General features: G+C 37.9%; 2 protein-coding genes across 2 annotated transcripts; both read right to left on the bottom strand.

The window, feature by feature from the left end:
* Nucleotides 1-9,372: 9,372 nt before the first annotated feature.
* On the bottom strand, nucleotides 9,373-36,759 carry LOC129770898 (clavesin-1-like). Its single transcript, XM_055774070.1, has 3 exons — nucleotides 36,467-36,759; nucleotides 9,926-10,680; nucleotides 9,373-9,861 (listed from the first exon to the last, which is right to left on the bottom strand). The coding sequence occupies exons 2-3, from the start codon at nucleotides 10,652-10,654 to the stop codon at nucleotides 9,604-9,606; spliced, it is 987 nt and encodes a 328-aa protein (XP_055630045.1). The 5' UTR covers nucleotides 10,655-10,680; nucleotides 36,467-36,759; the 3' UTR covers nucleotides 9,373-9,603.
* A 25,908-nt stretch (nucleotides 36,760-62,667) lies between these two features.
* Nucleotides 62,668-64,191, bottom strand: LOC129770611 (retinaldehyde-binding protein 1-like). Its single transcript, XM_055773558.1, has 2 exons — nucleotides 63,080-64,191; nucleotides 62,668-63,017 (listed from the first exon to the last, which is right to left on the bottom strand). The coding sequence occupies exons 1-2, from the start codon at nucleotides 63,818-63,820 to the stop codon at nucleotides 62,763-62,765; spliced, it is 996 nt and encodes a 331-aa protein (XP_055629533.1). The 5' UTR covers nucleotides 63,821-64,191; the 3' UTR covers nucleotides 62,668-62,762.
* Between the last annotated feature and the right edge of the window lie 7,898 nt (nucleotides 64,192-72,089).

Raw genomic sequence — 72,089 nt, forward strand, 5'->3', positions numbered from 1 at the left:
TCTATTTTCTTATAACCTATTGTTAACACTCCTATACTCGTGCATTGGTCTGTCAGACCGAAAAATCAATAATTCGTTCATTTCTCAGAAAATATCAGCACTACGACTTTGCGATTCGTTATTCGTCGTTCGTCATCGTTTAGCGTATTGCATGTGTTAGTAGAAAGGGGCCGTGTGCCACTTTTTTAACACTTTCGGTCTGACACACCGACGCGAGTATAGGAGTAACTTTTTTGGACAAGTGCCTTTTTTCATATCCCAGAATATTGTTGAATGAAATGTATAAATTAATGTTAGTGGCGTGGAATATTTATGGAATATAATGCATAAGATCATTACCGGACTATTCTTATTTGATTTCAGTTCCTTTTGTAACAGCATAGAACGGATCCATATATGAATTATTCGTCGATATATTCGTCGTTAGATTCATCCGTTCAAAAGCAAAATCTTAATGTTTGACTTTCGTATAGTATATTCGCTAAATATAACGGTCATACATATACACACTTTCGAGAGAATTTCACTTGTGGAAGAATTGTAAAAGTAAACTATAAACAAATCGGGTGCTTAAGATAATTTTTAACAGTTACAGTTTCGGGGATATTTTGACGTAGGATTACGTCTTTCGGGAACATATTGGGGTACAAATTGAAAAATGAAAATCGGTCGCATCGTGAAAAATGTCCAATTTCAAACGCTTGTTACTCATTCATTTCATGATGGATTGATGAGATGATATATATGTATATATGCATACATATGTCATTCGCCTCCCTTACCGCATCCAGTCAGGCTGGTTGATGGAAAGTATGTTTCTGACGTGATAAGTTTCCTGTTAGTTGCACATGATCAAAGAAAATTTAAAAGTAAACAGTTTTTTGATCGTAGTTTTATATCATTTTTATGATAAGTGGAAAACAATAAATTAAACTCTTTCGTTTCAAAGCAATATCGAAAGTCCTGAAAAGGACTGGAATGGTTAAATGGGTTGTACGGAATCTGCTGCGTGCTAATGTGAGGTTTCAGTCGGATGTAGCAGTTGTTAACTTTTTGGCAGCGGTCACAGCTCGATTGTTGAGGTTGAGCCTCGATGTTTACCGCCGCTGCTGCTGCTACTACCACTTATGTGAGACACAGCTCAACTGTTGGCCGCTCAGATTCGATACTGTACTTTCACGATGCCAAGAAACGTTCTCGCACTTCTGACGGAGAGAGCGTGCCTGAAACGATCCGCTCGTGATGCTTGCTGCTGCCACTAGTAGTAGACCGGTTTCAACAACCGTTGCTACTGTTTGCCGCTGTTTATGCTGCCATAAAAGTGCGATGTAAGATACAGCTCGCATTTTGACCGCTCAACTTCTATGCTCGCCTATATATTAGCCGCTTTCACTGTTGCTGCTCTCCACTTGTTGTTGTCCGTTCCACGTCCGTTGTAAGAATGAATGAGATCCACGAATGCTCCTTCCTTTTATATCATTAGGTATGTGTGAAGTAGGCGCCTCCTACTCGATTGCCATGCAGCTTGCCGGTGAGAGAACGAATCGGGCGCGAAGAAGAAATTACGTCAATTTCGACCAATCAGGACTGGGTATCTCTGTTTGGATAGGGGTTGAATTTTTTCAATTGTTCGATAGTTAGTTATATGATATATACTATTTTATTCAATGTGAAAAATTGTTATGGAGTGCCGTAATCGTTTGATGCAAAAATCTCATCAATCCATCATGAAATGAATGAGTAACAAGCGTTTGAAATTGGACATTTTTCACGATGCGACCGATTTTCATTTTTCAATTTGTACCCCAATATGTTCCCGAAAGACGTAATCCTACGTCAAAATATCCCCGAAACTGTAACTGTTAAAAATTGTCTTAAGCACCCGATTTGTTTATAGTTTACTTTTACAATTCTTCCACAAGTGAAATTCTCTCGAAAGTGTGTATATGTATGACCGTTATATTTAGCGAATATACTATACGAAAGTCAAACATTAAGATTTTGCTTTTGAACGGATGAATCTAACGACGAATATATCGACGAATAATTCATATATGGATCCGTTCTATGCTGTTACAAAAGGAACTGAAATCAAATAAGAATAGTCCGGTAATGATCTTATGCATTATATTCCATAAATATTCCACGCCACTAACATTAATTTATACATTTCATTCAACAATATTCTGGGATATGAAAAAAGGCACTTGTCCAAAAAAGTTACTCCTATACTCGCGTCGGTGTGTCAGACCGAAAGTGTTAAAAAAGTGGCACACGGCCCCTTTCTACTAACACATGCAATACGCTAAACGATGACGAACGACGAATAACGAAGCTAGAGAGAATCGCAAAGTCGTAGTGCTGATATTTTCTGAGAAATGAACGAATTATTGATTTTTCGGTCTGACAGACCAATGCGCGAGTATAGGAGTGTTAACAATAGGTTATAAGAAAATAGAGATGAGTTTCACTAGCATAGTTTCAATTCAACATTGTGTTACTCTATATACAGGTCGGACTAGATAATATACAGACTCGATTATATGTGATTAGATTATATACAATTTTGGACTCGATTATATACAGTTTGAAAAAAAAGATATTGTTTTTATATTTCATATATAACTTATTTCAAGTAAAAATGTAACCTTTCAACGTTAACGGAAGCTCAAGTGGCTATTCCATGTACAGTGGGGTAAAAATCGTGATTTTTGAAGATTTTGCTTGTAGAGCGAATAGAGAGCTTCAATTTAATTGATAGAAACATTCAAGCTTTTCACTTCTAAAATGTAATTAGAATTACTTAATTTAGATGTTCCACTACTATATCCTATACTAAATTTTTCATCTTTCAAATGAAGACAACAGAATCGTCTTCGTAGCATACTTTTTAATGTAGAGCCAATTTGCGACAACAGAATCCGAAACAAAATAAAAAGTTCTATAAATCTTCAATCGTTGAAATTAGAACACGTGCGTAGGAGGATTTTTTTTATCAAATACTAGCTGACCCGGCAAACTTCGTCCCGCCCAAAATTTGTTTTTTTGCGCCAGTTAAGCGCCAGTTCATGAGTCCAATCGCAGAACTGTTCATTGATTGATCTTCTAATCGACCCCATTGAATTTACCTTTTATTACAAAATTCCTAGTACTTCTATCAAACTTCATCATTATAATATCAGATTATTTTCAGACACAATTCTCGTTCAAGATTTTTCAACCACTTGCAAACATGTTTCTGTGTTACGTTGAATAAATGTTTGATACAGAAAATATGATATGATCCCCTCTTCTCCCCTTAGAGAGGGGGGAGCAGAGCTGCGATTTGTCGTGAGAATCAAGTGATGGTACTCACACAAAGATAATCAACAAATTTTGTACTACGATTATCTTTGGTGACCATCCCAAAGCCAGTTCAATAGTGTGAGAAGAGTATTATCACAACACTAACACATGGTGAGCTTCTACTTGACAGTAGAAATCCGAGCTCTTTGGTGAGTGTCCTGTTGCTGAATTGTCAGAATAGTGCGACACTCAAAAGTCTAGCTGATGGTTTGGTGTTTGGCGATATTCACAACATTCGCCTCTTTGTGTTCGTTCTTTACGACCAGGGATGCCAGATGTGAATATACAGTTTCATTTTAAATATAATTTGAAGAATATTGTATTTTCAGGCATGTATTTTCTTTTCATCTTTTCAGATGGCCTTAATGTTTTTAGTGGCACTTCGCCGACTCTACGTAGTATTACACGTGTCATTTGTATTAGTACTTAGTTTGTGGAATGACACGCCTTGACTATTCCCTCTATTGCGGATCCCGATCGGGTTTGAAATTAGCAAAATAATGCATTTTGAAACCCGTTCGACTTCGATTTTTTTTACCAAATTTGTTTCTCATCATTGCAACGGTGCTAAATTTGTAGACATGTTCGCAATTTTACTGATGTTTGATGTCCTGCCTATCCTGTTGCAGACTTATATTTTCAGTTACTGGCTGCAGGGATATGGTGTTTCTACTCTTTATGACTTGATTCCCTGCGCTAACAACCCCTTTTTTCACACATTACTTTGCTATTCTCGCGGTTACAAAAAATATCTGCCATTTATACACATCAACATTTCAATTTTTTGTCGAATACTTTCAAAAAAAACATCTGGCATCTCTGGAGGTGATGACATTTAGAGCCCCCGCTCACTACAGACTTTTTTTCAACCGACAGTTTGGTCGGATCGACGTACTGGTGCAAAAACCGACCCAATTGAATCGGTGTAATGTGCGCACATGCATACCTCTCCGTACTGATTAAGAAGCCGACCGAACTATCGGTCGACAAGTCAGTGTGCAGCATGCGGGGGCTCTTACTTTGACAAAGGCCAACACGAAAACAACAAGTCACCAAGTATTTTTGTATACATTATACATCAAATATTTTTGTGTGCAATGGCTCCCTGGGTTAACCGCTACCGACCGCGCCAGCTGTCCAAACTGGACTACCACAAAACGCAAGATACGCATCTGATTAGGCTTTGCTCCCAGAGAGACTTCCCGCATGTTCTACGGTCCTTCCAGGCCAGTAAGAAAACTCGCATCATGTGTCTGCTGCGGAAACTTTACCAACCGGGCGCGGAACGGCTACGCAATGAGATAATCAATTCCACAACGCCTTCGAACCGGAAGGTGGAAATCAGGACCATCAGCAGTAATTACCACATCGAGTTGAATTCATCATGGGAATAAGAGTGCCGGCTCTATCTTAGGAGGATATTCTTAAAATTTTGAATGTAAGATTGTAAGATTGTTCTTACATTGATTATCGAATGTTATAATCTGTGGATTGGTACCGAATCTGGTTAAAAATTGCGATATGAGTCTGAAGACGCAAACGTTGAATTTTGCCGGGTACTATGAACACCGAATGCAGCAAGGAAGCAAACATATATTCCATCTGGAATTGTTCGTGGAGCAGTTAATGGCACGGTATAAGAAGTTTCTCAATAAAGCCTCAATGCAAGTGGATGATTTTTGAGCGATTCTTTCTACGATCAAAAATACTGTTTACTTTTAAATTTTCTTTGATCATGTGCAACTAACAGGAAACTTATCACGTCAGAAACATACTTTCCATCAACCAGCCTGACTGGATGCGGTAAGGGAGGCGAATGACATATGTATGCATATATATATATAGGAATTTTCTAAAATAATATTTTGCCGATGCCTTTGCGCGAACTACACGGGCGAGTAGCACCATAATAGCAAATCAAATGTCGAAGTTCGTGGTATGGGTGCGTTCATCGCTATTCGGTTCGGCGTCGGTTTAACCCTTTCATTACGGCAGTGTGCTCCGCCGAAGTGCTACCCCTGTACGGAGCACTGCGCCGAAAAGTATGCACATCGCGCTGGTGTGATCGAAGAGCAGCATGAATTTCATGTCGTCTAAAGACGACGCTCGTACACACAACTCGTCGCGCGGATGTCGTCTATAGACGACGCTCGTAATGGAAGGGTTAACCATCAATAACTACGCTTGGCAACATTGACATCTGGTAATTTTCATATAAGATTTTTACCCCGCATGTTAAAAGTGGTTTTTCATGTACATAAAAGCGCAGCGTAGTATGTCAACTGCTTCCCGGTTAGAAAATAAATGAGCGACCCGTCCAATTTCAAACGCTTATTGCTCATTCATTTCATGATGGATTGATGAGATGTTTGCATCATACGTTGTCGGCACTCCATAATAATTTTTCACATTGAATAAAATAATATATATCATGCAACTAACAATCGAAGAATTAAAAAATCTCAATCACTATCCAAACAGAAGATACCTAGGCCTGATTGATCGAAATTGACGTCATTTCTTTTTCGCGCCCGATTCGTTCGTTCACCGGCAAGCTGCATGACAATCGAGTAGGAGGCGCCTACTTCACACATACCAAATGATATAAAAGGATGGAGCGTTCGTGGATTTTATTCATTTTTACAACGGACGTGGAACGGACAACAGTGGAGAGCAGCAGCAGTGGACGCGGCTAGCAGCAAGCATCGCGAGCGGAGCATTTCGGGCACGCTCTCTCCATCAGAAGTGCGAGCACACGCTTCTTGGAATCGTGAAAGTGCAGCAGTGAACTTCAAGACATCGAAGCATCGAATCTGAGTGGCCAACAATTGAGCTGTGTCTCATATCGAACTTAAGTGGCAGTAGCAGCAGCAGCGGCGGTAAACATCGAGGCCTAACATCAAAAATCGAGCTGTGTCCCGCATCGGTCCAGTACTGATGGCAACAGCAAACATCATGAGCAGAAAGTTTCAGGCATGTTCTCTCTTTCTGCTGATGCTGCTGCTCAGTCAGATTTCTCATTTTGTTCGACGCTCAGATCGGTAAACATATATGTTTTTAGTGTTTTAAGTGTGGTCACATCAGATCAACATCAACCAACATGACCTCATGCGGCAAGGAAGGCAAAGGAGGATCGAAGCGTATCGCAAGGTTCTACATGACAATATCCAGTGAATCAAACTCGCTATTCGCCGTTTAGCTCGACGTGATGGTGTCAACGAAAACCACCAAAATAAAAACAGAAATAGGCAGCAGCGGCTCCGAAAAAGCTACCGCTGCCAAAAAACAAAAAATACCCAACAACCAAACTAAACGGCCCTTTTCAGGGCCATCAGATCATTATCAAAGAGTTTAACAATATATTTTTTCAAACATCCAAAATCAGCATGCGACAGATAGCCTAACGTAATCCTACGTCAACTATGCGGTCGTGTCTCGGACACAACCTTCTGTGACTTTTTTTTCAAATGGACAATATCGATAAGAAAACAAGAAAAAAAAGGAAGTTCCTAGAAATCCTTTCATGTTATCTTTTTATGCCCATAAAAAATGACATGAATTCTTAGTTTACCAAGAATACAGAGACAAAAAATATTAGCAATATGCAAACTTTCCAGAACCTTTATCATCTGATTATCTAGAAGATCGTTATACATTCTTCTCTTCGAAAAATGATCCGAAAAACACGCAACAACTGCATGAAATGTAAGAAATATGTTTGTTTCGAACATGCAGTTACGCTATGTTCTGATTCTTACTCCAATGAAACCACAATCGATTAATACGTTTTTATGTTATTTTATAGCTCTTTATACTTCCATAAATTATATTCAGTTGCTTACTTTTAATAAAAAACAGTGAAAATTTTGAATTTCGTTATTTGTGTTGGAGTATCAAAAAATACTCTACTTTAAAGGAGGCTGAATAAGATGACTATTGAAACATAATAAAGACGAAGAAAACATATTTTTTGGAGTTTTTTCATTCAATCATACCCTTTTCTTCAAACGAATACCAATAAAGTCTGAAAAATACACAATGGCAACATTACAGAGAAGTTCTATTTTCGGTCTGTGACACCGTGCGCTAGTATACGTGTTATGATTTTGCACGCGAGTACAGGATGGTTAAGAACTGATATTTGGTGTGCGAAAAATAAAAAGTAATCTCTAATCAATGGTTGATGATAAGTTTATATGTGCATTTGATTTTGCAATTTTTTTTAAAAATAATATCTTGCATTCCACCTTGTGAATGAAGAATACATTTCTTTTCCTTTCTCTTCGCTAATGGTGACAATAAATTTTTCGATTCATTCATAAAATAATAAACTTTAAAAAGTAGGCGCCATTAATGGCTGGCCTAATTAGAGGCGTTCCGGTAGAAGATGGTATTTAATCATGGGAAAAACGATCACACCAACCAAAACGAAGCCTTAACATGCATCAACTATGATTTACTTACTGTGTTAGGTATGAGAAAACTTCAATTATAGACAAACATTTCTTTGTGCGGTCTTGTTTTGTGCGATTTTCTGTCTATGTGTTTTTTTGCAACAAGTTTCGACATGCAACTAAAACACAACACAGCCACGCCCAACCAAAAAGGCAAATTGTACCATCGCAAAGCAGGGAAACAAAAGTAAATCGAACGGTGAATGGCGTGGTTTTGAGTGATTTTCTTGGGGAAACTTTTTTATGCGGTCAGTATCTACCACACAAAAAAAAGGTTTTTCCAAATTGTGTATCGAACATGATTTTTTAAGCTACTGATGAAGATTTGTAGGATTTTTTCATGCGATTATTTTTTTTGTGCGGTCCCCCCCGCACAAAAAAAGGTTTGCCTGTACTTCTCTAGGAGAATCGATCCAACTTATTTAATAAATGTACGTAATGTTTCAAAACAGATTTCGGTAAAAAACAACGAATAAATCTATCCCATATGGTATTATACGTGTAGTCCATTTTGTCCCCATACTAAAAAAAAAGATTTTACAATTTTTTCTAATGATAAAAAAAATACTATTTTCTATTTTTATAATAAAAACCGTTTGCTATCTTGAATAACAAATTTTTAAGCTACGAAAAACGAGAATTGTGGCGGTATGTGGACGCAAGAAACGCATTTTCCTTTAGGGTGACCACCTTGCCGACCCCTAATCACTTTATCAATTTACCAGCATTGAAAATAAGAATATAATCAACTTACCATAACTAAAACAGAAAATAAGTCCTTTTCAAAAGTGCAGGTGCCTGATTCACAAAAATCCCGTCAATCAATGTGGATAATCTTTGATAATCGCCTTAAGTTATACTCTCATACATTGAATGTATAACCGATCTATTAAGGTGCGCTGCCTTATTATGGCCACTGTTAGGTATTTATCATCATCATTGTGAACCCTTTCGTTAAATCCCGGCTTCGCGAAGCTACGACGTAGAACTCTAGACAAATGAGCCAACAGAAAAATTTTGTCAGAACACTACCGAAACCAGCTTTCCCATGGCATGCGAATATATAAAAAAATAAATAGGTTCTCATGAATTATGCATGGGCAGAATCACCTCCCAATTTCCATTTATAGCACATCATAGCGTGGTCGACGACTCGCAACCATGTAACAAGCTGATCTCCATATTGAGGTTCTTACAGAGAGCACAATCGAGATTCGAGATCATGGTCAGTGACTTTTTTTGGTCCAGGTGGCTTCCATCGCGGTGGCAAACCGGTAGATTAGCTTTTCACGCTGTTCGGCTGAATGTAAACCAAATTTGTCCTGTTGCGAATTGCGACCACCATAGCGTACAAGGATTTCCACCGTTTGATTTCAAGCAGCGGGCGGCAATTTCTGATGTTCGAAAAGTAATGCTTTATAATTATAATTTTATGCTGGTAAAACCGGTATTTTTATCAATTGGCCGGATGTCGGCGATAAGATGTCTGCTGAAACTAGGGCTCTGTTACGAGGTGTTCTACGTCGAGGCTCCCAGGCATGGTTATTTCTCGTGCTTTGAATGATCTAGTGCATTGGTTGTATAATACTTTTATTTACAGTCATCGTTTAGTTTTTACAGTTTCATATTATAAGTTCACCTTATGCCATGAAGAAAACAAATTATTATTAGGGCCTTAATTCTATAAAAACAACAGAATGTAGTTCACGTGACGTGATCGGTTGGTATTATTTTTCTAATAATTGTGTGTACAAAACGAATAAAACAAACACAAGAAAGTAGCATCTTTGAATTTCACTAACGCCTAGTCAACCTCCAGCTTGCGGAAACTTCCGATTATTCCGCTATCCAAATCACCACGGCAGGTTTCCGCCCAGTAGGAGGAGGATTTGGTGATTTCGATGTGCATCTCATCCATCGCCAGCAGCTGGGCTCGTTTCCTCCGGCATCGTTCCTTGAACTGGGCGATCATGTCTACAATCGGACCGGCGGTGCCTCCGTACTCCTCCGGAAGCACACTTTTGTCCACTTTCGAGGCGAAGTCGTTCACCGAGCGAAAAACCTGGAATAATACGACAGCTTGAACTAATGTTCAATGAATATCAACGCAAAATTCAGACACTTACACTGATACGCTTCTTCAGTTTATCACTGAGCAACGAAACACAGAACTCCATCAAGGTGGCGGCCGACGGTGGTAAACCGATAAAATTGAACGACCGTATCCTGGTTGGAATCCCATTCTGCATACAATCCGCTATCTTTTTAATATCCATAAACGACCATAACGCCATCAGTTTCATGGACAGCTTGCGGTCATCCAGGCACTGAGCATAGCCACAGACTTGCGCTTCCTCGTCATCGGCCAGCACCTCCTGAACCAAGAAGTGCGCCTTGGCCAGCGTCGTCGAGCGGACGTTGTTTAGATCGAGATTCCCCGCCACCGATAGAACCAGCTGCTGGGGATCTTTTTCGCTGCGGGGAAGCGGCAAGATGTAGCCTCTATCGATGATAGCCTCCAGTTCCGGATCATCAATGTCACAGCTGCGGAACCATTCCGGATAGGACTGTCTGATGGAGAGATATTTCTCTAGCATTTCGCAGGCTTGCGGGACGGAGAATTTCCTCGTTCGGAGGAATCGCAGCAGGAAGAGTGGATCGGTGCGGCACTTTTTGATGTGTGGATTTTTGGCGATCCATTCACGCATTTGGGCAAGCGACTGCTCGCGAATTAACTCCGTCTCGCGGAGTTCCGCTTTGGCCAGCTTCCTCACTTTGTCACTCAGTGTGCATTGGTAGGGTAAATATTTGGCCGGATTCTTGCAGTTGCTGTAAACGATACTATCGGCTTCCATTGTGCGAAGGCTATTTGTCGGCAGACCTGGAATGAAGAAAAAGACTAGGATATTATACATATTGACAAAGGTTCAATTTAAAGTTTTTCAATATTCTAATATTAAGCTATATTACGTAGAGAATGATTAACACAACCCGCCTTGAGATGCCCACTATTGTTCAACATTAGCCACGAGCTTCATAACTATGTTAGCACACAACGGTGAGGCGTATGTTTAAAATTTCAGGTCTCGTTTACTGCGATAAGCTAAACAGTTGTTTGATGGTTCTCCAGACCGGCTTCACCCAAATACGGCGGGGTTTGTTTATTTTCGCAAATAGTTCCGGCCTTTGGCGTTATTTGGGTCACGCCCGTTCCGGATTGTTTTGGTGGTGTGGTTGGAGAACGCTTCGTTTACCATTATAATATTTCCGCTTCAGTTTCAGAACCTTAGATTCCACACCGCAATCCATGGAGGTAGAGAAATTATCAGTCTAGTTACAGCCAATATGAGTTATCGCAAATAAGACGTTTTTCGAATTTCAACTGACTCTTTTGAGGGGTTGTGTCCCATTCACCCGAATTCCATTCACCCGAAAAACGTTTACCCGAAGCACATTTACCCGAATGTAACGCCTACCCGAATGACATTCACCCGAATGTAACAAATACCCGAATGCAACATATACCCGAATGGACATTTACCCATTCGTTGCATTACTTACCCGAATGCAACGTTTACCCGAATGCGACTTTTACCCGAATGGGATGTTTACCCGAATGAAGAAGGAAAAATTCTGACAAATCAGTTTATGAGTTTTGTCGAATCTGCTGTTAGGAAGTTACGAAGTAAACTGAGAAATTGCAATGAGGAAATTCGAAAAAGATGTTGAAGACTTCGCTGTGTCATTTTTAGGAATTAGTGTAGGCACAATTGACATGCCGTCTTCTTTCCTTTCCGTATTGCTCTTTAAGACCAAGAGATCATTCAGAAATGAGCATGGGTTATGAAATATTGAAATTTTTTTTTAATGAAAATGTGAAAAGAATAGATAAGAAAAAATGGTACTTACGTATTTGCCGCCGCAGCGCAATTTTTATCATGAGTTTATTATTTCGTGATGAAATTTATTTTGAGATCAATGTAATGGGGGTGAAGTCCCCATTTAACGAGAATAGGGAATCGAGGCGGCACCAAGTCGCCGAGGTGACGCAATCCGAGTAGGCCGCCGACCCGCCGTCGGAAGCGGCGGCCTCTCGCAAGCAAACCTGTGTTCCACCGATTGCCCGGTTTGTTTGAAACATAGGAGACGATCCTTTAGTCAGGTCCGACCGAGCGTTAGCAAGCGTCGGACTGCATACGTTTACCTGGTGCATTACGTTTGTCCGGTTAATTATGCATGTCATGCATTTTGATTGCACCATATAAACGTATGGCGTCCGACGCTCGTAAACGGGCTGCGTCATCCATAAGAATGGATGGACTTAATAATACGTTATAAAACTGCATTCTTTCACTTTTAATTATTTTGAAAAGGATTTTATTCAATGCCAGTATTTCTCGAATTGTACTTCCCACGAAAAATACTTTTTGAATGGAAATGAAAGTATGAGACAAATATGATCTTTATATAACACTGATCAGAATTAAATATACAAATACAAATACAAATATAGTAAAATTTATGTACTATTTGAATATATCCTTCTTTTGGGTAAGCGTCGCTTTCGGGTAGATGTTACATTCGGGTCATTGTTATATTAGGCTAACTGTCGCATTCGAGTAAATGTTACATTCGGGTAATTGTTGCATTGTGGCAAATGTCGCATTCGGGTAAGCGTCAATTCGGCTAGATGTGACATTCGGGTAGATGTTACATTCGGGTAGCTGTCGCTTTCGGGTATTTGTTACATTCGGGTGAGTTGAATTCGGGTGAATGTCTTTCGGGTAACTTTCATTCGGGTGAGTGGGTTTCGGGTAAATGTGACACAATCCTTTTGAGGGGGTATTCTAGTGTAGAGACACGATTTTCGGACGTTTTTACGAGCTCCGTAAAAATAAAACAAAGAGTATTTTTACGATCCAATATATCATTATTTGTTTATCTATCTTTTAACAATAAAATAAAAACTGAACGGAGAAAAAATATTCATAACTAGAATAGTTACAAGCTGATGAAGTGAGGAAGTACAGAAAAAAGTTGTGCCATGGCGTACACTGAAACTAAAAAATCGAACAGATTCTGAATCAGTAAAGATGCCGCTATCGCATGAACCTCAAACAAGTCAAAAGCATCTTTTTTTGACAGAATGGCGGCCATTTGAAAAACAAAATGTGGTTTGAAAGGTTTTTTCTTACGTTTTTTTTTAAATAGTAAAATTTAAAAAATATTATTTTTTAGAGATTCATACGATAGAGAGATGCATACAGATTGTATTCATATATATTCGACATGAATCGGTTCAATAGAACTTGAGATATCATGTACGCCTGTTTGAAAAAAAAACTAGTTTCGAGAAAAACGCGTTTGAAGTTCATTGTTATGGCCCTACCAGGTTAGATACCGCATCACTAAAATGGCTCTAACTCAGTATATAACGGGATTTTCGATAAGTTCTTTCTCGGGTATATTCTTCAATGCCTAAACTATAGAAATATGAAGGAAAGCAATTTCGAATTTTTTCTAATTTCTACACTAGAATACTGCCTCAAAAGCGTCTTGTTCCTTGTAAATAATTGTTCAAATTCAATTTTTATTCCAAGTATTACAAACTAATGTGATGTCGACGAAATAATTTTTTAAACATCCATCAGTCTATGCAGTGACTCTTCCTAATTTATTCCGCGATTAGAGATAATCGCGTTCGAAAATGATTGGCATCAGGTCTAAATAGAATGCTTCGAATAGCATCCGGGGCATTTAGGATCATTCCCTCGAACTAGCTGAGTTGCCTTTCAATCACACAAAAGGCTAAAATTTCGAAGTTCGGGTCGAAGAAGAAGTTACAATTACGGAAACGACGTGACCTCTGACAGTATAACTCCATGTCGTGTTTGGAGAGATGAACCCTTCAGCATTCAGTCATTAATCTCAATTAATGTAAAGTTCAGAGGATAGAATGCTAAGTCGTTCCATAGATAAGTAGAAGAAACACCGACACTCTGACCAGCCGTGAAAGAGCAGAGTAATTGGAAAAATGAAAGTTCCGAAGTACGGTCCCATATCGGAGAGTAAACTAATCCTTTCCAGCATCTCCCTCCCACCCATTGCACGGAAGAGAGGAGAAGACGAGGAAAGTCGCCAAACCGTCGAAGGACCAGAAGAAGAGGCATGGCCAAAGAATTCTTATAGGACAATGAATTGGACTTACCAAGTTGGTCCATGGATGGCTGATCAAAAAGGAAGAAGAATATAAACGTAGTTTTTGTTAAGTTAAATAGACCGTGAAGCACTTGTTAATTGATTGACCAAAGTATGGTTGTAGAAGAGAGCAATAAGAGATGAAAAGTTGTGCGGGAGAAATATTGACAACAGGAAAAGGATGAGAAAACAAGATTTCAATATTATATAGACTACAGAATTACAGAAAGAAAACTTGAGTTGGAATGACATTTTTACATTCAGTAAGGTAAACCTATAACTGCAAAAACTAGACGATGATCGAAAATAAAAATATTATACAACCAATGTTCATATTAAATCAGTCGAACACGTGAAATAATACCCACAGCACACCGACACGAATTGGCGAAATTGCTAATCTTGTATTTCTTATGGCATGTATTTTGAGGAAAACATGGATATATTTCAGCGGTCCACAAGGTGTGAGCCAAGTGGATCATTTACCATAAACTATGGTGGAATGTTATACGGAAGATCCAGGTTAATCACAATTACTCAGATTGTGATTTGGAAGAATAATTGTATGCTATACGATGGTTCCGAGCTTGTAGACTGTACTGCCAGGCACTAACCCTTAATGATTCAGTTATGTTTCGGCTTGATTTTGGTAGCTGCCATTACAGCATCGTCTTTCGAAATTTTTTTCAATGAAAATATACTCAATCTAAAGACGTGTCACATTACGACAATCGGCCTTGGCCGCCCGGTAAAGCCGAATAAGTGTGGACGTGCCGCCCGTGCTTGCCGTCGTGCCAAAAACCGACTCGAATCAAACCTAACCCAACCCGAAACAAGTGGGTCCGGTTCGAGAAAGTCGAACCAAAACAAAACCCGGGCGGTACGTCCACATTTAGTCGGCTTTACCGGGCGGCCAAGGCGTAATGCGTAATGTGGACGCGTCTTAATAGAAATTAATATATGTAATCTATGCAATAGAGTAACACGTTTTCTGCAAGTTGTGGATCAATCCTGAACAAAATGGTGCCTGATAATAATTTTATATTATTATGAGGTGTTCTAGTAGAAAAATAAATCAGGAACTTTATATAAAAATAATTAAGATTCGGTACTATGAGTTTTAGGTAAGATACACCGAGAAAACTTGAAAAAACGGGGTAAGTTAAAACGGAAGCCATACATGATACATTTTTTTAGTAAACAATACCTTTCAACCCACCGTACGACAGCCATTACCAGAATATTGGGATGCCTTAACGCAATCCGCGCCTTTGTTTACTTTTCCTTGTTCCGTGGAAGCAAAACAAATACTTTTTGCGCGCTGACTCAATTGGTACGAAAACACTGATTTTTTTTCTCCAAAATATTGCCAGAATTGCACGTCAGGTAATCAAATAGGGATAACCACGTGTAGTGTTTTTGAAAAATCAACTGAAAAATCTTTTTTCGTATAGCTCTGAGCATTTCAACTAACCCCATGTTTTTTTCAACAAGCAATGAAAATTTACTATTTTTTAGAATTTGCTGCAGATGCCGGACATTATTTGTTGGTGATAGCTGTATAAATGGATGATGAAATATTCAAAAAAATTATAATTATTCATATTTTGTTCCTCAATACTGCCATTCTACGCATAGTTGTTCCATGTTACCCATGTTACTTTTTGACAATATCAAGCTCAATTGTTCCATGTTGATATTCTAGGCATAACTGTCCCACCATGAACTTTTGTAGATCCGTAACAAATTAATCGGTTCAAGAACAAAAATTTCATGTCAATTTTTGTATGTCACATTTCTCTTCAGTAAGGTTTGCCATTTCATAATGGAAAGATATACGATCCAACAACGAGTCAAGATTATAAAAATTTACCACCGAAATTCGGAGTCAATGGCCTCAACTTTGACAGCGCTACGTCCAATGTATGGTCGTCATAATCGTACTGCCAGATCAACAATTGAGCGTCTAGTGAAAATTTTTGAATCAACAGGCACAGTAAAAATGCTTCCGTGCCAGCGAGACAAAGAAGTGCCCGTAGTGTCGAGAATATTGCTGCCGCTAGCGCATCAATTGAGGAAGACCCAAATCAGTTTCTCACACGTCGTTCTCAAGCGTTGGGCATCTCTGTGACGTCGTTGTGGCGAATTTTTCGAAAAGATCTTGGCCCACATCCTTACAACATCAAATTGACGCATGAACTGAAGCCGCTTGACCACCAGAAGCGTCGTATGTTCGTGAATTGGGCTGAGCAACAACTTTAAAATGATCCGGATTTTCATCGAAAAATCATCTTCAGTGATTAGGCTCATTTCTGGCTGAATGGCTTCGTCAATAGGCAAAATATGCGTTATTGGTCAAGTAGCAATTCACACGTACTCCATGAATCACCATTGTATCCCGAAAAAAATACGGTTTAGTGCGGTTTATGGTCCGGCGGCGTCATTGGGCCGTACTTCTTCCGTGATGATCAACACCGCCACGTTACTGTGAATGGGAATCGCTACCACTCAATGCTAACCGAAAATTTTTGGCCCGAATTGGATGATATAGACTTGGACAATATGTGGTTGGCGCCACAAGCCACGCAGCAAATTTCACAATCAATTTTTTGAAAACCTAGTTTGGTGGCCCAATCAATTGGCCGCCTCGGCCGTGCGATTCGAAGTCGTTAGACTTTTACCTGTGATGCTACCTCAAGTCTGTGGTCTTTGCCAACAAGCCAACGACGATTGATGAACTTCGTACGAATATCGAACGTGAAATTGCAGCAGTATCAGCCGATTTATGCTTGAAAACCGTCGAAAATTGGGTTCAGAGTTTGGACTTCTGCAAGCGTGCCCGTGGTGGCTATGCAAAAAAAAAAACGAGTTCCATACATAATAGCATCAAATGTACTTTCACATGAATAAAGAATTTCATTGATATCCAAAACCCTTTTTGGTTTAATTAAAAAAAACTTTTGAAGCGCTCTTACTGTAAAGCCTGATACATATACTGAACTACACATTTGGCACCTGTTGCCCATGATCCAGAAAGAAAATGATTCAGTGTTGGTTTGACTAGATTTTTTTATCAGTGTATTACGCGAAGGACACGGTACTCTAGTCGAAAACATGTGGATTCGAATATGCACCGAAGACGATGAGTTCTCCAAATTACTACCCATCGCCAAACTGCAAAGTCCATCAAACTAATTGGGCTCTGGATGAAGGTATATATGCGGAGACATGTCAGGGCAATGGATTCCACTAGAGATTTTCTAGAAAAATCCGCTAGTTGGCGTACGAATCAACGCAGTTCAGAATTCTCATGTTGAACTGTTGGAGAATACCGTTTCGTCTCATATTCCGAACACTTCAGCTTTGATGGCCATTAAACCGTGTCCTATTACTCAAAATGGTACTCTTTCGCGACATTAATTTGATTATTCGATACAATAGAGCCTTCTTTCTCACTACAATAAAATTGATTTATAAATACATATTAATGGTGATAAACTAAAAATATGTTTAATCACTTCTGTCTCAAATTCCGAACAGCAAAAATTTAATGTTTTTAAAACAATCATAATTTTTAGAATACTGGACCGATTCATATGATCGATACATCAAATTAAAGTCATTTTTCAAATGATGTCAAAATGAAGCCTATACCTCAAAGAATGTCTGTGTTTTCATTATTCAGTTATTTATAATTAAAAAGTTTAGTGAATTTGCATTTAAAAATGAAGTGTTCGGAATATGAGACAAAATGGTACTGTAGAGAACATAGAAGTGAATGAAAAGTAAAATTTGCTCAAAAACTGAGTTAGTACTGTCATTTAAAAATCGTTCTTAGACTTCTTGGAACACCCTTTATACATTATCTCAACCGATGTTTTCTGTGTCGTTGGGAACTAAAGCAAGGGCTTCTATAGTTATGAAGTGTATTATCTAGAAGTTTTGAGGTTGAGGAAAAGACCTGTTGTTCACAGTAGAGATCTGAATTTAGTGTTGGGCTATACGGAAGCAACTCATAATAAATGTTTCCTTTCAAGTTCATTCAAATACACAGTAGAACCCTCCTGGCCGTTGGTCCTGGTTTGACCACCGTTTGAGCTGCTTCAACACGCTTTGACCAAGATCGTTTTCGCACAACATTGTCGTATGTGATCCATTTTTCATTATGATGGTGGATATTTGAACTAAATCGGTCAATTCGAAATATTTTTGAATTTCACGCAAAAATAATCGATTTCTTTCTCCCCAACCTAATAACAATATCACAACCTGGAAACAGCGCATTACACGATAATGTGCAGTGTCACAACTCACTGATCGTGTGTCAATTTTTGTTTGATTTGATTGGGACCCTGTAAATTGAAGCAAGATTAATAGGACTTTTTTGATGACATTAGAACTATTTGAATTGCTTCTAGCGTTGGAAGTCATTTCTCAAAATGAGCTAGAGCATGCTTTAGAAATGCTATGAAATCGACGTAAAAAGTCTGTTGAAGCTGGAGGAAACTACTTTGAATAATGAAATCAACAAATACCAGTTCCAAAACATCATTGGAGAATCAGTTCCATTGTTTAACATCATCCTTTCATAATGAAAATTCAAAATATATGCTTCATACAAGGTTTTTCCCTTTTTGAGGTAGGATTACGTCTTTTGGGAACATATTGGGGTACAAATTGAAAATCAAAAATCGAGTACATCTCGAAAATTGTTCAATTTCAAACGCTTATTGCTCAGTCATTTCATGATGTATTGATGAAATTTTTGCATCAATCGATTTCGGCACTCCAAAACAATTTTTTATATTGAAGAAAATAATATAAGTCATGAAAATAACTATCGAACAATGATAAATCTCAACCCCTATCCTAACGAAAATACCCACTTCTGATTGGTCGAAATTGACGACACATGCGGCGGATCCCTAACAGAGACATCAAAACCAAGCTAGGGGAAATCGGTTTTGCAAATACATAAAAGTAGGGGGAGCTTTTGCTCTCACCGTAATGTGTTCCCTAACAGAAACATCAAAACCAAGCTGACTGGGGAAACCGGCATTGCAAATACAGGAAAGTAGAGGGAGCTTTTGTTCCTACCGAAATGTATTCCCTAACTAAGACATCAAAACTAAGGTGCCCGGGGGAAAACGGCATTGCAAATATATGCAAGTCGGGGGCATTTTTATATTGCAAGAAAGAAGAGTGATACAAATAATTCTAGCAAATAAAAATTTTTAAATTTGGAACTTTAATGTTGGTTGCTTCGTGAAATTTCATATCAATGACCAATCGTGTATTGTGAAAAATTTAGCACAAGTGTAAGTGTAGAATTGTATATGGTAGCAGTTGTGTTGAAAATGACTTGATATATGAAAGGATTTATTTCAATTTTCATAAATAAAAACCAAGGTGTGTTCCCGCTCGAGAACGGATCGTTTGGATTAAGTTAAAATTCGCATTGGGTTGAATAAAGTAAAAATTATAAAAGAATATTACCTTTTCCATTTCAAATATGTTTTCTGTATATTGAAGTAACATGTTTTACAGATGAGAAAAAATGATAATTATGTTCGGTATTGGTAATTATCTCTTATTACATTGGTGAGTTTTTTTTTCTTTATTTCATCGATACATAACACAGGAGGCATTCGTCTAGGATCACAGAGGACGGTTTTCATTATATCTCGTTCCACTTCGCTATCTTTTATCTTATACGCACCATCCAACGACTGTTTACCATCCTTCTGTCAACATCACCTGTTAAAGACTGGTGGAATGAACAAACAATACCCAACAACTAAACAAAACGACCCTTTTCAGGCCCACCAAATCATTATCAAAGAGTTTAACGATGTAATTCTTCATACATATCCAAAATCAACAGATAGCCTAACGGAATCCTACGTCAACTATGCGGTCGTGTCTCGGACACATCCCTCCTGTGACTTTTTATCCTGCGGGTATTTTCTAAGATATCTAGTCGGTTCATATTGATCCAATTTGTGCTGGACTGAAGTTTGTTATAGGAACTTTTGTGTTTTATCTCAGTCACGTTAATTTGTATAGCCAAAGTTATAGTTCAAGATTTGATGAGTTTCTGTGGTGCATTAATGCTTTTTGCGCTGGTTTCCTCTCAGACAAAAACTGTAACGTCTTCTCACCGAATCCTAAATGTCCCAGATTTTCATAGCACCTGACCTCACTCCATGTCGATTATCTTTATTTTCACACCATCAATGTTTAACCTTTGCGCTTAAAATCAAGTGAAATCATTGCCTCTCCACTTCGGGTCACATGATAGCAGTGGTTGAACTTCAACAATTGTATTAATTTCAATTGGAAATTCCCAGCGTAAATACAAATATTCCTAGGAGAGTGTGTGAATACGGGATTTTATTGAGCTTTTCTGCTGACACAGTCAATTGACACATTTATATTTTCCAAAAAAAAAAACCAAGTCAGAGTGCTAATGTCGTAGTCAATCACATCTGACCACGGCTCGACGACGTAAATAGTGATGGACAATGATGACTGCCATAAACAATCTTATTTATAGCGTGTAGCCAGAAAGTTTGCCACCCTTTAGCGAACCCATATTTGTCCCCCGTGTCGCTAATGAAGATTCGATGAATTATTCCGTTCCAGCGCAAAATAAGTTGATATTGATTGGCACCCTTCTCTCGTGTCGATCTAGTGGTGATAGTGGAGACGCAAAAACACACAGGATATGGGCAGAATTGGTTAACGGGGATGCGAGATAAATAATTAAAATTTAGCTAAAATGGATTTTGTCGCCAGCATGAAGCATGAGGAATTTATTCTATTATAGTACTTTAATGATCTCTCGTAAATGCGTCAAAACCTAGCACTTTTTTATGGTTCGTTTCAACGTGAGGCGAATTGCGAATGCCATCATACCAGCTAGAGAGAGGAAGGTGGAATAGCGCCACGTTTTGTGTCGGAACAGAGACTTTGTTGTGCGTTCCAGTGCATCCATCGCCGAAATGTATTGCGGGTTTCGATTGGATAACCCGACGGTTTCAACTTTCGATGTCATTTATGATCAATTATGAAATTGTGATTGGTATGGAGCGATGATCTACATCGCCATTAATTTTTAATCGGCTTGGTTCGCGATCGAGAGAGACGATTTGTTTCCAATCGATTATTGGTCGGTTATTGTCTAATCGTACACACAGGTGAGCGTAAGTGTTCGATGCACAGTGGGCACGGTTTATGTAATTTTTCTCTTGGACGTTTGAAATAGATCTTCAAGAAATCATGTGCCCCGTGTTTCAGTAGAGATAATATCTCACATTGTTTGTTCTTGTTACAGCTAACTCCATCCAATATTTGCATTTTGAATGTAATCAAGTTGGGGGATTATCTGATTAAGATTGGATGACACTTCGAGGCCTGTTAAAAATATTTTCGACCGGATGAAGGCTTGACCGGTCATTAATCAACCAAAATTATCGAGATGTTCACACAAAGTGAATTTTTCAGTTCAACACTTTGAAAACGATATTATTTTTTTTCATAATTCTGAGTTATATTAATCGTTATCTTCCGAACCATTTCAAGTTTAGTTTCGACTCAGCTTCATCTTCCATAGTATAACTTACTACAAGAAGACACAAGCACAAGCACCAGACACGCACATGGTTCGCAAGGATGTTTAACCATCGTGGAACGTGGTTTTCTCGTGAAGGTTTTTTTGTATCTCGATATCCGTTTATGCGTTGTTGGAGATGTTTAATCCTCGGCTTATTGAAGAACTAGTTAGAATGCTCAATATGCCAGCTGATTCTCGCATGACTTATGATGTTCACCACCTCCTCACACTTCTGACAAAATCTACTCGCAAGGGAGCTGCACACCATACTTCATACTTATTGCGCAGACACATAGCCAGTGTATCGAATTGATTGGTTCACCTGGTTGCACTCCTTACCGCTTTTGCAACTGTGGTTTAACTAAACATTCATATGCACTGAACGCAATGCCCCGAAGACTTGGTGCATGCCGGCGCAGGTTTTACGGAGGCGATGAAGAAAGGTTTTCCCTTTCTTTGGCACCATCGTTGGGAAATATTAATTTGTAAACTTGAAATCTAGGTCTACACCGCTGCAAGGCAACATTTTCGAATTAAGTAAGCTAGTAACACATTTAGGTCGCCCAATCACGCGAAATCGCGAAATCACGTCTTTTGTATGGCTGAAAAAATTGCTAATAGAAGAAAAATGAATGAATATGATGTGAAGTTTTTTGAAACAAATACTGCTTACTAGGTTTAAGTAAGATATTATAAACTTGATTTATTCGTCGAAATTGAGTCCTCTTGGAATAAATACTTTTGCCAGCACCATACTGAGAGCAAATTTTGACCATATTTTTTGAGAACGGCGTTTTCAATGGATTTTATAACTCATTCCAGTGTTACGTTACTGATTTTCGGCTCAGTACTGAATCACTCGATTTCCACGAATGTTCCCTATAAGAATTATGAGATGTAAATTTTTTAATAGTTAAAATTCATTTGTAATAGTTTAAATTCATTTGTTATGTTTCTTTTTCAGCTCAATCTATATTAGACAGTTTTATTCCCATTGAGAACCTTCACTCAATCGTGTTTTACCAGTCCAATAAGGAGTAAAAAAAACTTGAAAAGACTATTTCAAAAACAAAATTGTACCATCCATCAAATAATTTTTTTTTGTTAAAACTCAATAACATTCCCGGAGCTTCGAATCGTTATGCTGTCGATTTTTGCCACAACTTTTACTCTAATACCAATGCAGAAATGTAAGTGGCTAAATGTTATTATTTAGTAACTGCGGAAGTGCACTCAGAACACTAGGCGTAATGTTCCAGAAGACACGTAATAGAGTTCAACAAACAAGGCGATGGTTTCCTCTAAATTCGACAACAACAATTAGAGGAGCAAATGGCGACATCGGCATCGAAAATTGATGGCACAAGTCGTTCATTCCACGGGTATTCATAGTACATTTTACTCACAATAAAACTTTTCATCAAGGTCTAATCTAAGTTTTTCGAACTTTAGTGGATGCAAATATTTATAAAGGGCCTGGCCGGGTAAGGGAGTAGAAAGTGCCCCCAAACCAAATCACTAGCTGTATGGCAAATATTGTAAAGGATATTAAATAAGAAACTTTGGCGGTTTATTTGAACCCCTATGTGGTTTGACGTAGGATCTATAGTGAACAACGTACTTTTTCGTTTATTTCACGCCATCCTCAAATATTCGAGATAAAAATTTGAATCCTCAACAGATCCGAGATAAAAATTTGAAAAAGTACTGAATATGCGGTGTATCAAGAAAAAATACCAAAAAAATAGTTCATCAAAAATTTTGGTACTAAAAAAAATATTGAAGTTTTGAAAAAAATTTTTTTGGGATTTAGAGATTCAATAAATATTTCCCAACTATTTTTTCATCTAATAATAAAAAAAATAAATACACAGTACAAATTTTTTTTATAGATTTTGTGGCATTTCGAAATTTTGAAAAAAAATAACTTTGAGACCCACAACTGCTCAAATTTTTATTTAAATGCTTTCGTACGTGTCTTTTTTCTACATGTGGCGTAATTTTTCCTGAATTTTTAATAGCATTGCGGCGCACAAAAATAATTTTCTTCATCGTATGCATTTTTTTTATTTTTTTGAAATCGATTATTTTATTGTATTCGTGTTTTCAATTGTAAGATTAAAATATTAAAAAAAGCACATCGGATTTTTTAAAGTGTTCTTCTCATTAATCCGAATGATCTTTCCACAAGGACTTTATTTTTTACTCACAGAGCTCTATCATACTGATGAATTTGGTAAACCTTCTAAATCCAATGTAAAGATAATCTCATATAATTTAAGATACGAGAAAAAAAGTAAAAAACATACGAGAAGACATATGAAAAACAAAATTTAAAAAATATTAGAGCAGTAATGGGTCTCTAAATTAAAAATAAATTAAAAATGCAAAAAAAAAAACAATTTTTTCTTTGCGAAACCCTCTTAAAATTCAAGAAAACAATACGCTACAAGTGGAAAAAACAACACATACGAACGCATTTAAATAAAAATTAGAGTAAAATTTGGCCTCAGAGTAATATTTTTTTCAAAATTTCGAAAATATATATACTTTTTTTTTGTACCGCGAAAAACACTCTAAACATTCGGAAAAAAATCACATATACCTAAAATAGACGTAGGAAGAAATTTGAATACAAACTAGAGTAGTACTGAATGTCAAAATTTAAAAAAAATTAAAATTGAATTTAAAATAAAGATAAAAATTAATTTCAAATTTTTTTTAGTGTTAGATTTTCTGATGAAAAAATTGTTTGAAAATATTGATCGATACACCTAAGTAAGATGTATTTTCAGTTTTTTTTTCATATTGTTGTCTCAAAGCTATTGAGAATGACGTAAAAAAAACGAAAAGGTGCCTTTTTCACCATAGATCATATGGTGTACCATATAAGGACTCAAATATATGGTACTATTGCCAATATGTTTTATTTGGTACCCTATACAATATTTTCCATACAGCTGGTGATTTGGTTTGGGGGCACTTTTTACTCCCTTACCCAGCCAGGCCCTTTAAGACATTTGGCACCAAAAAAAAAAATGTTTTTTCGAAAACCCCGATTTCCTTTACTAATATTTGGCATAGGGTGTTTTTTCGAGGTGGTGAACATTTTTATGAGGTAACTTTTTGAAATTAGGTATGACCATTTTCATTGGCACCCTAATATACACACTTAGCTCGATACAAGAATGAAATGAATGGAAGATATTGATATCTCAGGAAGAAAACCTTACTGTTATATTTTGTGGGATTTTTAAGCGGAATATAGGAGCAAAAATGTTCATAGTTTCGATCGATATCTGAGTAGGAAGGAGAAATTCTGGCAGCGCAGTTCAAGCATACTGTACCACGTACCGTCACGAGCCGAAAATTGCATGATATATTTACGCGCTCAAATTTTAACCAATGTATCCAATCTAATATCTACCAAAACACGGCGGAGGATGATTTTCTAGCGTAGTTTAAGTATTCCTCTACAATATCTAATCGCAGGACGATATATTTTGTGATTAATCGTGTTTGAATAATTTCCACTTTTATAGGTATACACTTGACAAAAAATGATAGGAACAGAGCGTGAAGAAGATTTTTTTTGGCTCTTGATATTTGAAATGTTGTAAGTCCGCGAAAAATCTACGCATGAAGATGGGATGCACATCATTTTGAAGCTTCAATTTTCAAGTTTAGGAATATCTCACGACATCATTTTTAAATGGTTGTATATAAAAAAAATATAAAATATCAAGGAGAAATAAAAAATCGATTTCCTTCTGTTTTCCTAAACTTTTTGTAGACTAACACTATTTTTCGCTAACCAACTCAATAAAAAAAATTCAATTAATATTATCAAGCAGCTTCATTTGATTGCTAGAACGTTGCTGTAAAACTTTTCCGTACAGAGGTATTTATATTTGAATAGAAACAAACCCCTTCGTACTTGATGATGAATACGAAGGATGCCAAAGACCTCCATAAACCGGCAGAGGAAACGATGGGTCACGCGTAGGATTTGTTCCAATCGGTAGTATATTCCAAATCATGGCGACGGAAGTTATCTTTAATAAGGTTATTGATTGATTGGACATAAAGGGGGCCTTTGATTCTGTTTCAATAGAGGTTTTGTCAGACAAATTACAATCTCGGGGTCTGCCGCCTCTATTGAATAATATGTTATATAACTTGCTTTGTGAGAAACATTTGAACTTTTCTCACGGAGATTCGGCAGTAAGTCGGGTCTCTTACATGGGCCTCCCCCAGGGCTCATGTTTAAGCCCCCTTTTGTACAACTTCTACGTAAGCGACATTGACAATTGCCTTACACAAAATTGCAGCCTAAGACAACTTGCAGATGATGGAGTGGTGTCTGTCGTAGGATCAAACGAATCCGACCTGCAAGAATCCTTAGAAGATACTTTGAACAATTTTTCAACCTGGGCCATTGGGCTAGGGATCGAATTCTCCACGGAGAAAACAGAGATGGTGGTTTTTTCTAGGAAGCATAAACCAGCAAAACCAAAGCTTCAACTTTTGGGTAAACCGATCACTCATGCTATGTCATTCAAGTATCTTGGGGTCTGGTTCGACGCTAAATGTACTTGGGGGCCCATATTAGGTATCTGAGTAAAAAATGTCAACAAAGAATAAACTTTCTCCGTACAATTACCGGCACCTGGTGGGGAGCCAATCCCGAAGATCTTATAATGTTGTATCGAACAACTATTCTCTCAGTGATGGCGTATGGCAGTTTCTGTTTTCAATCAGCTGCCAAAACACACCTCATTAAACTCGAGCGAATTCAGTATCTTTGTCTCCGTATTGCGTTGGGATGTATGCCCTCAACGCATACCATGAGTCTCGAGGTTTTGGCAGGCCTACTCCCACTAAAAGATCGCTTCAATTTATTATCTCTTCGGTTCCTCATCCGGTGTAAGGTTATGAACCCATTGGTGATCGGAAATTTTGAGCAGCTGATCGAGCTAAATTTTCATTCTGGATTCATGAGCTCATATCATGAATTCGTCTCCATGCAGGTTGATCCTTCTTCGTATATTCCCAACCGTGTTTGTTTTCCTGACTACATCAATTCCTCTGTGCATTTTGATCTGTCCATGAAGCAGGATATCCATGGAACATCAGATTATCTTCGATCGAGAATCGTTCCAACGATCTTCGATGCAAAGTATGGGGATATCAATTGTGATAATATGTACTTTACTGATGGGTCCTCTATGAATGAGTCCACAGGATTTGGAGTGTTCAACGAATTTTTTAGCACCTCACACAGTCTTCAGAATCCTTGCTCAGTGTATATTGCTGAATTGGCAGCGATACACTGGGCGCTGGACAGCTCACGACCTGTTGAACACTATTACATTGTAACGGATAGTCTTAGCTCTGTCGAAGCTATCCGTTCAGTGAGGCCGGAAAAGCACTCGCCGTACTTCCTTGAGAGAATACGAGAAATTTTGAGTGCTTTATCCAGACGCTGTTATGTCATTACCTTTGTCTGGGTCCCTTCACATTGCTCAATTCTGGGTAATGAGAGGGCTGACTCATTAGCAAAGGTAGGTGCAATTGAAGGCGATATTTATCAGCGTCAAATCGCCTTCAATGAATTTTATTCTTTAGTCCGCAAAAATACCATAGTTAACTGGCAACGCAAATGGAACGAAGATGAATTGGGCCGGTGGTTTCACTCGATTATCCCTAAGGTTAGCCTCAAACCATGGTTCAAAAGTCTGGACTTGAGTCGGGACTTTATTCGCACCTTCTCCCGACTCATGTCCAATCACTGTTCGTTAGATGCGCTACTCTTTCGTATTAATCTTGCCGACAACAATCTTTGTGTTTGTGGCCAAGGTTACAACGACATCGAGCACGTTGTTTGGTCGTGCGAGCTGTATCTTGTCGCCAGATCGAATTTAGTAGTCACCCTTCGGGCCCGAGGAAGGCAGCCCATGATGCCGGTGAGAGACGTGTTGGCTCGGTTAGACCTTGATTACATGTCCCAAATATATGTATTCCTTAAAGCTATCGATCTTCGTGTGTGATTGTCCTTATACCCTTAGTTTTTCCTTTTCCTTTTCCTTTGTGAGAGATCGGATCCCTTCTTAAGAATAAGATGAAATGTAAATACATATTAGATATAAGATAGGTTTATGAATTCAGTGTGATGAGTGTGATTGAGAGTGTGAGTGTGATCATTGTCAACATATCCTCATATCCCCTCCTTTTCCTGAAGAAAATATGTCACCCTTCTAAACTCGAGTTGACCGCGAGTAATCGGTTTCCTATATTATTAACATTAGAATTAAGGAAAAATGTATATATACTAGTAACAATACAGTAAGGAGTTCGGCTCCTTTAAACCTATGTAACTGAGCCTGTAAAAAATAAACGATTTAAATAAAAAAAAAAGGTTATTGATGTCTACTTTTTGCTGCAAATTTACATGCGATAACAAGACATCATTCGTTCGATAACTCGCAAGTAGATCGGATAGGTTTTCGAAACGATCCAACAAAGGTGTTTTTTTCCACAGCGAATCAGACTGTGTTTTTTTTCATCGGTTGCGCTTGCGAGTAGAGCGAAGCTCAAAGTGGTGCGCGACCGAGACGCAGAGGATACAATTCAGACAGATTTATCACACACGCCACACAGCAGCGGCAAGTATAAGTTTATTTTTCTTTTGTCCTCCTATCATTCCTTCTACCATCTGTGCTCGATTTACACCATTGTTCATCTGTGTGTTTACCAAATCGGCAAACGTTGGCATTAGGGGTGTCTATTTTTTCTTGGTTACATTACCGTTGAAATTTTATTGGACCTTTTTTTCATTTCAGAATTTTATATAAATAAAATAAATTCATATAAATATTATCCGCAGCATAACCTAATAATATATTTTTTTTTTACTTATTCATTTTGATAATTATTATATTCTGTTCATATCGAACAGTTGGCCGATTTTTCTAATATGGCTGAGGGCGGAAAGGACACCCCGTTGACGCAATTGAATATTTCTGATACCGAACCTCCTCCTGAAGAGCAGGAGGATGAAGCAGAAATTGAGGTAGAAAATTCTGTTTACGAAGTTGATAGTTCCGAAGATGAGGAAATCGACGAGAAACAGGATTTTCGTCCTAAATAATACCCTGAAGGCTCCAAAGGCCCATTCATTGTGTACTTTAGACGAAAATCCAAACCTCTCAATGTCATTCGTATCTCGAAGGAACTAACTCAACATTTTTCTGACGTTACCGAAATTACACGGATGGGGCCAGACAAACTACGAGTTGTCGTCTCAAGCAGAACCCAAGCGAACAAAATAACGCGCTGCGACCTCTTTGCGATTGAGTATCGTGTATACGTACCCTGTTGCAACGTCGAAATAGACGGCGTAATAACCGAAAAGGGTTTGACCCGAAAAGAGATTATCGATGGTGTCGGTCGCTTCAAGAACTCCACACTAAAAACTGTGAAGATTCTTGCATGCGATCGACTGAAATCTGTGTCACATAAAAATGACAAAAGAATTCTCAATCGAACAAACTCTTTTCGTGTGACTTTTGAGGGTTCCGCCCTTCCAAATTACGTTGCAATAGGGGCACTTCGTTTACCTGTTCGATTGTTTGTACCCCGGGTAATGAAATGCAACAAATGTATGCAACTCGGTCACACGGCCGCCTATTGTTGCAATAAAAAACGTTGCGCAGATTGTGGAGAGAGCCATGATGAGAATCCTTGCGCGAAAGAGCACAAGTGTCTTCATTGCGGCGGGACTCCTCATGATCTAATTCAATGCCCGGTGTACAAACAACGAGGGGAAAAACTCAAGCGTTTCTTGAAGGAACGTTCCAAGCGGACTTTTGCAGAAATGCTTAAGAGTTCCGTGCCAACGACACAGGACAATCCCTACTCCATTCTGCAGAACGACGAGCCTGTTGCTGACGCTCCCAATGCCGGATGTTCCGGTACATCGCAGGGTGCCATCAGGAAAAAAAAAATTACTTCTTTTCCATCACTCCCCAGAAAGAATACCGAAACTTCCCAAGTTGGAATGAAGCCTCGAACTGAACGTGCTGAGAATAGGCCGAAGCAAGTACCTCCCGGTTTACGTGGTCATGCTACCAACCAGGGGTCCTCAGCACTTCCCGGAACAACAACGTTCCATTTTCGCGGTCGAAGCAACAGCCACTACCTGGCCTGCTTGCGCTTTCAGACCTTGTGGATAACATTTTAAATGCTTTAAATATAAATGATCCTCTTAAAAGCATAGTATTATGTTTGCTTCCGGTTGTGAGAACATTTTTGAAAGAAAAATGTGGCTTTTTAGCAGCGTTCATTTCCCTCGATGCCTAATTCAGCGCAAGAGGTCAAGGATTTGACCACTGTCATACAGTGGAATTGCAGAAGCATCATCCCTAAACTAGACCAATTTAAATTTTTAGTTCACAGTTCTAACTGTGATGTATTTTCTCTCTGTGAAACATGGCTTTGTTCAGCCGACGAGCTGAATTTTCACGATTTCAACATTATTCGCCTAGATCGTAACGACTCGTTTGGTGGCGTACTATTGGGGATCAAAAAACGTCACTCCTTCTATAGAGTCACTATCCCATCGATTACAGGCATTGAAGTTGTCGCTGGCCAGATACAAATCAATGGCAAAGAACTCTGCATTGCTTCGATATATATTCCTCCCAGGACTACGGTAGGCCGCCATCAGTTCTTTGATATTATCGAGGCATTGCCGGAGCCGCGGTTAATCTTAGGTGACTTCAACTCCCATGGAACAGCATGGGGGTCACTCTACGATGACAACCGTGCTACGTTGATTTATGATCTGTGCGACAACTTCAACATGACAGTTTTAAATACTGGGGAAGCAACTAGGATAGCCAACCCTCCTGCACGGGCAAGCATGCTAGACATATCTCTCTGCTCTTCTTCATTATCCCTGGATTGCACATGGAAGGTAATCCAAGATCCCCACGGTAGTGATCACCTACCAATAATTTTATCGATCGCCAATGAATCAAAATCTAGTGAGTCAGTCGATATTGCGTATGACCTCACGAAGAATATTGACTGGAGAAAATTTGCAGAATTAATATCTGAAGCAATCATTTCGATGCATGAACTTCCTCCCGTTGAAGAGTATAATTTTATATCAAGTTTGATTTACGATAGCGCACTTCAAGCTCAAAAGAAACGTGTACCGGCTACCACTTTCCGACGTCGTCCTCCATCACTTTGGTGGGACAGGGAGTGTTCAAAGGTCTACCTTGAAAAATCATCCGCTTTCAAAAAATTCAGGAAAACTGGATCAGTGGAATGGTTTCGAAAGTACCAAGCTCTAGAAGCCAAACTAAAAGGTCTGATTAAAGCAAAAAAGCGTGGATATTGGCGGAAATTCGTCAATGTTTTGTCAAGGGAGACCGCTATGAGTACTCTTTGGAATACGGCTAGGAGAATGCGTGGCTGGAACCATACCAATGAAAGTGAGATCACAACTCGTATAGGTCGATTGCAATGTTATCCTGTATTCGCAAATTGTTAGAGAAAATGATTCTACTTCGTTTGGACAAGTGGGTTGAAGCGAACAATTTGCTGTCAAATACGCAGTTTGGCTTCCGCCGAGGTAAAGGGACGAATGATTGTCTCGCGCTGCTATCTTCTGAAATCCAAATCGCATTTGCTCGCAAAGAACAAATGACTTCCGTTTTTCTCGATATCAAAGGGGCATTTGATTCAGTTTCCATGGAAATTCTCTCAGAGAAGCTTCATAATCGTGGACTTTCACCAATTCTGAATAATTTCCTGTACAATTTACTGTCAGAAAAGCACATGTTTTTCAATCATGGCAGCTTGAAATCTTCTCGATACAGTTTTATGGGCCTACCGCAAGGCTCCTGCCTAAGCCCCCTCTTGTACAGTTTTTACGTCAATGATATGGATGATTGTCTCACTAGAGACTGCACGCTGAGACAACTTGCAGACGATGGAGTTATTTCCATCATGGGTACTAATCCCGTCGCTCTGCAAAAGTCGTTGCAAGATACCCTGAACAATCTGTTCACGTGGGCCCTCAAGCTGGGTATCGAATTCTCTACGGAGAAAACTGAAATGGTCGTTTTTTCTAGGAAGCACGAACCCGCCCAATTCCAGCTTTACCTATCCGGCAAAACGATTCAACACTCTATGTTTTTCAAATACCTGGGTGTATATTTTGATTCTAAATGTACCTGGGGGAGACACATTGCGTATTTGAAACAGAAATGCCAGCAAAGAATCAATTTTCTCCAAACAATAACCGGAACATGGTGGGGCGCCCATCCAGGAGACCTCATTCAGTTGTACAAAACAACGATATTGTCAGTGTTAGAATATGGCAGTTTTTGCTTCCGATCAGCTGCCAGGATTCATATTCTCAAGCTGGAGAGGATACAATATCGTTGCTTGCGTATAGCCATGGGGTGTTTGCATTCGACACATACGATGAGTCTCGAAGTTTTGGCAGGAGTACCCCCGCTTACTCTTCGGTTCACAGAATTATCCTACAGATTTCTCATCCGTTGCAAGATCATGAATCCATTGGTGATTGATAACTTCGAAAATCTACTCCAACTGACTCCTCAGTCAAGTTTTATGTCTTTATACCATGAGTACCTTACCCACGACGTGCACCCTTCACCAGGCATCTCCAACCAAGTTTGCTTCCCATACTTTTGCAATTCCTCTGTCATTTTTGATCTGTCCATGCGACAAAAAATCCATGGAATACCAGATCACCTACGCTCCAATGTTATTCCGTCGATATTTTCGGAAAAATATGGGAAAGTTGGATCTGATAAAATGTTCTTTACTGACGGTTCATACATAAACGGGTCCACTGGCTTCGGCATCTTCAATGAAAATTCCAGTGCCTCTTTCAAACTCAAAGATCCTTGTTCCGTGTATGTCGCAGAAATGGGTGCGATATACTATGCTCTAGGGATCATTGAAACACTGCCCATCGACCATTATTTTATTTTTTCAGACAGTCTCAGCTCAATAGAGGCAATCCGCTCAATGAAGGTTGATAAACGCTCATCTTATTTCCTAACAAGAATAAGACATCTATTGAGTGTTTTGGTCGAAAAATTATTCAAGATTACCTTAGCATGGGTTCCCTCTCATTGCTCGATTCCGGGGAATGAGAAAGCGGACTCGCTAGCTAAGGTGGGCGCTTCAGAAGGCACACTTTTTGAAAGGCAAATTGCCTATAATGAATTTTTTCACATTCCTCGTCAGGACACACTCGTTAGTTGGCAGCGCATGTGGAGTGAAGATGAGTTCGGTCGTTGGTTACACACGATTATCCCTAAGGTCTCGACGAGTGCATGGTTCAAGGGATTGAATGTAGGTCGTGATTTCATTCGCGTGATATCTCGGCTTATGTCCAATCACTACAACCTAAACGCGCATCTCTATCGCATTGGGCTCGCAGCAAACAAATGCACGACATCGAGCATGTTGTCTGGTCGTGTATCCGGTTCCATGCTGCTCGCTCTCAGCTCTCTAGAGCACTGAGAGCACAAGGCAGAAAATCGGATATCCCCGTCCGGGATATCTTAGGTAGCCGGGATCCTGATCTTCTGCTTCATCTATACCTGTTCCTCAGAAACGCCGATGTCAACGTTTAATGATGTTTCCTTCGTTGTGTCCCCGTTTCATATCCCTCCTATCCGATCGATAAACTTTTACATAGTCGCGGCAATACATACACACACTCTTTACAGATGCACGGGCCGAAGGTTGTGCAGTCCACTGATCATTCAACAAGAGCCAAAGGTTGTACCGCTCATGACAACTCTACACGAACTGATGATTGCGCCGGCTAGTGACCATTCTATCCTGGATTCCTCGAGTCGAGAAAGACGCACCACGCTAGATATGGGGTACAGACTAGGGAGCGTTGCTGATTAATGGTCAGCTGCATCCCAATAGGAAGTAGCCCGTGTCGGGCACACGTATAGAGCATCGAAGACTGCAACATACCAATTATGAGAACACTTGTAATACTAACCTCGAGCCAACCGCGAGTAATCGGTTACATATTACTAACATAGTTGTAAGACAAAAATTGTCAAAATATTGGACTCCCGGCCCCGTCAGGCTAACGCCACATGTGCCTTAATAAAAAAATATATTTTGGAAAAAAAAAAAAAAAAAACAAGACAATTTTCGGAGAATCCGTATTCTTTTATGACATGTAAATAATGTCCCATCATCTGACAATGAGTTAAGGGACATTCCTGTTTACTGTAGACCGAACTCTACAACAACTCGGACTCGATTATCCGGAGACTCGATTATCCGGGTTTCGATTGTGTTTCAAATTTCAGATCAATTGGTCAACAGGAAGGGGGTTAAATTTCTATTAATGTGGTACAGCGCTACAGACAAAGTTACAAAGTCACAAACATACAAATGGGCCAATCTAGATAAAAACGTTTAAAAAATAAGTGCAAATCATAATTATATTACGTTTACAGAGAGAAATTTCGTTTTTTATGACTCCTCCGGATAATCATTCGATTATCCGGAGTGAAAAAAAAAAATACTCCAGATAATCGAGTCCGACCTGTATTTATTTAAATTTTGAATGCAGACCTAATCAACCATTCATCAATTTTTGAAATTCTTGGTAGTTTTGAATACTTTGGTAGTTCAAGAGTGTTTGACGAAATGCAATAGAATTGGGGAAATTTGGAGTATTCTTAAATATTCTATGAATTTCTAGAATATTTCTAGAATATATTCTTTTTGACAAGTAAGGTAAATACGCGTGAGGAAGCCAAATCGATTCAAGAGCAGAGTGTACAGTGTGTCTCAGAATAGATGTCACTATTTTTCATTTGCTTTTTATATTAACACTAAACAACGCCATGACGAGTCAAATGAGCTATTTTAGATTTCTTATTGTTACAATTCAATTGTTACTTACATTGTGTCAAACTGTGCTAGATAAAATATTTTTGCTACACATAGTAATGCATAAGACAGTATTTAGTGTTAAGAGAGTAATTTATACATAGAACAGGTTATTGTCAGTTTTATGTGCATCCTTTCAACAGTTTATCATTGGAGTAACTACACGTACCGCACATGTCCGTGGAAGCTAATACAATCGATTCGAGGAAAGTTTTGCTCTTGTTGAAGGTTTGGAACGCATCGTAAAGATGGGAAAGATCTGAAAGTGCGTGACTCACAATTGGAACAATCGCTAGAATTCGTTATGTTTTCAATTTGTTTTCATCCGGTTTTGTAACAAACTTTGACCTCATAATTAAATTCAGATTCATCATGATAATCGAAGAAATTTGGGACAGCGGTTGAATTAAGTTTATGAAACCGCTATCCAAAGCTCGAAATCTTCATTTAGAAGATTATGGTTAGTGGCCGTTGAACCAGTTACATTAACTACACCTTTTTACGATGAGGTAAAACACCTGATTATTTAGAAATTTGAAAAATCGTACCGGGAATTATGACGAAACTGGCCAAAGAAAGGGGACTGTTACATGAAAAGTCTCAGCCACACGTTTTATATACCACAGTAGTGTAAAAATTGATCTGATATTCAAATACTTTTCCACCATTCATATGTGAATCACAATGTTTGCAAGCGCTTAGATAACTTTTTTACTGTCGCCGAGTCGAGTGGAGTTTATTTCGTTTAAATTGAGTATGCGGTATATAGCCGAATTTATGGTTTGTTTAACTTGTTGTAATATAATAGAACATTCGTTCCAACCTTATACATAATATTTGTTATATTTTCCTGTCCGGGTAGTGTAGCCAATGATTAATTTATTGCTAGCAAATTTAGTCACGCTACAAGTAGATGAGATCAGCACAATCAGCCAAAATCCGTAACGCTAGAGAGCGAAGCTCCAATTAAATGCAAAATTGTCCGTTTGGTTTTTTGCACGACTCAAGGCTCGACTCCGTTAGCGGTTCTGCGCTACATTCAAAAGCCGAACCTGTCTAAGCACCAAACAACCGACATGTACACCACAGTTACCCCATTAGTTAACCTCAAGATCGCAAGATTTAGTCACCGCCACTTCCTTTGCACAGTTCACCTCTTTTTCCTGCGAGCGTGAGCGCGCGTGCTCGTTACCAAAAGTCGACGAAGTGGGATACCCGACGCTTTCGACGGTTGGTTCCGAATCGAAGGCTACGAATACGATCCAATCCTCTCAGTCGATTATGCAACTCTATTAGCAAACATAAAACTACTGACATCAGAGCTGCACACACTCACTTCAGACGACGCGTTTTTTTTTCTAGCCAGATCGTGTCGTTTATACTTAGTGTAGTTAGGTCTCAGCGATCAGGTCAACTTACACGATGGCCAGTGCCACGCATGCTCGGAGGCCTATGTGGGATCACGCGAGTGGTAGGTATACAGCACCGGGTCAAACTAATCATGATCACGATTGCAGTTTCTTAATTAACGTCTGTTTTCTTGTCCCACTGGAAGTCACTGAACCTCGGCAGAACTCATTTGCGGTCGATTGTGGCGAGGTCCCGCATGTAATTGGATGAGTGCAGCTTTCTTGGGCTCCATATGTGGCAATAAAAGTGAAATTAATCACTTTTACCACTAATGGTTATCTAACCCCTCCCCACGGCAGCGTTGACCGACTTGTTCAAAAACTGATCCAATTTCCAGCAGTCATTAACCACACGACTACACACACACACACATACACACACGCACACACATACGCACACACATGCACACACGGACAGGCTCAGCTGGTAGAAAAATTAATTTTAAGTGGCATAAGCAGATACGTACCAGGTCGGAAAGAAGGAATCGCTATAAACGCGGATGAACGGCAGTAGCAAAACAAAACCAAAAGTTAATTGGCTCCTTCCAGGTTGGTCAAGACCTCCTGCAGACGCATGCACACGTACACACGCACATAAACACGCAACCACTATACACTGTTCGAACAGTCCTGTTTTGGCTGTATTTTGCGCACCAGCGGTGTGGACGCTTCCGATCGTCTTGAGCTGCCGCGTAAGACTGAGTTTGGAGTGGTCTGCCGCTTCGATGACTGGTGGAGGGAACAATATTGATTGCGATTTTTTTCCTACAGCCCGTGTTCAACCCCTTTCGGCCGAGAGTGAGTTTTGTTGTGTTTACGCTCTAGGAGGACAAACCGCGTGTCTTGCCCCGCGCGCAGTCACTTTTGATCGCGTGCGGATTCTGTGGTCTTTCCTCGGAATGGATCGACAAATCTCTGTTGTGTGATTGTTGGGAGGAAATAAAGTCGTCTCTTTGAATGAATGTTTTGGTCGGCATTATGCAATTAGTGAAGCGCCGCTGCAGTTTATGGTTAATGAAGAGTCTGTGATGGGACTCCGTTGTACCAAACTGTTTGAGTGGAACAGCATTCATGCTGCATAAGGTGCTAAAATCTTCCACGGGCTAGTAGACCTTTAAAGAAGATTTATGATATGTTAGGGCTGTGAAGGTTAAGTGGAGCTCATCAATGAATGCATAGTATAGAATACTGCTCAGTTGAAGCAGCATGCAGCAGTTTTTACGAAGTTCAAAATTATTTGAAAACATAAATACTAATGGGATACAATAGAATAGAAGAAACTAAAAACACAAGTTATTTCTTCTACATACCCGTGAATATGGATATTCAGATGGATTCAACATATTTTGAATATACAATTTATGAATGAAAAAGAAAATTCCATGTGAAATATGTATATAGTAATAGAGTAACGCGTTTCTCGCAAATTATGAAAAAATACAAAACGAAAATTGTTTAAATTGAAAATTTAAAGGAACGTTCTAAGCGGACTTTTGCAGAAATGCTTAAGAGTTCCGTGCCAACGACACAGGACAATCCCTACTCCATTCTGCAGAACGACGAGCCTGTTGCTGACGCTCCCAATGCCGGATGTTCCGGTACATCGCAGGGTGCCATCAGGAAAAGAAAAAATACTTCTTTTCCATCACTCCCCAGAAAGAATACCTAAACTTCCCAAGTTGGAATGAAGCCTCGAACTGAACGTGCTGAGAATAGGCCGAAGCAAGTACCTCCCGGTTTACGTGGTCATGCTACCAACCAGGGGTCCTCAGCACTTCCCGGAACAACAACGAATACGTCTGTTCCATTTTCGCGGTCGAAGCAACAGCCACTACCTGGCCTGCTTGCGCTTTCAGACCTTGTGGATAACATTTTAAATGCTTTAAATATAAATGATCCTCTTAAAAGCATAGTATTATGTTTGCTTCCGGTTGTGAGAACATTTTTGAAAGAAAAATGTGGCTTTTTAGCAGCGTTCATTTCCCTCGATGCCTAATTCAGCGCAAGAGGTCAAGGATTTGACCACTGTCATACAGTGGAATTGCAGAAGCATCATCCCTAAACTAGACCAATTTAAATTTTTAGTTCACAGTTCTAACTGTGATATATTTTCTCTCTGTGAAACATGGCTTTGTTCAGCCGACGAGCTGAATTTTCACGATTTCAACATTATTCGCCTAGATCGTAACGACTCGTTTGGTGGCGTACTATTGGGGATCAAAAAACGTCACTCCTTCTATAGAGTCACTATCCCATCGATTACAGGCATTGAAGTTGTCGCTGGCCAGATACAAATCAATGGCAAAGAACTCTGCATTGCTTCGATATATATTCCTCCCAGGACTACGGTAGGCCGCCATCAGTTCTTTGATATTATCGAGGCATTGCCGGAGCCGCGGTTAATCTTAGGTGACTTCAACTCCCATGGAACAGCATGGGGGTCACTCTACGATGACAACCGTGCTACGTTGATTTATGATCTGTGCGACAACTTCAACATGACAGTTTTAAATACTGGGGAAGCAACTAGGATAGCCAACCCTCCTGCACGGGCAAGCATGCTAGACATATCTCTCTGCTCTTCTTCATTATCCCTGGATTGCACATGGAAGGTAATCAAAGATCCCCACGGTAGTGATCACCTACCAATAATTTTATCGATCGCCAATGAATCAAAATCTAGTGAGTCAGTCGATATTGCGTATGACCTCACGAAGAATATTGACTGGAGAAAATTTGCAGAATTAATATCTGAAGCAATCATTTCGATGCATGAACTTCCTCCCGTTGAAGAGTATAATTTTATATCAAGTTTGATTTACGATAGCGCACTTCAAGCTCAAAAGAAACGTGTACCGGCTACCACTTTCCGACGTCGTCCTCCATCACTTTGGTGGGACAGGGAGTGTTCAAAGGTCTACCTTGAAAAATCGTCCGCTTTCAAAAAATTCAGGAAAACTGGATTAGTGGAATGGTTTCGAAAGTACCAAGCTCTAGAAGCCAAACTAAAAGGTCTGATTAAAGCAAAAAAGCGTGGATATTGGCGGAAATTCGTCAATGGTTTGTCAAGGGAGACCGCTATGAGTACTCTTTGGAATACGGCTAGGAGAATGCGTGGCTGGAACCATACCAATGAAAGTGAGGAATACTCTGACCGTTGGATTTTCAAATTTGCAAGTAAGGTTTGTCCCGATTCTGTTCCTGCACAAAGCGTCGTACGCGATATTCCGCTCCAATGCGATTATGAGAATTTTTCGATAGTAGAATTCTCAATTGCCCTCCTCTCATGTAACAATTCAGCCCCGGGGTCGGACAAGATTGAATTCAACTTGTTGAAGAATCTTCCCGACTTGGCAAAACAGCGTTTGCTGAACTTGTTCAACAAGTTTCTGGAGCTGAATATTGTCCCGCATGACTGGAGACAAGTGAGAGTGATAGCCATACGAAAACCCAACAAGCCGGCTTGCGATCATAACTCGTATAGGCCGATTGCAATGTTATCCTGTATTCGCAAATTGTTAGAGAAAATGATTCTACTTCGTTTGGACAAGTGGGTCGAAACGAACAATTTGCTGTCAAATACGCAGTTTGGCTTCCGCCGAGGTAAAGGGACGAATGATTGTCTCGCGCTGCTATCTTCTGAAATCCAAATCGCATTTGCTCGCAAAGTACAAATGGCTTCCGTTTTTCTCGATATCAAAGGGGTATTTGATTCAGTTTCCATGGAAATTCTCTCAGAGAAGCTTCATAATCGAGGACTTTCACCAATTCTGAATAATTTCCTGTACAATTTACTGGTAGTCCTGTTATTATGTGGTAGTAGTGTCGAATCACATAGAGACATTTTCGCCCCTAAAATCTCCATGTGCCTGGTTCTCTGGTTCCATTTGCTTGATTGGTTCACGAGTTATGAGAAAGGGCCTGGCCGGGTAAGGAAGTAAAAAGTGCTCCAAATCAAATCTCTAGAAAATATTGTGAAGGGACCGAAAAAAGAAATTTTGACTATTTTTTTGAATCCTTATTAGGTTCCTCATAGGATCTATGGTAAACATCGTATGTACTTTTAAATGTTTTGCCCGTCATTCTCGATAGATTCGAGATAAAAATTCGAAAAAAATACTGAAAGTGCATTTTACTATGGTGTATCGAGAAATATTATTAAAGAAAAAATTCAAAAAAAAATTGGTATTTCCTAATTTTTAGATCTATTATAACATTTGTGAAAAAAATACCACTCAATTGATTTCCACAATCTGAACAAAGAAAGTCACTGATAGGGGGTATCCACTTGAAGTCAGGCCCGGACTGCATGAGTATCTCCCAACAAATCTTCCGCATCTTTGCCGAAAGACTGAGGAGAAGTAACAGCAATTTTCCTTTTTTTTTTTTCAAATTTGATAATAATAGAATATAAAAATAAAAAAATTATTAAAAATTTATTAGATATTTTCAGAGATGAACCAGCATTCGGCTGAAAATCTCTTTAATAAAGAAAAACAATTTGTTTTCCAAAAATCCGCGTAAAAAAATTGTTCTCGCAAAAACAAGGAAGAATCGTTGCTTCTAGAACTGCTTTTACAAAGCCAAGAGTTAATGACTTCTCGCGTAACTTTTGAAAACGTCCTAAGTAACAAATGTAAACATATCGAGTTAATGGATGCACACTATTAGTTATCAATCATGTAATGCATTGAGAAAACAATCGTTCAAGTATCTATCCTTTTCACCTTTTTATCGCCGATACAAAAAATGACCAATGTACAGATTCGAATTTTAAGCACTCGACTGTTACTTCGGACACCACTTTCCTCTGACGCTCGATACATCCGAAGTAACAAAGCAACCAATACAACACGAAATCGCACTTCGGTCATTTTGAGTTTTTGTTATTTTCGGGTGTTGATATCGTTTTTAGTTCAATTCAACGAGTTATAACAATAATGATCTGCTTTTAGCACGAAGTGCAAGTATTTGGATCGTTGTTTAGTAGTTATTTTCAGATTCTCATCGTGTAACGTTATTTGTAAAAATGTACAAAGCGGGCAGTCAAAACGTCCAATGTAACATTTTTCGCTCGAAGGCTTGAATTTCTAACTAAAATCACATGACAACAGTTACGATTGGTTTTTCAGAGTTATTATTGACTGCTAGTGGTAAAAGTAGTGATAAAGATCGATTCCTTTTGAAACAATTCGCGGAACAATATTCCGATCTTCAACTCCGTTTTTCTCGAGTTGATGTGAATGTTACATAGGACCTTTTCAAAAGTTACGCGAGACTTCCTCTTTTCATGGTCTCCGAAACATTCATGAAAAGCGCATTATAAAATTTCTTTGCATTTTTAAATAATATCCGAAGTGATAAACAAGCAAATTAAATAGAACGAATGCGTAGTCTTACGCCCTAAGCGGTCTCATCTAGGATACAACCAAGATGGTGGAATTGACAGGTGGCTCGCAACTTACACTATTTAGAAAAGACGTATGAGGAATGGCAAGACGAAATGTTTGGATTTGTTTATGTTATTACTTACGTTTACATTTGATTTCGTCGAAGGTATTTGAAGCAGTGTAATAAATAAACAGTTGTCGTTGAAAATAGTAACCTAGTAACCTTTATGCATATGCTTCCGCCAGTTGGCTCGGCTAATGTGATACGGTTTATTCAAGGAATGCTTTGACAACATAACATATATCGCAATAGCGATTTTGCGTAATATGCATTTGAAATCCCTTAATTTTTCGTTACATTTTTTGTAGATTGACCCTCCGATATTGGAATCAAAGACGTAGTCCTACGTCAAAATTATAATATGCTTGACAAAAGTGACAAAAAAAATCTGAGTGATGTGCATAACATGCAAAGATGGCTTCTTGATTTACGTCAAATTGCGGATATTATGCGTCAAATTGCAACAAGACAACACGATGGCATCAGGTGTGAAGCAAACGAAAATACAAAAATTAATTTATATTTAATTCCGAACCGTACCCATACTCTCTGAGACGCCGTATAAGAAATGATTGTGACTGTTCATCCAATAATCGAAAAAAAACGAATTCAAGTCATCAACGAAATGATGAAAACAAATGAAAGGAGAGTGTTAATTACCGCTTGCCTGAAAATGTTTTTTTTCCTGAGGTCACAATTCTAATATATAATGCCAGTGGTAGTAGAGGAACTCAAATTAAATTAATTTCGTACAAATTGGCTAATTGCCAGAAGATCCTTGGTCGCCAAGCAAGTGGGTTAGGATCGCTGAGATGTGTCACAACGGGTATGGCATTATGGTTTATTTGAAAAATTGTTCAATAGATTGAAGATTTTTGAGACAAAAAACGGGGCTATCAAATATAAGATATTCCGTAGAAATTGTAAACTATTTTGCACTAGTCGCCTTTCCATTGAGAGACGGAGCGTGAACTTTTCTCTTATCATCATGTATCACTCTGAAAGCAGTGCTGTCTGGTGCAGTGCTATCGAACCATACAAATTGTTTTTTTTCTAATCCTTGTATCTGATCATTTCTCTTCCGCAAATTCAAAGTAAATTATCAACTGTCATTGTTACCGAACCGGACAGTCGAATCGGGGGGCTTTATCTACACGATGATCAGCAATTATTTCAATCACTTTCCTCACTCAAGATGCTTCATTAGTGGCGACTGCATAATTCCGTGATGTGTATTGTTTTTTTTTTTTTTTTTTTTTTATCTGTATTATAGTGATTTTCAACTCATTTGGCTGGTTCGTCACTTTTTACTTCCATTTTTGGAAGAATGTCGGGAGTGAGAATTGAACTCGTGACCTTCAGCGTGAGAGGCATGGATGTTACCACTACGCCAGATCGCCTCCATGTGTACTGTATGTGCGTAAGCCTTTTTTGCGCGAATAATATTATACGAAAATATCAATAAGCACGCTGCAGAAAGGTCACCAATGGGATACCCTTCGCTTTCACCTCGAGTGTAGAAGATGTCCTATAATTGTGATTATATACCTTGTGGTTCATGTAATAAAATAATAGTTATTGCAACAATATTAACATCCTTAGAAGCTTAAGAGAGACACGAGTGGAATGTAAAAGACCTGTGAGGAAAATTTTGCACGAAAAACTTCCATTTGATTTGACAACAATTTGCCTACCGTGAACCTACCGTGCAGAGTAAAGTCAATATACGCTAAATACTGTTGTGCAAATTCATGCACAATATCATTGAAGGATGTCCACAAATGTACAATATTAATGCTCAACAGTCGGGTTTGTGCAATGAAATTGAATGTGTGAAGATTATATTAAATTATTGAACATTGCACAATATATATTAGGCTGTCAAAACAGTCCTGCGGTATTTTTTTTTTAATTTTCATATGTTCATAAAATTAGTTACAATCATCTGTTTTAAGTCAAATATGCGCCGTTTTGTGCGATGACTTGTTCCCAACGAGATGCCAACTTCATAATACCCCTGTTACAGAAGCTCGCTTCCTTATTGGCAAAAAATTCGGATAGCCAATTTTCACAGGCCTCTTTTGTGGCTAACTTCTGACTACCTAGCTCGTTCGCCATAGACAAAAACAGGTGGTAGTCACTTGGTGCAAGGTCCGGACTATACGGCGGATGCAAAAGAACCTCCCATCCGAGCTCCCGGAGCTTCTGGCGCGTCACCAAAGAAGTGTGTGGCCTGACGTTGTCCTGATGGAAGACAATGCGGCCTCTGTTTATCAAGGATGGCCTCTTCTTCATGAGTGCTACCTTCAAGCGGTCCAGTTGTTGGCAGTACAGGTCCGATTTGAGCGTTTGGCCATAGGGAAGCAGCTCATAATAGATTATTCCTTGACAATCCCACCAAACACACAGCAGAACCTTCCTGGCCGTTAATGAGGGCTTGGCCACCGTCTTAGCCGTTTCAGCGGGCTTCGACCACGACCGTTTGCGCTTCACGTTGTCGTAAGTGACCCACTTTTCATCGCCAGTCACCATCCGCTTCAGAAACGGGTCGATTTTGTTGCGATTCAGCAGCGATTCACATGCGTCGATACGGTCAAAGATGTTTTTTTGCGTCAACGTGTGTGGCACCCATACATCGAGCTTCTTTGAGAATCCAAGCTTCTTCAAATGGTTAATAACGGTTTGATGACTTATCCCCAGCTCTTGGCCTATGCTACGGCTGCTACTATGCCGGTCTTTCTCGGCTAATTCAGCGATTTTGTCGCAATTTTCGACGACAGGCCTTCCGGAGCGTGGCGCATCTTCGACGACCTCTACACCAGAACGAAAACGTTGAAACCATCGTTGTGCGATGGAAATGGAAACTGTATCGGGTCCATAAACTGCACAAATTTTATTGGCAGCTTGAGATGCATTTTTGCCTTTGTCATAGTAGTACTGTAAAATATGTCGGATTTTCTCTTTATTTTGCTCCATATTTGCGACACTATAACTCACGAACGACTTAACCAAATAAAATACTGTCAAGGACTATATTATGGACCTTTCCAACAAGCTATAGTATGACTCGATACAATGAATACAACTAGAACTACGCGCTTACAACGACACCTCGCGGAAATACCGCAGGACTTTTTTGACAGCCTAATATATGTAAATTTATAGATTTCGTTCAATATCAGAAATACACGTTGCATTAAATTGTGCTACCCCTTATTTGGCGCAATAATATTAAGCGTGTATGGGTCGCTTAAACATTTGCAACTCATAAAGGTTTAAATTGAAGAAATTCGAAAGAAATTCGTGGGACACACATTATGTCGCTTGAGATTTACATTTATAATATTTATGAATACAAACGATAATTATTATGTTGGTCGTATCGAATATTGTTTATGTTCCAATCATCTAGAGGAAAATATGGGTACCAAATCATTCAAAAGATCAAACCTGTATTGATGATGCACAGAATAAACTTTTCGGGAACTGATTTTACGGAAATTGCTGTATCTCGGTTGGTTATCTAATCGCCACTAAAATGTATAGAAAGTTTCATACGCATTCTTTAAAATAAATTCAGTTGAATAAGCTATTTCATTGCTTCCAGGTTTTTGAAATGTATCATTGCATCGTGCCAATCTCTTGTCTAATTGAAACGTTGGAAGGGTAACTTGAATTCTTGAATCGAGTTTATGTGGAAAAAGGAGTAGTTGACCTACGCCAATACTTGTGAAAAAAAAGTACGGTTCTTAAAGTTTCAGTATTAGTATTTTTAGTAATACTATCATTGCATTGCGTTTCAGATAGTTGTTTAATGATTGCTTCCGCAAGGAATCAGACGCGGTTTTTATAAATGAACATTGAACCAGTGAACCAGATCGAGTCTTTTAACTCTTTGGGACACGGTGGTATTAAAAAGGTCCCACTTTTTTGATGCGTTATAATGCATGGTGGGACATTTTTTGTCCCACCTAGAAATATTAGAATAGGTACGCGCTCATAATTTTTTTTTCTTAACCTTTTTATTTAAACTAGTTGGCAACACCATTAGCAAATGTCAGAAATATATTCGATTGCGTTGGCAAAGTTTATCATCATATGACAAGTTCATCAAGTTTTGAAACCAAAAATTTTTAGTAGTGCAGCATTATTTAGTGATTTTGTGAGAAAAATATGAAAAGTAAGTCTTTTTTTTTACTATACATTACTTCTATATAAGAAACTAAAATTATTTTTAAGAAAAATAGAAACTTTATCCCTTATTTTTTTTTGTAAATGATGAAAGTGTGGTGAGACTTTATTTAGCCCACCATGCAAGCTAGCGACTAAGAAACAAAAGCAGATTTTTAATTTATTATTTAAGTCTATAGTGAAAACTATAATTTTAGTTTTAAAATATGTATTTTTTTACCCTTCTGATTCAAGATGAACAAAAATAACCTGGATTTTCAAGAAATACCTTCAGATGACAGTTCTATAATTGATTCTGAATCTGACGAGGAAGAATTGCTTACCCCAATGAAAAAACTAATTCGACTACTTTCTACTTCAGATGAATCTGAAAGTAGTGAAATAGAAGAAAATGCACCAGTTCACAATAGAAAAACATTTGCCGAAAAGTCTCCGGAATGGAGTTATAAGGGAAACACAACACCAGCGGGATCATTTTCTTCAAATGTTGGGCCGACTCAAGATAGTACAAACCTGCAAGATCCAACCTTATGACGTGATCTGCCAATTTATAACTGACTAAATTATTGACTCCATCGTTTTTCAAATCAATTTATATGCAGAACAACAAAATAATAGATACACTCCAACTAATGAACAAGAAATTCGCGCATTTATTGGTATAAATTTTATAATGGGATTAAATCCACTCCCCAGTTATAGAGACGCTTGGAGCACTATACCTTATTTACGCAATGAATACATATGTCAATTAATGACTGTAAATCGTTTCGGTTGGCTTCTAAGTTACATTCATATAAATGATAATATGTTGATTCCAAAGAGAGACACCATCAATTATGACAAACTATATAAAATTCGTCCATTTTTTAAAAAGTTACAAGACAATTTCGAGAAGAATTTTAATCCAGGTCAAAGTCTCGAGATCGATGAATCGATGATGAAATTTAAGGGGCGTAGTTCAATGAAACAATATCTCCCGAATGAACCAATCAAATGAGGATACAAATTATGGATTCTAGCAGATAATTCAGGTTATTGCTACAAATTTAATGTATACACTGGAAAAATTGACAATGAAGTAACGAAAAACCTTGGTGAGAAAATTGTGACTATTCTTACTTCAGACTTGGTTGGAAAAGAACATACTATTTATTTTGATAATTATTTTACCAGTATAAATTTATTAGTGGACTTGAAATCGAAACAAATTAATGCTTGCGGTGTAATTAATAAAACGAGAAAAAAATTTCGCAAGTTTAGTAAAAATATCAAACATCTAGGAGAATATGAATCATTAGTAAGTGATACGGGAATAATTTCCACTAAATGGGTGGACAATAAAGAAGTTATCATTGTTTCAAATTTTCACAATCCAGATCAATACTCCATAGTACAGAGAAAAAATCGTCAGGGAATTAGAGTACCCATTACTTGTCCTTCATTGATTGCGGATCATAATAATAATATGAATGCCGTTGACAAATTCAATCAATTGATGTCTAGTTACAGTCTTGATCGCCGCAGTAGAAAATGGTGGCATCGTATTTTGTTTTATTTGCTTGACGCGAGTGTTGTTAACGGATATATTTTATACGAACAATTGGATAAAAATATAACATTAAAAAATTCCAAGGTCAATGTGCTGAAGAATTTGTTGCACAAGCGTTGATAAATAAAAATATATCCAAATCCAAATCACTACCAGTAGAAATAAGTAAATCTAAACCAACAGTTTCATTAGAAATTAGAAGAAAAGATTCAAAGCATCAACCGATACGTTCCAGTCGTAGACGATGTGCGCTATGCAGTACAAAAAAACATGAGGTTCGCACATTATTGTCTTGTACTGTATACAAAGTACCGCTGAGCTTTGGTAAAAATATGTGTTTTAATAAATACCATTCATGAGCATGATCATTTAGCATTCTTCTCATGCTGCACGGTAGGACTATTAGAGTCCCACCTTATAACAAATAACACAATTGAAATATTTATATATTTTTGTATTTTTATATCATTGTATATCGTTATCAATAAAAACACACCAATTCATTACAATTTTGAATGGTATAAAATTTCTGTGGAACATGGGTATTTTTATTTTCTAAAACTCTGTGCCTCAAATGGTTAAACAGTTTCAGCGTGGAAATGATGAGCCAAACAAATTAAAAATCCACTCAGGGTAAGATTAGCCATTTAATAACAACTTTGAAAAATGGGGATGAAAATTTTAAGCCCTTGAAAAAGTTCCGCTTTGAGAGATTTCTGTAGAAAGTTTATTCAGTCGCATGCCAGCCATAACGGACAAAGCAATGAAACAAACCAAAATGCATACCACTGGAAAATTGCAAATTGCGCTCAGGAAAAATCATGTTGTTACGGTGGACGATCCTTGACCGGATGAACTTGATTCGAACGGATTCGTTTCACTTTTTATGAAGGAAGCAGCCACTGGTAAATTATTCACTAACATATTTGCCTTTTGGAAAATCTTATAAGTTTATGAGTGCAATTGTCGACACTACACTGACACCTCCAACTATCATTTGTACTTATCAGAGGGTTATGATCTAGTTCACCAGCACTCTCAACCTTAGGAAGAAGTTTCAACTGCATCGATAGATATGAGATGATAGTGTTCCATCAATGATAGTTTTTTCTATCTCAAACGTTCATATAAACATATTTTTATCCCAGAAATTACAAATCGATTTAGCAAAACATATTATTTCTTATTTGTTGGGAGTTTCCGATTTCTCATGGGGTTTCTTTGATGTCCTTCTCTCTTCGATCCAGCAGACCAACACTTGCTGGAAGTACAGGACAATCCACCCATATTTGAATTCCACAACAAACCATAGTGCCTAAGCAATTTTCAGATGAATGGAATACAATTTTTCAAATTTTAGAGAAATGTTTCGAAAAGTGCCTGTTGCACCACAACAATTGTTCGTTTTCTTTAATGGCGGGTTGAATGCATTCACTACAAATTATAGAATCTCTAGACAAAATATCTAAGCAAAATATTGAATCTTCGATATGCATTTTATCTGAATGACTTTTATTTGAATTTTCTAAGAGCTGGTTAGCTGTTGAGTAAAACGTGTTGTGACGCTAAACATTTGAGAAACACTTTGATCGTATTTGCAGCCGTTGTTGTCTCCATTTATCGTATAATAAATAGAACCAAAGCTGTCATATGTTCAAGTGTTGCAGACTGAATAGAGACTCTCATGATTCGAAATAGATAAAAATTCTTATCACACTGAGAGTACGCCTCTCAACAGGATAAATATTTATGATTCCATTATGAAATATGTTCCCCTCACAAATTGAGAATCTATCTCTCTTGTCAGCTTTTCATGACTATCAGTCAATTCGGCGCTGAAGCGTATAATGCTTAGCGAGTGGTAGGTCAAAAATTCATTCACTAGTTTATGCACATTTCGTGTCAGTGCACCAAATACTCAGTGAATCATTCAAAAACTTACATGGGCACTATATTTTTTTCAATATTTCAACTTTCCGGTTCAATCCCATTCAAACGAGCGAGAAACAAAACTCGTTTTCTGTCATCGACACACGGTAACATTTCAAATTCAAAATTTCAACTCCGGTAACCTTGTGGATCTTTTTCAAACGGATCGGCGAAATTACTTCGGAGTTTGTTAGCGAACACGCTGGATAGGGCGGTTTCTGCTGCTATTTGGTGCTTCTTCCATTTCACATGCATATGATTATCTACCTGTTTGCGAGTCGTCAAACTTCGACGGAATACGCCCATTTTGGGGTCAGAGGCACAGATCTACACGCGCCCAGACGGTCGTTGGCCGGTTTAACGAATAGTCTCAGAGACATTTTATGCCTCAACGAATGAATGGCTTCGTTCGAAACTATTTCGCTAGATGTTGCCGTCTTCTAGTTTGGTATTCATCAAAGTTCGCCAATGAAGTCTAGGAAAATATTTGAAATCATCCATGCTTCTGATGGATTTATACCATTCATACCGAAAGCGGTGCAGAACAACCCATAACGAATTCATATGTCATATCTTTGAACTTGAAACAGTTTTTCAAACATTCTGCGCTAGGCTAAGGTCACTGCTATAAAACAGCTTATAACGTGTCGTGTTCCAGGTGGCAAGTTCCATAAACTTGTTCGATTCCTATAGAAACCCTTCAAAACTAGTCCAAAGGTTCGCTTTGAGGAAACCGAAATGATTTATTTCAAATTTATTCATGCCTAGAGAAAAAAGAACTTACGGCGTAATGTGTTTTGTTCATCACATTAAGTTTTCAGAGAACTTAGTTTTTATTACTAAAACACGAGATTGAAATTGCAGCTGAATAACGAAAAAAAAATTGACATTGGTTAATCTATAATTATTCTATTTCTGTATCGTTTAATGCAGAGGTTCAAACACCGTATTTATATTTAGATCTGAAGTTGCATATCGCTAGGTATAGATTTCTCGTAAACTTCTACAACTTTTGTTTTAGCTGTTCTTTTCTTTAGAGTCGTGTTTTCAAATCATATAGATTGAAGGATATGCGGAGGGTTATCGCAAGCTTTAGGCCACATCAGTACTAAGCCGCATGGTTGTATGGTTGTATTAAATCTCTCATCCTTTTTGCGAGTTATATATCCAGCGGTTTGCGAATATGATGCTTTCGTTCGATCATATTTACAGTGATAGGCATAAAAAGCCCACCTTTCATATATAAAAACTCAATTCCTTGACTATTTCATCAAAAACTACTACCTTAATTTCATAAAATTGTATTACTCTTTGTCCTTTAAGTACAGGTCGGACTCGATTATATACAATTTTGGACTCGCTTATATATAGTTTGGATTTTTTTTTTATATTTCAAATATGACTTATTTCAAGAAGAAATGTAACCTTTCAACGTTAAGGTGAAATTTAAGTGGATATTATATGTACAGTGGGGTAAAACTCGTGATATTTGATGATTTTGCTTGAATTTTCACCAGGAATTGTTTATATCGATATTGCAGCCAAATTAAGAAAGACAGAAGTTGGGTGTAAAAGAACAAGTTGTAGAGTGGTTTGAGAGCTTTAATTTGATTGATAGAAACAATCAAGTTTAATATGATTTTTTTGGGATAGAATTAATGATAACACATTAAAAATTATTAAATTTTAAGGTTTTCACTTCCGAAGTGTTATTAAAACCCACTAATTTAGATGCTTCACCACTATATCCTGTGCTAAATTCTCTCATCTTTCAAATGAAAGCAACAGAATCGTCTTCTGTGGCGTACTTTTTAATGTAGAGCCAGTTTGAGGCAACAGAGTCCGAAACAAAAAAAAATTCTATAACTCTGTCATTGTTGAAATTCGAACATGTGCGTAGAACGATTTTTTTCATCAAATATGATCGTCTTTCACTTCCTGAAAAAATTTGGATAAAATGATTTTTCTCATGTGAGAAAGATGTTTTCTGACTTTAAGGGGATGAATCAAAAACCAAATTCTTTTTTTTTATGCAAAAAACGATAAATGCATAAAAAAAAAGAATAAAAACATTTTTTTAGCTCGATTATATACAGTGAAAAGAAATCAGAAATTGTATATAATCGAGTCCGCCCTGTAAATAACAAGTTTTGTCATTTTTGTTAGATTTTGTTTACTTCCTTACATGAATTCTTCAACCCTCCTATACTCGCCCATACGGTCTGACAGACCGAAAATCAATGAGGTGGCTGAATTAAATGACTATTAACACACTGAATGAAGTTAAAAAAAATATTTTCTAGAGTTTTTTCATTCCATTATATTTTTTTCTTTAAATACATACCAATAACGCCTAAGAATACACAATAGTAATATTACAGAGACACGCACAGTCTGTGAGTATAAGAGTTACGATTTCGCGCGAGTACAGGAGGGTTAAGGTGAATGTGGAAGGAAGCCATTGTAGTAGTATAGGTAAAACCACGTGTAAAAATGGGGTAATTGTGAGAGAAGAGCAAAGCAAACGTAAATAGATCAATGCACTTATCAGACTGTGAGGCGTTTCACTGACACGAGTCTTAGAATACATTTGAAAAAAAAAATAACAATTCAATACTAAAGTAAAATGTATGAACGATGTGTTCCGATGAACAATTGCAAATATAAATATATATATAGAAGGTGTATTTTTTGGGAGTGCTCCCTTGGCCGAGTGGTTTGCGTTATAACTAACATGCCGGGTGTTCGGGTTCGATTCCCGTTCTGGTCGGGGGAATTTTTCGTTAAAGAAATTTCCTCCGACTTGCACTGTGATCACGCGTATTCTAGAGCTTGCCACTCAGAATGCATTCAAGGCGTGTTATTTGGCATAGAAATCTCAACTAAGTACTAATACAAATGACGCAAGTAATACTACGTTGAGACGGCGAAGTTCCTCTAGGAACGTTAGTGCCATTGAAGAAGAAGATAGAAGGTGTATTTGAATATGAAGTAAAATTCTGATTATAAGCGAGCATAACATGAGCAAATTTATAACACTCTTTTGGTATTAACAAGTTATTCCGCACAGTAACTCGATGTTGATAATTCCTTAATATTTTCCTTCGTTGATCGTATTGTTTTCACATGTTCACATATTAATCCTTCTTTTCGTTGGCCGAGGCATTTTGATTGAATGTAATACTTTTCCATTTACTATTTTTGAAAGCATAGGCAGCCGTGGCAGTGCTCCAAGCTCTGCAAGTTGCTAAAACTAACATTATAGATCCATTAAACGTAAAAATAATACTTGTGTTGATATCAACACAATTTTATTTTATTGATTTTCGTGACATGTTACGCTATGACTCAGGAATAACATTTTATTGAGTGGTTTTTGTAGCTATTTCGACGATGTTGTCTGGCATCAGAGTCGAAAAAATAACGATGCTTTTACTAATACTTACAAAACCATTGCGGAAAATTGAAAAAAGGAAAATTTAACTTTCAGATCACTAGCTCGAGTTTTCCGACGTTCTTCACTATATAGTGCGACGGCAGATGAAAATTTAATATCTTGTGAGTAATCGATTAGAGTTTGGTTGATATTACTTGATGGGAAGTGTGCGGAAATGATCATTTTCTTCACATTGTTTCGCAAAAATATTGATTTTCGGGGATGAGGGAGGGAGTTGAAAGGAATGAGCGCCATTATGGCAGCTATTTGTGGCTAGCATCCACCTTCACCTTAAAGTGTGCAAATGTGCGATGACAAAAATATAAGCCCACCCCAAAAAATGATATTAAAATCATTGAACACCTTGAGTAAACCCTCGTTTCCACATCTTATGACAGCTAGGCTTGTACGACACCTTTCAGTGATTCAGTAAACGCGATATAAACATAGTGTTGTTTACATTGGTACATAAAAGTCGATTGCTGTTTTCTACACAAAGAGTTTTCAACAAAATCAAAATGGGTGGAAAGAAAATCAGCATGAAAGTCCGAAATCTTGTTATTCATGAACATTTGCAGTGGATTTCACTGGGGAAGATTGCACAGAAATTCGGAATAAGCCGGGGAGCAGTCCGTGAAATTGTGCATAATATGAAGAGACTTTGAAGTGAATTTAATATTATTATTTGGGGTGGGCTTTTATTTTTATCAACGCATATTTTTACACATTAAATAAATGTAAGGGAGTATACAACATCTAACAAAAACATGTTATTTACTTGAAAGAGGAATAGTTAAAAAAATATTCTATAGAACTATGGTACTAGTTTTCGATAAAATAGTCCAGAAATTGCGAAAAACTGTTTTCTCATGCCATGAATATGCATGACAACAAATATTATCTGATAGAATAAATGGTTCATTGTGTATTTTGTATCTCAAAATGAATCCCAATATTTGTTCCTCACCATGTTGTTCCAATATTTATCAAACGTTTATCTTATAACTGAATTTCGCCCCCAAATGAAGAATGGAAACAATGTGGTCAATTGATACGATTTTTCCATTTTTATTACTTGAATTTTTTTTCTGTTTTCAGATGGCGAGTATTTATCTTCAAAATAAAGAACCCATAAACTCATTGCTGTTGCTAGTATAGAGGCTTTTAACATTCACGTTTATTCGCGTTTAGCCTTGGATATATAAAAAAACATGGGTGTCAATGAAAAAAATCGGTCCTAAAATTTCAAAAAAGTTACCCTATACGAAATGTTCACCACCTCGAAAAAACACCCTATGCTGAATTTCAGCTCAATCGGACTTAAGGGAGAGTGGCGCAAAGCGTTCAAAGCTTGAGTGTTTTGAAATCGAAAAATCATTCATTCGAAAAATCGGAGTTTTCGAAAAAAGTTTTTGATTCCAAATGTCTTAAAATTGCATGAAACGTCGAGATCTAGTGTCATCTGGAAAAAAAAATGTTTGCAAAAATCGGCACTCTGGGAATTAGTTTTTTCTCGGAGTACGAAACAAAAAGTATGGTTTTGGGTGCCAATAAAAATAGTTATTTTTATTTTTCATTCGGAACTTGCAATGAAATGTTGATTTGGACGATAATATACTCTGTGCAAAATATTAGCAAAATATTATTATAAAATTTTTTTTGGCAAAAAAAAATTCGAGATGACCATTTTCATTGGCACCCTAAAATATATATATCTCCCAACTTTGTGCTAATAGTTAGGTTAGCACGAACTTTCTGGACCACCAAATAAAATTAACAGTGCAAATTTGTTGTTTCGTTCTAAATGTGTGGTCTGAATAAACATTAAATAGATAGAAAGGCTCACAAGCGTTGCATGTATTTGATTCATCTGACAATATCATTTTTCCATGTATCTTATTCAGAGAATTAAATTAATACATTCAATTTTCTCAGTATTGGAAAGAGATTTCCCAACAGTTTTCATGGAATTTTGCGTATCCAGTTTTCGCACACAGACGGTTTAGAATTACTGTCCACCTTGATGTGTTTGTTACCTTTGGAGCAATTGCATGATAGAGCTTTGATGTTCTGTGAAATAATACATTTAGCAAGCGAATCATCATCGATGGCTGAAATATTTCGCGCTACAATGCAGCCTGCTTTTAGGCGGACTATTATTGTTGCTTTGAACGAAAAATTGGGTCGATTAATCTATTGTTGGCTGGACATCGACTTATGTTCGATGAACAATATTTTACAAAAAAAAACTCTGTTTTTGAACGTATTGTGACTAAAATATCTTAATTTAATTCATTCATATATTTATATATTACAGATGCTTCTTTGATATCACTGAAAAATATAAATATAAGACCATATAAAGTGAAAGATAGTCTCCTCTAATTCGCACCGCGAGTGACGTGAGATAACAAAGTGTCTTGCCTTGTTCTGGAAGCCACCATATTTGTTAGTTCCTTTGTGATACGCGAGTCTATAACATATGAGGACATCTAGTAACAAACTATAGTTACGCCATTCGCCTTCGAGGATACTGTGACTTGTTCCATCTCACCGCGCGGAATAGAAGGATTGAATTTCAGAAGGATATTTTGTGAAATAAGCTGAAATCAGTGATACGGCAAAATATAACGTTTGATCTACATTATATTTATTCCAGACCATTTTTGTAAAGTATTGCCCAACGATAGCCATACATTTTCTCGCATATCTCTGGCGATTTTTGGGTGTTAAATAAAACTGTACTAATCAGAAGTTAACCAACCATGAAGCCAATGTGCAATTCCAAATGAAATCGTCCAAAAAATGCAGATTTTAAAACATGTATTTTTGATTCGAATGAATGTTTGTATTCCGTTTGGGTTGGAGGAAATATGAGTTTTCCACAGCAATTGGGATTTTTTTGACTCAAGCGTAACTTTTGAAAAGGGCGTATCGATTTTAGTAGGAGAAATCTTTGATAATTTATATCTCAAAAACTATGAGTCGTATCGAAATAGCGTCTTAGAAAGAGTTATGTGCGATTCACATAGAACGTCACGGAGAAGAACGTCTACGTTCCGTCAACGTCTCCACCAATTCACACATGCAGTCAATACTTCCACCAGCCCGTCACGTCAAATGTCAAACGAATGGTTTATTTAATGTATTCATGGTGTCGCCATCTACAACAATTTTAAATTGCAATGCCCTCTTTCGAATCAGCATGCCTAGAATCAGTCCTAAATTTTGAAAAATTCAATGAAAATCATTGAATTAAAATGCTTGAACCCCTTAGTCCGACCCTTATTCAACAATAATAATAAATAGAATAATTCTCTCAACTAGTCGCGAATGATTTTCACTCCGAAATTTGGAGGTAAGAGATATATTGGCATAAAAAGTACAGTAAGTTACTTATAATGCGATATGCTGAGGCACCACTCAGTGTCGCACTGGAGTCGATTTTGACCAGTAATTGGACATTAGCGACTGGTGGCGACTTTCGATGTGGGGCCATAATTTGGGCCCCGAACTCAATATTTACAAAAATGCCCAATTAAAGGTAAACATGTCTAATTAAACATGTTGCATCACAGATCTGTTCAATCAGCTTAATGTTGATTCAGATGTAAATTACTGTACAACCAAATCAACACAAAAGCCGAGACACAAAGTCCAGACAAAAACCAAACGAGCCGTCCGTCTCCGTCAATTATTCTTTTCTACAAATCCTGCCGGTCGTTTTCGTTGAACGTATGCTGCCGGGTCGTTACGTTGCTGGTGTATGTGAATGTTTTCATGAGAATTGCATGGTAGAATCATTGACGTATCGTGACGTGACGGGACGTGAACGTGACGTGTATGTTGTATGTGAATCGCACTTTATAGAGTATTGATGTCTAAACATGAAAAACATATACACTGAGAAAAAAAAAGTACTCTTTTTTTATTTACAAAAAAAACTTGCAATATCCAAAATACATATTTTTAATTTTTTTAAATTTTTTTCATATAAAATAGAAGTCATGTGGAAAATTAAAAAAGTGGGTCCAAGATGGTAAAACTATCTTTGACGAACTTTGTGGAACATCGAATTTTTATGAATATCCGAAACTTCGAATTTTTGCTTGTTAACATTTTTAACAACAAATTATGATTTCTGATGTGATTTAAAACAAAAAAGCTCATTATAAATCTCCTTCTAAATGTAGCCATTCTCGAGATATTTAAAAAAAATATTTTTAATTTATTGTCTTTTTTATAGTAAATATTCCCTTTTAATATGTTTGTCGTGTTATACCGTCATGTTCATGAAATTTTATAAAAAAAAAGTTGCTTATAATTTCCAACAACTATTCCAAATACATCATTATGGTAAAAATATATGTTTAGGAGTTACGTTGAAAAACATTCGAAGACATGTGGGTTAACACAAAACGTAGCGATATTAAGAAATCTTTTTTTATCTTAATACAAACTTTTAACATATTATTCGTGTTACACAATCAAAACACGAACAGTAGAATTGAAATCCCAACAACAAATACACCTTGTTGATTCAACCGGACGTTATGGGTACAAATATAATCAACTTGTTTACGTTATGCCTAGATTATACCTGAAGTCAGGTATCTCTGAGCTACCTCTGTATAGGTATATAAAGTCAGGTACCTTTAAGGTACCTCTATAATGTATATAAAGTAATTCATATTCAAACATCGTTCATCAGTCGGACAATCTTCCTTATAGAGTGAATAAAAGTATACCACAATGGACTACAAATTTTTTTTTCGTGTTTTAGACCGTTTCGGAAAAACGGTAAGAAATGTTCATCTGAAAAACGTTTCTTAACCGTGTCAATGATTGAGAAACTTAAGTCAATGGGATGCAATATCCTTTTAGATACATCTTTAATAATTTGCGGATAATGCCGTTTATCTGTATACTCTTCCAAACCAAAGCAGTGTAATACTGAGGAGCAGATCAGTACAGCAATAGGAAATACTTTAGAAGAAGTATCATCAATAGTTTCAGTCGTTTCAGCATCTTCGCAAGATTCCCAAAACAGCAATATACCAGAGTATTCCCGAGCGTACAACATTGAGCTATTCAACAAGGGAATCGCCGGTATTAACGTTTCACCAATAATGACGAAAAGACTTGGACAGGCTAGTTACCCCGAACAAAAATCCAAAGAAATTTCTAAAGGTATTTAAATAAATCTATTTTCCTTTTCACATGAAGAAGACGAAGAGTCGAACTTTAAACAAAAGGCAAAAGAGTTTGATGAGATTATCAATCAGCTCAAAGAGAAATTTGACCACACAGAGACAACAAGATCAGAAAAAGTTAAAATTTTAACAGTTTTGCCTAAGTCTTGGTCCGTGCAAAAAAAAAAAAGGAAGAAGAATTAGGCGTTAATAAATATATGGCAATTCAAGCCAAAAAACTGACAAATGAAAAAGGTGTCGACACCACTTAGCAAATATGGACCAAGTTTAAGTGAAGATTTTAAAAGTCATGTTTCAGAATTTTATAATGAAGACCATATCAGACGATCTTTACCTGGAGAAAGAAACTATGTCTGTAGACTGAAGCCAAAGATGGGAAGCGTCAACACATCCAAAAAAGGTAATTAATAAAATCATTACGAGAAACTTTCTACAGATTCAAGGAACTTATTCCAAATTGCAAAATTGGATTTAGCTCTTTTGTATCAATGCGTCCGAAGTATTGCAAATTGCTGAGTAGTTCAGGAAATCATAACGTTTGTGTTTGTACATTCAATGAAAATGTAAATCTTATGCTTCATAGTCTCAAAAAATATTCCTTTAACATTGAATACAAAGAATATATGGAATAAATACTATGTAACATATCAAATAGATCAAAATACTGTTACCTTCGTGAATGTAAAAAATGTCCAACGATGGACGAGTTTGGAAACTGGTTTCTAGATGAGCTTCAGGACCGCAATTTAATTGAAGTCACTTATGCACAATGGATTTCTACTGATCGATGCGACATAGAAGCTCTTGTAAAACCAATGGAAGAATTTGTATCGTATTTTTGCGAAAAATTACAAAAATTTCTTTTCTTTCATGATTACATTAAAACACAACAGTCCACATTTCTTAACAATATAAAAGCTAATTTGCAAGAAAATGAGGTTGTTGTGATTTGCGATTTTTCGAAAATTATTCATTTGTGCTTCAAGGTGAAGTTCAAAGTCATCACAGGAACAATGATCAAGCTACAATCCATCCATTCGTTGTTTATTATAGAGATGAAAAAGGTTCTCTGGCAAATTTAAGCTTTGTAGTTATATCTGAAGTTTTAAGTCAGGACACAATAGCTGTGCAAGTATTTATTCCTAAATTGGTAACATTTTTGAAACAACAAATGCAGGTAAAAAGAATAAAATTCATGTCGGATGGTGCTGCATCCCAGTATAAAATTAGGAAAAACTTTGCGAGTTTATGTCAGTTTAAATCGAAATACGACATTGACGCTGAATGGCATTTTTTTTGCAACATCACACGGCAAAGGACCTTGTGATGCAATTGGTGGTACATTAAAACGGGTGGCAACAAGAGCTAGTTTGGCTAGGCAGCATGAACATCCGATTACGAGTGCAAAAACGTTATTTGATTGGGCTTGCAAGCGAAAAGAAGACTATCTTACAAAATTGCCATTTTCATATATGTCACAAGAAGAATATGATCAAGGTGTGGAAGAGTTGAGTAGCATGTATGATAACACCTAGCCAATTCCAGGTACCCAAAAGTATCATTCTTTTGTAACTGTATCCGAGAATGAAGTAGCAGCAAAGTTGTATTCTAACGACAATGCAGCAAGCTATCATAATGAGTATAGAAATATAAGAAAATAATGAACAAATTAAATTATGTACAACAAAATTGTTAGTTGATAAAAATAAATGTTGATAAAAAATAAATGCTAAAAATTCTAGTACTAATAATTTAGTATCTCTTAAACTCCGATAGATAAAGGAATTATTTGACCAAATTGTAGAGTATTATATATTTTCCTCTTAAATATGTTGTGTTCTGTTGGCGCAACATGTATAACATGTTAAAAGTTTGTATTAAGATAAAAAAATTATTTTTTAATATCGCTATATTTAATATATTTTTACCATGATGACGTATTTGGAAAATTTGTTGGAAATTATAAGCAAATTCATAAAATTTCATGAACATGACGGTATAACACGACAAATATATTAAAAGGGAATATTTACTCTAAAAAAGACAATAAATTAGATATATGTTTCAAAATATCTCGAGAATGGCTGCATTTAGAAGAAGATTTATAATGAGCTTTTTTTGTTTTGAATCACATCAGGAATCATAATTTGTGGCTAAAAATGATTGTTAACATACAAAAATTCGAAGTTTCGAAAATTCATAAAAATTCGATGTTCCACAAAGTTTGTCAAAAATAGTTTACCATCTTGGACCCATATTTTTTATATTTTCTACATGACTTCTATTTTATATGAAAAAATTAACAAAAAAAATTAAAAAAATTGTATTTTGGATATTGCAAATTTAAGTTTTTTTGTAAATAAAAAAAGAGTACTAATTTTTTCTCTCAGTGTATATTTTTTTCATGTTTAGACATGAATACTCTATAACTGTTTCTAAGACACTATTTCGGTACGACTCATAGTTTTTGAGATATAAATTATCAAAGATTTCTCCTACTAAAATCGATACGCCCTTTTCAAAAGTTACGCTTGAGTCAAAAAAATCCTAATTGCTGTAGAAAACTCATATTTCCTTCAACCCAAACGGAATACAAACGTTCATTCGAATCAAAAATACTCATGTTTTGTCATTTGTCGATTTCATTTGGAATTGCTCCTTAGTTTTACACATGTTACTTTTTGGCAAGTAAACTTTTCCTCATAAAACTATGTTTTTATTCATAATCTTTCGGAAAATCACAAAAAAAAAAGCTTGTTTCCAATATTTCACATAACAACATCAAGTTTAATTGTCCCATGTTGATATTCTAGACATAACTGTCCAACCATGAATTTTCAAACCTGTAACCAGGCTTTATTGATTCAGTGAGGGGAACTTTCTCATTTCATCAAACAATAGTTTACTGCATATAAAAAATCCGGTGTATTGCGAAATTGAAATGCTTAAAGCTTCTGGCAGACAAATGCGCTAGAAAACTTTGATTGCGTTGGCGATATCTGAGCTCCCATCGTTATGAAAGCTTCAGGCTCAGAAAAGGTTTCGGAATTGATTAGAGTTTTACACTCACGACAACTGCTGTTCGGTGATGGCTTCAAAAATATACAGGGTGTTCAACAAGTTCGAATACACTTTAAAATGTGTTAAAACATTAAAATGCAAGATATTCTATTCTGCGTCAATTTTTATTGAGGCAATGTTTATTGAGAACCTTTACGACATATTAGCTGGGAGCACTCCTTTTTGAGCTGTATGACGAGCTTGAGACGTTTCTCTAAAGAATCGCGCGCAGTACGCACCTGGTCCATCGGTATCTCGTCCCAGATCTTGGAAATAAGTCGCCTCAGCAAAAGCTGACACCAATACCAATACACAGAATGCACATGGTGCGCACCTACACAACGATGAGAAATTGTATTCGAACTTATTGAACACCTTGAACAAACTTACAGAAAGGTCAAAATGGGTGACAATTCAAGTAACGATAGCACTATTGATTCCTTTCCACGGTTGCGATGCCAATGAAGTACTACAACGAGCGAACCCATACATATGGCCAGAGTGCTTTTGGACAGTGGATCGCAGGCTAATCTTGTCTCGGATCTCCAATAAACGATTACTTCGGACCGATTAAATCACTTTTGCTGGAGAGAGCAGTCCAGCCATCATCGACTATCCCAATCGGCGGCTGGAATCAAAGATTCAGAGATCCAGGAAGCAGAGATCGACAAATGGGTTGCGATCGACATACTCCTCGGATTAGAATATTTCTGCGAGCTCCTCCTGCTCAATGCTGGCCGGCTACAAATCCAGCGTATATTCAACGGGCTTCCACTGTTTATCGATACAGAATTCGGTTGTGTTGCAGCAGCAAGGGTGGGCCTAAGTCAGATGAATTCAATTCTTGTTGTCATGTGGTGGTTGGCAATGTACTGGAACAGAGGATCGAGCGGTTCAGGACCCTCGAGGAGATTCACGATGTATCGCAGTGCTCGAAAGCAGAAAAATACTGCGAGAACTGCTTCTAAGTTCTACGTTTTCTTGAGCACAAAGTGGCGTTAGTAAGCTCGAAAAGATGTATTCACACGTAGATGTGCATCCGGACGACCACTCATTTTAACGCATTAGCTGATGATTCTTCCTACAAATCCAATTACCGTTAACATTCAGTTCGGCATCCTCGTCTTCCTCACCATTCGATCAGTTGCCAGAAGACAAAAGTGATGAGATTTCAAGAAGATTCATGCGGATTCAGAGGAAAAAGCACTCCTGTTGAAAGAGAACTTTAGCAACTGTTACCAAAGGGTGATTTTCGGTAACGCTAATGGATCCCCAGTTCGAATGACATGTTGGAAGGAGTGTCCGCAGAGAATTTGAGGACGCAAATGACTTGACGTTCGAAAAGGCAGAGCAGGTGAAGGCGCTAGGTATTCAGGATGTACTTGACACTGTCGGTTGGCCCAATCGGTTGCTGAACAAGATGCTCGAGGTATTCGGTCTTTGGACGATTTATTGATCCACTCGGCTATATTGCTCCAGTCATAACGCGGGTTAAGATTCAGATGCAGTAAGTCTGTGTGGCTACTCTAGGTTGGGATGGGTCACTGTAATGAGAACTAACGGAACTGTGGGTGCAGTTCTACGTACAACGAATCACGTCATGAGGAGTCGTGCTGTAGGACCTTACCGGTCTGCAATACTGGTTCATCAGTCCTGCCTGATTATCACTACTTGATCAACACTGGAACAATCTCACGCGGTTTGGTGATCCACCCAGTGATGTGACCCACATAACGTTATCAGCAAATAGAATTGTATTTCGCTATCCGATAGATATTATCTCCCTACGCTATAGTACAGTAAAATTACAGTTTTTAAAGAACAATTCCTCTTTATTATACCTAACCTAGCGAACACACTTTTCATCTGTAACAAACACACTCATTAACAAACACTCGTAAAGAAGATGAACATCATCTGTAACCACAACTTCAATCCACCGTCAGTTTACGGAAGCTACCGACCGCACCAGTCTCCAGCTCGGCATCTGTTGTCTCCTGCCAGTACTTAGAATCTTTGGTGATTTCAATATCAAACTCGCTCATTGTCAACAATCGGCCGCGCAACTTTTGGCAGCGCTGCTTGAACTGCTCGATCAGTTCGGCCTTTGGAATCTTTCCACCGAATTCCTTTGGGAGTAAGTTTTTATCTAGCACAGCGTACAGTTCATCCCAATTATTGTGGCACTGAAAAAAATAAATGTTTCAATTAGTTTCCTTTCAATTCGAATTCATAGGGCATCACTCACGAAGACACGTTCTCGCAGCTTATCACTGAGCAGTTGCATGGCGAAATTGACGATGGTGGCCGTAGCTCCGGGAGTGTTGACGAAATGGAATTCCTGAATCCGCATAGGTGTGGCCTTGTTCAGATATCCCGCCAGAGCCTTAATTTCATTCAACGTAACCAAACTAATTTGGGCCATCGTCATCCCAGTCAAATCGTAAACATGAACTACTCCAGCACACTGAGTATCACTTTGGTCCATCAAACTCTCGTACACCATCATGTGCATACGCGTAACATGATGGGCTGCGAACTTGGTTGGATCAAGCTTCCCTGTTTCATTGAAGATCATAGCGCGACCCTTGGCATCACGTTCAGGCAGTGGGAACAAATACCCAGTGTCAGCGAAGGCATTAAGCTCGGGATCTTCGATATCCAGTGGGTAGAACCATTGTGGGTGCACTTTTCTGGCAATAAGAAACCGTTCCAGGACCTCAGTGGCGCTGTTGATCGAGTACTTTTTGCTACGAAGGAATCGAAGCAAAAACTGAGCGTCGGTTCGGCACTTCTTGATGTGGGGATGTTTGGCAATGAATTCCCGCATTTGCGCCAGACTCTGGCTCCGAATGCTATCATCCTCACGCAGTTGTTCAGCGGCTATTTTGTGGTGCATTTCACTCATCTCCGTAATCCGATCGTCATACTTTTCCGGCACCTTTTCCATACTGGGGACAGAGTAGAGAGTATTATCGTCGGCGCACATTTTTGGGCTGTTTTCGCTGGCTTATCACTGGAAACTGCTTAGGTCAAACGTCGAACACCAACTGACTCCAGTACGGGCGGAGGATTTACTATTTATTGTTAACGTTGCGTGAGGTTACGCTTTTTTCCGTTTCTGCTCCAGCTAGCAAAACACCCAAGTGGTCAGTGGCATCACATTAATTTCAACACACGCATTTTAATGGAGAGCAAAGGAAGCTGAGGGCTTGCGTATAGAGAAAAAAAATAATGTGACTTAATAGAAATGATTGAAAGCATACTTTACGATCTCGTCTGCACATTACGGTGACAGCCTTTTCGTGAATATCATGTTGAGAATCAGTTTATTACATTAGAACTGTGGTATCTAAACTCTTGAGTATGAAGATTGTTTTTCAATCTCAGTTAGTCCAAATTTCTTTTCCTTGATAATCATGACCGTAAACATGTTTATTTTAGCAACATGATGTAACCATTTTTAAATGAATGTTAATGTATTACACACCGTGAATTGACTGTAATTCATTCGACATTACTAAGATTCATTCTCTGCTGGCAATTGCTAACAGAATTCTTCCACATTATTTTTATCTCATGTTAAAAGATCACGCGAAGAGTCACAATTAGTGAAAATTTTGCCCATTATCATGGACGATAATGATACGCTTCAGGTGTCTGTCAAATTAACGGTTTTACTGAGTGTGATGAATTTGTGATGCAACTCCACGAAACAAGAGGCGAAACATAGGAAAACATTAAATTCAGCGCTGCATGAGCCTGCCTTTGTAGTTTGTCAGTGCCTAAATAGAATTAATTATTGATATTTTTGGGAAGGAAATAGTTACTGTTGGGTTAGTACAAGTTCTCTATGTTTCGAAAACGAAAGTATGAAATTAATATGTTGATGGCTAAACAGAACACACGACTCAAAATTGGATTCAAAAATCTTACTGGAGATTTTTCGTTTGTAAATAATTAACGTTCTGATCAAATTTCTGGAGTAAATGATGAAAAAAATTAAAGGATTGTGTGGGTCATTGAACAAATGATAACATTAGCGGTCTTGGAAAAATTAAGATGCTCGATGTGTCGATTCTGCATGAACTGAAGCGAATGTGCTCAGCACAAAAAAATACGTCATTTACAACCGGCTTCTCTTAAAAAAATTGTTAATAATATTATTAATGATATCAATGATTAACGAACACATCCTCTTCCGATTCACGACATTTTGTCTACTGTCAACATGCCTCCAAGTACAAAACATGTAGTTGTTCTATTACTTTCCCAAGAATCTCATTTCATTACTTCCAGTTCTGTTATTAGAAAACTAATCGATGGATGTTACCTTTTTCTTCTTGTAATCCAGTACCAAATTCTTACGCAATCCTTCTTTTATGTACTATCGCTTCAATAGGTTAATATTCTATAATTTCGATCGAACTTTTAATGATTTTCTCCTGATATCAGAATCTCACAATCCTAATAATGCTCTGAATATCCGTTTCTGACAATTCCGTATAAGAACAGAATAAATTACTTTGAATGTCGAATTAATCATAAAAGTTAGCTCCAATATTTATGAAGATAAGGTCCTGCCAATATATTGCATTACTCTCTTGCAACAAAAAATACAATGTGCAGAAACCTTTTACTTTAACCCTTTACCTGGCCGTGAGAACTAGGCAAGGGATCGACTTCAACTTCAGAGAACATAATCCTTGTAGGGGTAGTTTTTGCCCGGTCATGGGGGGCAAAGTGGTGGTATTTCAATAATTTAATTTAATTTAATAATCACTTACGAATGAATTTACTTTTCCGCACATACCTAATATCGCTTCTCTGTCAACTCACAAATTGAAATATGACCATCAGCGAATTCTATTTTGCAATTAAACCACTCAAAATGCTTAATATCGAAGCCGCAAAATTTACATCCACACGCGGAATCATGTTCGATTTTCGGTTTTTGTTTCTCTATTTCACTTTTGATCAGTATTCATTGTCATAGGAAGAATGGAAATTATAGAATAGCATGTAGAAGGGTTTCCCATCAACAGAAATTTGACATTCATAATGCAACTATACAAATCAACCACCTGTCCATCATACCCCCACTGTCTTACCCGCGGCTCCCCTACATAAAAATGACTCCCAAATTAATATCTTACATTTTTAGCAGCCCAAAAAAAATGGGGTATTGCCAGATACCTTTAGAAGATTTCGGATAAATAAAGGGTGTGTCACATCAAATTGCATCACGGAAAAAACGCTGTAGAAATTCGCCCAGTAGACCGATCCTTTTGAAAATTTTAGACAGTAAAATAAAAACTATTAAACAACTTTTGGCATTTTCTTTTTAATCATACTTCGAGCCCAAGCCCGTATGCTCGCACCTTCCTCTTTACCCCGTCCATAAGGTTCTGTACAACGTCAGGTTGTAGTTTTTTTTGAACAGAAATCCATTTTCTCTTGAAGTCCGCCTCCGATTTGACAACTTTTGGGTTCTTCCGAAGGTCTGCTTCATAATCGCCCAATATTTCACTATTGGGCGAAGCTCCGGCGCGTTGGGCGGGTTCATTTCCTTTGGCACGAAGGTGACCCCGTTGGCTTCGTACCACTCCAACACGTCCTTTGAATAGTGGCACGAAGCGAGATCTGGCTAGAAGATGGTCGGGCCCTCGTGCTGCTTCAATAGTGGTAGTAAGCGCTTCTGTAGGCACTCCTTAAGGTAAACCTGCCCGTTTACCGTGCCGGTCATCACGAAGGGGTCGCTCCGCTTTCCGCAAGAGCAGATCGCTTGCCACACCATGTACTTTTTGGCAAACTTGGATAGTTTCTGCTTGCGAATCTCCTCCGGAACGCTGAATTTGTCCTCTGCGGAGAAGAACAACAGGCCCGGCAGCTGACGAAAGTCCGCTTTGACGTAGGTTTCGTCGTCCATTACCAGGCAATGCGGTCAGCATTTCGGTGTACAGCTTCCGGACTCGCGTCTTCACCACCATGTTTTGCCTTTCGTCACGGTTAGGAGCCTTCTGAACCTTGTATGTACGCAGGCCCTCCCGCTGCTTGGTCCGCTGGACGAGTGAACTTGACAAATTCAGCTTATTGGCGACATCCCGGACCGAACTTCTCGGATCACGTCTAAACTGCTTTACTACGCGCTTGTGATCTTTTTCACTGACGGAGCATCCATTTTTGCCGTTCTTCACCTTCCGGTCGATGGTTAGGTTCTCGAAGTATCGTTTTAGTACTCTGCTGACCGTGGATTGGACGATTCCCAGCATCTTACCGATGTCCCGATGTGACAACTCCGGATTCTCAAAATGAGTGTACAAGATTAATTCACGACGCTCTTTTTCGTTCGACGACATTTTTCCAAATTTACGAAAAATTGACAGTGAAGCATGGCCAACGTGATCTATACACTCTTATCTGATTATAAAACCAAAGCTGAAGATATAATTCCTAAAAATTAAATTTCTACAGCGTTTTTTCCGTGATGCAATTTGATGTGACACACCCTTTAAAACACTGAAATAATATTCCAAGTCCAGCGAAAAGAATATTTTATGTTGGTGGCAATATAGTCGCCAGCAGGGTTGCCAACTATAATTTAAAAAAAATCAGGAAGAATGAAACTAAAAATCAGGAAGAAATCAGGATAGTTCATATTGGGTTATCCGGAATGTTTCTTGCCGATTTTTGGGAAAACAACAAATTCAAATTTATTCTACACTGGCTGACCCGGCAAACTTCATCCCGCCCAAAATTTATTTTTCGTTATCATATCCACGTTTTCTCACTAAGCGCACCTTCATGGGTCCAATCGCAGAACTGTTCATTGAGAGATATTCTAATTTACCCCTTTAAAATTACCTTTTACTATAAAAATCCTAGTACTTGTACTAAAACTAGTCATTATAATATCAGATTATTTTCAGACACAATTCTCGTTCATGAAGTTTCAAACCACTTGCAAATAACATCTTTTTCCGTTACATGGAATAAATGTTTGATACAGAAAATATTATAGAATAAAAACAGCCCTCAATCGTACAATTTCTCGCTCGAGTTTTGCTCCTATCAACATATTCGGCGATCCATTTTGATTCATATAGATAGAAGAAGATATATGAAAAATTTCTCTTAATGAAAAGAAAAATGTTACGCTTTCGCGTGAGTTCTGTTTTCATACTAACATTATTTTCAAAATTTGTACAATATAAGTCAAGGTCACAGCTGATAGCATCAACCTAGAACTGAACGAGCTGCAACAACAACAACAAGCGATGGCTTCATCTTTACACGCGCTAGAACGGGCGCTGACGGTGTCATAGAAATCGGAAGCCTAGTCTCGGCGAACGACATAAACGACCGGTATCATCACAACGGACGGCGGCAAAAGTAACTCGAGAACCCGCGGACGCAGCAAATAGCAGAGAACTGATAGCTAGTAGGGCAACGATAGGGAAAATATGAATTGAAATAAATCAATTTTTGTCAGAAGCTCAAACTGGTAAGTCGTAATCTTTCGAAAACCTTTTCTTTCCTTTTTTTAAAATCTCCCTCCCGTTCATCAAGAACGTATTTTATATATACGATCTTAATCTTAAAGGATGAGGAATATCTCCTCTCTCTTTCTCGAAACCGAGTACATATCGATATCGGTTAGATTATCCTCTATTTGCTCCCTCTCCATCATTAACTTGAGCGATAACCTAACTTGCAGTCAGCGACAGCTTCACTGTCCTAAACAAATACATTAAGTTTTATTGCACTCGTTGATGCACCTAGTGCTTATCGCGCTGCGAATGATGGAGAGGGCGATAATTGCATCCCAAATGGTGCATAAAGGGTGTGTCACATCAAATTGCATCACGGAAAAAACGCTGTAGAAATTTAATTTTTAGGAATTATATCTTCAGCTTTCGCTTATAATCAGATAAGAGTGTATAGATCACGTTGGCCATGCTTCACTGTCAATTTTTCGTAAATTTGGAAAAATGTCGTCGAACGAAAAAGAGCGTCGTGAATTAATCCTGTGCACTCATTTCGAGAATCCGGAGTTGTCACATCGGGACATCGGTAAGATACTGGGAATCGTCCAATCCACGGTCAGCAGAGTACTAAAACGATACTTCGAGAACCTAACCGTCGACCGGAAGGTGAAGAACGGCAAAAATGGATGCTCCGTCAGTGAAAAAGATCACAAGCGCGTAGTTAAGCAGTTTAGACGTGATCCGAGAAGTTCGGTCCGAGATGTCGCCAATAAGCTGAATTTGTCAAGTTCATTCGTCCAGCGGACCAAGCAGCGGGAGGGCCTGCGTACATACAAGGTTCAGAAGGGTCCTAACCGCGACGAAAGGCAAAACATGGTGGGGAAGACGCGAGCCCGGAAGCTGTACACCGAAATGCTGACGAAGCCGCATTGCCTGGTAATGGACGACGAAACCTACGTCAAAGCGGACTTTTGTCAGCTGCCGGGCCTGTTGTTCTCCTCCGCAGAGGACAAATTCAGCGTTCCGGAGGAGATTCGCAAGCAGAAACTATCCAAGTTTGCCAAAAAGTACATGGTGTGGCAAGCGATCTGCTCTTGCGGAAAGCGGAGCGCCCCCTTCGTGATCACGGTAAACGTGCAGGTTTACCTTAAGAAGTGCCTACAGAAGCGCTTACTACCACTATTGAAGCAGCACGAGGGCCCGATCATCTTCTGGCCGGATCTCGCTTCGTGCCACTATTCAAAGGACGTGTTGGAGTGGTACGAAGCCAACGGGGTCACCTTCGTGCCAAAGGAAATGAACCCGCCCAACGCGCCGGAGCTTCGCTCAATAGAGAAATATTGGGCGATTATAAAGCAGGCCCTCCGGAAGAACTCAAAAGTTGTCAAATCGGAGGCGGACTTCAAGAGAAAATGGATTTCTGTTCAAAAAAAAACTACAACCTGACGTTGTACAGAACCTTATGGACGGGGTAAAGAGGAAGGTGCGAGCATACGGGCTTGGGCTCGAAGTATGAATAAAAAGAAAATGCCAAAAGTTGTTTAATAGTTTTTATTTTACTGTCTAAAAATTTCAAAAGGATCGGTCTACTGGGCGAATTTCTACTGCGTTTTTCCGTGATGCAATTTGATGTGACACACCCTTTATACAATGAAAACAAATATTTGTGTTTGCTTGCCCTTACATATAGTTTGCCCTCGTTCTGTCGGGTATTGTATAAATATAATTTTAAGGTTTTGCTTATCTTATGGATTCGTCATTCGATCCGCGATAAGCCTCATCTGTCCGTACCAATATAGGAATGCGTTTTATCACATTGAAATCCATTTCCGCTTTCGAACAAAGATCAATTTCGTTAGCGCGAACATCAAATGGACCAACAACGCTTGTCACTATGTATTTGTAGAACATATAGGAATTGAATTTGCCGAATTTTCCCATTTTCCTTAAGAGTTTTCCGAAAATTTTCCATAATCATGTTTGGTTGGAATATGTTTGGTTGAAATATGTGTATTATTTTTTTGGGACCCTCTCTCCATTCCAGGGGAGGATGGGGTGTCATACCATCATAGAAACATTCACGTACCGTCGATGGGGGTGAAAATGTGTTATGGGGGTGAAATTGGGTAATGAATGGAGAAAGTTACTATTAGTATTATATCGACAAATATTGCGAATATTTTTGAAAGCTGTAAGCCGTTTGATAGGAAACATATTTCCACAACTTCCAATGTATAATACTTAACTGTAGTACAAATAGTTTTTATTAAATAATTCATCAAAGTTTGATGTGTAAATAGCCATCAAATAACCTCAGAAAAATCTCATGCCCAGCATTATACAGAACTACTAAAATTGTAAATATTGGTTAGAATGATTATTTAAACTCTTGCCAGATGAGTCATTACTGATTTAGACACTGAGTGATTGTCAGATTTTCATGAAAATTGGTAGTTTTATTCCTCATCGTAAAATATTAGACCCGTTTTTTTATTTTTTTCATCAGAACTGGCATTTCCATTTTATGGTGGTCCGAAAAATCATTTTTTTCCAAAAATACTTTTTTTTTAAATTCAGAAACTTTTGACCGATTTAGATGATCGATATATCAAATTTAAGCCAATGAGCTAGTTTTGTTTGAAAAACATCACACTTGAAATAAGATAATAGATTTTGTTTTCGTAATTATTGATTGTAATTGTTTTTCATAGCTTACATGGTTTCGGAACTAAGGTCACCATATTTTTTATATTTTTTCTTGAAAGCTGAAGCTTTTACATAACCTATCCGGATATCAGAGTGGTGTTTTTTTCGTTTTCGAGTGATTTTGCAAAGTAAACATGTTTTCAGTTTTCATCAAATAATCCTATGCGGCTGGACAACATCTATCCAATTTCTATGCATATGTGGTATTTCATGTGGCTTCAAATTGGTATATCGATCATCTGAATTGGCCCGATAGTTTAAAAGTTATGAATTAAAAAAAATCATTTTTGGAAAAAAAGTAAAAATGATTTTTCGGACCACCCTAAAATGGAAATGGTCACATATTTAATTTGACATGTAATTCATCCGAATCGGTACAGTAGTTCAAAAGTTATGAATTTAAAAAAAGCATTAAAATGGAAATGATCACCCTAATGATAAAAAAGTACCACTATATCGGTTTGACATGGAATGGCTCTATATAAACATTTCCATCGCACTTGGATTTACACTATTTTCGTAACTCAAATAATCATTCAAGACACTTACATGTTGCTAAATTATCTTGAAATTATTGAGAAATTGATTTCTAAACACATTTCTTAATAAAAAGTAATATTCACTACTTTGACCCCTTGTCACCCCCTCTAAGGGGTTAGATTGGGTCCACTTTCATTTAATCGTAGTTCAGTGAAAATTATTATTATTCAACAATTCCTTAAACACTTACGAGTGTTCATCATTAGAGAACATTTGTAATCAGAATTGTGTTTTACTCTAACTTACGGTAATTGGTGGATCACACCATTGAGGAAAGGCGGATCCTTCGGTTGAAGGAGGCCTGGACGATGATAGCTCAGGAAATGGTATTATATTGCACTTCAAGAAGACCATTGGATGTGGCACAGAAATATTAGTCACTTGGAAAAAAACACAGGAATTCAAAACACGTGGAATACTTCTAAAAAATTTGGTTGGTTTATTCGCGATCTTACATGGGTAAAGGTTGGATTCGGAATGGAAAAAAATGCATTGGTAGGGATCGATTCATATGCTGTTTGCTTA

The sequence above is a fragment of the Toxorhynchites rutilus genome, chromosome 2 (genome assembly GCF_029784135.1).
Source record: "Toxorhynchites rutilus septentrionalis strain SRP chromosome 2, ASM2978413v1, whole genome shotgun sequence".
NCBI lineage: Eukaryota > Metazoa > Arthropoda > Insecta > Diptera > Culicidae > Toxorhynchites > Toxorhynchites rutilus.

Bases quoted from the DNA above. Each gene is read 5' to 3' on its own strand.
- LOC129770898 (XM_055774070.1), bottom strand. From the start codon at position 10,654: ATGGAAGCCGATAGTATCGTTTACAGCAACTGCAAGAATCCGGCCAAA. The intron at 9,862-9,925 runs GTAAGTGTCTGA...GTATTATTCCAG, and splicing joins AACTGAAGAAGCGTATCAGT to GTTTTTCGCTCGGTGAACGA.
- LOC129770611 (XM_055773558.1), bottom strand. From the start codon at position 63,820: ATGTGCGCCGACGATAATACTCTCTACTCTGTCCCCAGTATGGAAAAG. The intron at 63,018-63,079 runs GTGAGTGATGCC...TATTTTTTTCAG, and splicing joins AGCTGCGAGAACGTGTCTTC to TGCCACAATAATTGGGATGA.